Genomic DNA, 71073 nt, shown 5'->3' with positions numbered 1-71073 from the left:
GTTGATGGAACTTCAACAGCATCTGGAATCCTTGAGTTTGGAAACTGAGGTTCTTACCTTTCCAGTCTCTGCTGTGGAGGAAGACCGACCTTGGGAGAACGCAGGAAATATTGATCCATCTGCTGTATGTACTTGTCACAGAAGCCGTGTCATTCATCTTTCAGCTCCACACACCCCGTCATCCAGCCCTGAACTTCCACCTTTGCCCCCACTCTGAACTCTCACCCCCAGCCTTTGTAATAGATTGGGGTGGGCAGTTGGAGCGACTCTCAGTGAAAAACAAGGCCATTCAGTAGGCACCATTATAAAATGGCATGTTTATGCATGTAGAACGCAGGCACAGAATTGGTATGGGTTCATTAGATCTAGAAAGATACCTGAGGTCCCTGTGGACCACAGGCAGCTAGATGGTCCAGGGGAAGGCAGTACTGCTTAGCAGTGAAAGAGCTTGGCTCTGAGTTGGGCACAGTGGCTCATACCTGTAATCCCAGCACTTCGGGAGACCAAGGCAGGTGGATCATGAGGTCAACAGATCAAGACTATCCTGGCCAACGTGGTGAAACTCCATCTCAACTAAAAATACAAAAATTAGCTGGGCCTGGTGGTGGGCGCCTGTAGTCCCAGCTACGTGGGAGGCTGAGGCAGGAAAATCTCTTGAACCCGGGAGGCAGAGGTTGCAGTGAGCCGAGATCGCCTCACTGCACTCCAGCCTGGTGACAGAGAGAGACTCCATCTCCAAAAAAGAGAAAAGATAAGAAAAGAAAATGTGAGTTTATTGTTAATAACTTCCTAAGAATTTCAGGCAAGTAACGGAAGAGCGTTAAGTTAAATGCAAGGGCTTTTTAAATGTGGGATCCGGCGTGACGGCATAGGTCACACGTACCCGAAGCTGGCCTGCTGCTAGGGGATTCTCCCCAAATAGAGTGGATGCTGGCAATGGCCACCCTACTGGAACCTACTTTAGCATTCTGAGAAGTTAGCTGAGCAGGTCGAAAGTCATTTCTGCAGACTGTCACAACATGTGAAGCTCAATGGGCTTCCTATTGCCCATCTTCTATTCTTTCTTTTTGTTCTTTCTTTCTTTTTCCGAGACATGTTAGCCAGGCTGGTCTCGAACTCCTGACCTCAGGTGATCCTCCCACCTTGGCCTCCCAAAGTTCTGGGATTACAGGCGTGAGCCACCGCACCCAGCCTCTTCTCTTTTTCTACAAGCATGTTTTTAAAGCATTTTCTCAGTGAATGGTGCTGGGAAAACATAGTTCCTCCTCTTCAGGATGCTCATGGTCTAGTGAGGCAGATTGTTTGTTTTTTGAGATGAGGTCTAGCTCTGTCACCCAGGCTGGAGTGCAGTGTTGTGATCTTTGCTTACTGCAACCTCCCAGGTTCAAGTGATCCTTCCACCTCAACCTCCCAAGTAGCTGGGATTACAAATGTGTGTCACCATGCCCAGCTAATTTTTGTATTTTTTTAGTAGACACAGGGTTTTACCATGTTGCCCAGGCTGGTCTCAAACTCCTGGCCTCCTGTGATCCGCATGTCTTGGCCTCCCAAAGTGCTGGGATTACAGGCGTGAGCCACTGCACCCGGCCTTGAGGAAGATAGTTTTGCAAGCAAAGAATGAAAATGCTGTGCAATCCCCAATGCATGGGACATATGTGGAAGTTTGAGAGAAGGGGCCCCAAGTTTGCCTCGGGGAGGCAAGAAATGGCCTCAATGGGCCATTCCAAAGATCGTGGACTTTGTATATGGTGGGTGCGGAACCTTGGTTCTGATTTGTGTTTTAGAACATCACATGGCTGGGCACAGTGGCGGCTCACCCCTGTAATCCTAGAATTTTGAGAGGCCAGGGTGGGTGGGCCACGTGAGCCAGGAGTATGAGACCATCTTGGGCAACACGGGGAAACCTGTCTCTACAAAATATACAAATATTAACTGGGTGTGTTGGTGTGTGCCTGTAATCTCAGCTACTTAGGAAGCTGAGAGATAGGCCAATCGCTTGAATCCAAAAGGTCGAGGCTGCAGCAAGCTGTGATGTCACCACTGTACTCCAGCCTAAGTGACAGAGTGAGACCCTGTCTCGAACACCAAAACAAACCAGGTGCAGTGGCTCATGTCTGTAATCGCAGCACTTTGGGAGTCTGAGGCAGGAGGATCTCCTGAGATCAGGAGTTTTGAGATCAGCCTGGCCAACATGATGAAACTTCATCTCTACTAAAAATACAAAAATTAGCTAGGCATGGTGGCACATGCCTATAATCTCAGCTACTTGGGAGGCTGAGGCAGGAGAACTGCTTGAACCTGGGAGGTAGAGATTGCAGTGAGCTGAGATCGCATCATTGCACTCCAACCTGGGCAACCAAGCGAGAACCCGTTTCAAAAAAAAAAAAGAAAGAAAGAAAAAGAAAAAAAAATCACACTAGCAGGGTGGAGGCAGCCAGCCTGGTACTAGGGAGCACAATTAGGGGACTGCTATTGCAAAATGATGACTGGGATAGTGAAAGAGATCTGACCTAACCAATTCCATCTTGCTTCTGACCTCCAAGCTGTCCTTGTTCACTCCTAGGTATAATTTTGGGAGGCATTTACCTTATAGTTTATAGTTTAGAACAAAGACAATAACAAACAAACCCCAAACAAACCCCCTTCTTTCGTGGGAACTAGAGTGGCTTTGTAGACTAACAAATTAGTCAAAAGATGAGAAATTATGGTTTAGGAGTCATGCAGCTGGAGGCTACGAGATTCTGACTCTCCCCAAATTGCTCCTGAAGATAGCATCACTTTGTAAAGTCAGAGGTCAGTGATTGAGATATTTTGCGGACTCTGCACTTGATGGATCAGCTGGCACCACCCAGATCAATAAATTGGCTCATTGGATCTTGTGACCCCCACCCATCTGTGTTCTTGTGAAATTCACCCAAGTGAGTTCACCTCTGACTCAACCAACCAACACTCCTGACTCACTGGCTGTCCCCGACCCACCAAATTATCCTTCAAAACTCTGATTCCCAAATGCTCAGGGAGACTGATTCGAGTAATAAGACTCTGGTCTCCTGCATAGCTAACTCTGTGTGAATTACTCTTTATTGTTTTCTCTATTGTGGTTCCCCTGTCTTAACAAATTGGCTCTATGTAGGCAGTGGTCAAGATGAACCCAGTGGGCTATTACACTCACTGTTCTGGTGACACATAGCCAGGTTCTGAGCTACAACAGTGATTCCAGGCCTAGAGGAGAGGCGTGAATTCAACAGTTAATTCAGAGCCAGGTGTGATGACTCACACCTGTAGTCCCAGCACTTTGGGAGGCCTAGGAGGGCAGATCACTTGAAGTCAGGAGTTCGAGACCAGCGTGGCTGATATGGTGAAACCGCATCTCTATTAAAAATAAAAAAAATAGGCATTGGTAGCATGGGCCTATAGTCCTGGCTACTCAGGAGGCTGCGGCAGGAGAATTGCTTGAACCCTGGAGGCAGAGGTTGCAGAGTAGAGATTGCACCATTGCACTTTAGCCTGGGTGACAGAGTGAGATTCCATCTCAAAAAAAAAAAAAAATGTTAATTCAGGCTGGGTGCAGTGTCTCACACCTGTAATCTCAGCACTTAGTGAGCCTGAGGCAACAGGATTGTTTGGGTTTAGGAGTTTGAGACCAGCCTGGGAAACATAGCAAGACCTCTACTCTATTAAAAAAAAAAGAAAGAAAGAAAGAGTTAATTCAGAGATGGGATCAACTTGGGTTGTTGATTGATTGGGTGGAGGTTGAGTGGTTATTAGAGTTGAAACAATATTCCTTTTTTTTTTCAAAATCCAAATAATATTCTAAGATGACTAATTGGCTTCTGGCTTTGGGCAGATACATGGGCACAAGAAGAAAGTTAGCTTGGAGGGAAATACTATGCATGTTATTAGTAATTTTGTAACTCAGTAAAGATATTGGGAGAACTACATGTCACTAAATTTTTTGTCTTGCATAATCACCAGTGTTCTTTAGCAGAAATATGGCAGAGGGCGGGGCGAGGTGGCTCACGCCTGTAATCCCAGCACTTTGGAAGGCTGACGCGGGTGGATCACATGTGGTCGGGAGTGTGAGACCAGCCTGACCAACACAGAGAAACCCCGTCTCTACTAAAAATTACAAAATTAGGCGTGGTGGTGCATGCCTGTGATCCCAGCTACTGGGGAGGCTGAGGCAGGAGAATCGCTTGAACCCAGTAGGTGGAGGTTGCAGTCTCCACCTCTGCCCAAGACCATGCCATTGTACCCCAGCCTGGGCAAAAAGAGTGAAACTCCATCAAAGAAAGAAAGAGAGAGAGAGGGAGGGAGGGAGGGAGGGAGGGAGGGAGGGAGGGAGGGAAGGAAGGAAGGAAGGAAGGAAGGAAGGAAGGAAGGAAGGAAGGAAGGAAGGAAGGAAGGAAGGAAGGAAAGAAGGCAGGCAGGCAGACTTAGAAATCTGGAAAATAGAACAAAATGAATGGATTCGTTATCCTACCGCTGAAGCAATCAAAACAGCATAACTAGGGAAGAGGAAATCTAGGGTTCACAATTGTTTTTAGTTCTGTAATTAAGGCAATCGTTCTAATACAAATATATGATTTAAAAATAAAAACAATTTCCCTAGTTTTTATCAGTAGACTCGTAACTTATTTATTTACACCTTTAATACACTGTGATAAAGGAATTCAGATGCTTAAATTAAAAGATGTAGGGGGTGGTGAGGAAGGGGGATTCTTCTAAAGTTCAACTAAATCATTCAAATTAAAAAAAGTCCTTAATGATTTAATTGCTTAGTAGTCTCTCTGTGTGTACACAACATAAATCCTTGGAATGATTAACACGAGGAAGAGATGGGTGGCAGCCCATAACATTCTCCTTACTTAGAAAGCATTTGGGGACAGGTTTTATAATGCAGTCTTAAAATAGCTATTAATCAGATGCTGATTCCAGGAGCTGTAAGTATGTGGAAGCCTGAGCCACAGCACCTGAGTGGTAATTAGCATTAAGCCACACGGCAGCCATTTCTCACTGCACACTTTATAGGCCCCTTAGTTCCACCTCAGCAGTAATGGAGGGAAACTATTTAGGTATTCATGTATTCAAGATCACACCGGGTACCCTTGTGGGGGAAATATTCCTTTGACAGAATTTAGCAAAGGGGGGCCAGGTGCAGTGGCTCACACCTGCAATCCCAGCTACTCAGGAGGCTGAGGCAGGAGAATTGCTGGAACCCCAGAGGCAGAGGTTGCAGTGAGCCAAGATGGTACCACTGCGCTCTAGCCTGGGTGACAGAGCGAGACTCTGTCTCAAAAACAAAAACAACAAAAAAGAATTTAGCCAGGGAATTCTTGTCTGTTGAAACGTACCAGTTTTCAAGGTTCCCAGCACTGGTCTTAAAGCAAGGCCTTTTCTTCCCTTCCCGGCTGTGATGAGGACTATGCCACCTTGAAGCCATGTGCTTGTCTGGGCTCGGGTTTGGGAGACACGCTTGGGAAACTGCAATGACTGAGGTACCTGTTCTCAGAGCTACAAGGTTTCTTCTTTCTTTTTTTTAAAGATGGAGTCTCACTCTGTCACCCAGGCTGGAGTGCAATGGCATGATCTTGGCTCGCTGTAACCTCTGCCTCCTGAGTTCAAGCGATTCTCCTGTCTCAGCCTCCTGAGCAGCTGGGACTACAGGCACGCACCACCCCACCTAGCTAATTTTTTTTTTTTTTTTTTTTAAGAAGGAGTCTTGCTCTGTCGCCCAGGCTGGAGTGTAGTGGTGTGATCTCGGCTCACTGCAACCTCTGCCCCCTGGGTTCAAGCAATTCTCCTGACTCAGCCTCCTGAGTAGCTGGGATTACAGGTGCCCGCCACCATGCCCAGCTAATTTTTATACTTTTAGTAGAGACTTTAGGATTTCGACTTGTTGGCCAGGCTGGTCTTGAACACCAAACGTCAGGTGATCTGCCCACCTTGGCCTCCCAAGGGATTACAGGTGTGAGCCGCAGTGCCTGGCCCAGCCTTCTTTCATAGCTTCCTGCAGGAGGGAGCCACTGCAGCGGCTGGCAGGGGGAAGTCAGAGAGGGACTTTTCTACCAATCTGTTAAATGATGTGATAACATATTTTTCTTTCTTTTTTGTTTTTTAAAATTTTTAAAAATGGAAACAGGAACTCCCTATGTTGTCCAGGCTGGTCTTGAAGTTCTGGCCTCAAATGATCCTCTTGTCTCGGCCTCCCAAAGTGTTGGGATTACAGGTGTGAGCTACTGCACTCTGTTGATAACACACTTTTCATATAGGTAATGGCTCCGTGAATTTCATTTTTGAGTCGTTTCACCTATAAGGCTGGGCAGCTGGGAGGATGAATTACACAATAGCTCTTATGATACACGGCCTCTCTTCGCTCTGCCTTGGGGACATTGGTTTTTATCAGAGGCCAGCTGTCTCCTGGAGCATGTGTCCACTGGGGCCAAAGAGTCTGCACTGGCCTAGGGGACTTCATATGGAAATCGCTTTACTGCCTCTTAAAGGAACTCCCTGTGTTTGGAACCAGCCTAGTGAGGCTCCTCTCCGGGCAGCAGAGGTTTTGTAATCGATGCAGAAGTGTTTCTTCTCGTGACAGCCCTGCTCTAGGGGTTGAAGAATGACCAAATCGATTTGAGTTCTCAAAACTTAATCAACCATCTTCCTAAATGGGATTATTCACATTCCTGTGGCATGTGAAGCGAAATTGGAATCTGAACATTTTTGCTGGAAGCATGTGGAAGTTTTATAACCAGCCTTTAGGGGAAAATGCCAGATATTCTGATGGACGAAGAAGTAATTGCTGAGAGAGTTGGCAGGTGGAGGGCATGCATGGGGGTCATAGATTGTACTCGGCAGCCAGGGTGGGACAGTTGTGGCATGGAGGAATCATTGAGAGGCTGCTTGTCACACGACTTTGTGTCAAAGTGTCAGACTATGAAATGGCTCCACCCTAGGTAACTTCTGGATGACTGAGCACAGAGCACATAGGGCCTAAGACAGCTTCAAACCTTCCATGAATTAGTGACAGTCATTGTTTGGTTATCAACTCTTGTGTGTGGGGGCCGAGCCTTTGATGGCTAAACCAGGAGAACAAAACCACCTTCTCCACTGAGAGCTCTTAATCTCTTGCTGACTTATGTTCTGGGTCCTGCTTGGACAGCCTTTCAGATTGGCTACAGGATGTGTTGAGCTAGGTATGGCAAAAAACTTCCTTCTACAAACCAGGACTCTTAACTTCACTCAAATATCTCTTTGACAAAACAATGTGGTTATTTTGTTTCCTTCTCTCTAGCTCAGGGAAGCTGCCAATAACTCTCTGAGGCAGTCTTCCAACTGAAAACAGGTACCTCTGGGATTTAGGAGGGTAAAAATGCAGGAAGTTCCCATAACTATGTAAAAATTAATGTATGCATAATAATTAAAAATAGTTTCTGGATTTTTGTTTTTTTGAGACAGTCTCGCTGTGTCACCCTGGCTGAGTGTAATGGCACAATCTCGGCTTACTGCAAACTCTGCCTCCCTGGTTCTAGTGATTCTCCTACCTCAGCACCACACCCGGCTTGTTTTTTTTTGAGACAGTGTATCTCTGTGTCGCAGGCTGGATGGAGTGGAGTGCAGTGGGGCCATGTTGGCTCACTGTAGCCTCTGCCTCCTGGGCTCAAGCAATTCTCCTGCCTCAGCCTCCCGAGGAGCTGGGACTATAGGCGCATGCCACCATGCTCAGCTAATTTTTTGTTTTTTTGGTAGAACTGGTGTCTCACTATTTTGTCCAGGCTGGTCTCAAACTCCTGAGCTCAAACAATCTGCCCATCTTGGCCTCCCAAAGTGCTGGGAAGGTCATTCCTCTCACCATACCCAGTCCTAATTTTTTTTTTTCAAAAAAGAAAATGTAGTAAGTGGGGAAAGGAATGACTTTAAATGTTCTTCCTCAGATCAACCAATATAATTTATCTCCCCCACAATGCACTGTCTACTATATCACTCTGATCTATTTCCATGTATAGTATAATAGTATAACACACTGCTATTTAGAAGGATCCTGTTTGAGCAGATGCTGCGTTGTACAAGGCCTCATCCTCTGCCTTTCCTCTTCCTCTGCTGAGGCCGCCAAGCTCTCCTTAGCCTCTAGCCGGCTGTCTCCTTAAGACCCAGCACCCATACCTTCAATTAGGTTGCAGAGTTCTGATGGAGAGATATTTGGAGTTGATGTGGAAATTGCAAAAGAATCTGTGACTCTCAAGACCATGTTGGAAGATTTGGGAATGGATGATGAAGGAGATGATGACCCAGTTCCTCTGCCAAATGTTAATGCAACAATATTAAAAAGGTCATTCAGGCTAGGCGCGGTGGCTCACGCCTGTAATCCCAGCTACTCAGGAGGCTGAAGCAAGAGGATTGCTTGAACCCAGGAGGTGGAGGTTGCAGTGAGCTGAGATCGCACCATTGCATTCCAACCTGGGCCACAGAGCAAGACTCTGACTCAAAAATAAATAGATAAATAGTAATTTTTTTTTAAAAAGATAATTCAGGGGTGCACCCACCACAAGGATGACCCTCCTCCTCCAGATGATGGTGAGAACAAAGAAAAGCAAACAGACACTATCCCTGTTTGGGACCAAGAATTTCTGAAAGTTGACCAAGGCACACTTTTTAAAGTCATTGTGGCTGCACACCAACTGGACATCAAGGGTTTGCTTGATGCTCCATGCAAGACTGTTGCCTTTTGATCACGGGGGAGGCTCCAGAGGAGACTGGCAGGAACAGTCTTCCATCGATACCAAAACTGACTTCACGAATAGGAGGAAGCCCAGGTACCCAAAGAGAACCCGTGGTGCAAAGAGACGTGAAATGCTGTGCCTGGCACTGCAAAGATTGTTTTAAATACGGGTTGCACTGCCCTGTTTATAACTGTTAATATTAGACAAACAGTAGACACGTGCAGCAGCAGATCAATTGTATTCGCAGGATATGATCCTCACCGCATGCGTAGTTTGAGTACGGATTCCAAACCTGTGGCTGAGTTTCCTCTAGTATGATTGAGAGTTTCTTTTTTCTTTGCTCTGAATAAAACTAAACTGCGGGTTCTCTATAAATGACATTTTGAACTTTCCCTTTTTTTTGGTAAAGCAATGTCTGTCTAGTTTATTGTCCAGTTAGCTTCAGTGACTTTAGTGACTTTTTCTTTTTTTTTTTTTTTGAGACAGATTCTTGCTCTGTTTCCAGGCCGGAGTACAGTAGCACGATCTCGTCTCACTGCGATGTCTGCCTCCCGGGTTCAAGTGGTTCTGCTGCCTCAGCCTCTCAAGGAGTTGAGATTACAGGCATACACCACCACACCCAGCTAATTTTTGTATTTTTAGTAGAGACGTGGTTTTACCATGTTGGCCAGGATGGTCTTGATCTCTTGACCTCATGATCTACCTGGCTCGGCCTCCAAAAGTGCTAAGATTACAGGCATGAGCCACCACACCCAGCTTTAGTGACCTTTTAAAAGGTGGCATTGTAAATAAAATCACTTGCAAAGAATAAAATAAAACTAGATATTGATGGAACATATTATAAAATGATAAAAGCTAGATATGACAAGCCTACAGCCAATATCATACTGAACAGGCAAAAGCTGGAAGAATTCCCTTTGAAATCAGGCACTAGACAAAGATGCCCTCTCTCACCACTCCTATTCAACATGGTATTGAAAGTTCTAGCCAGAGCAATCAGGCAAGAAAAAGAAATAAAGGGTATTCAATCAGGAAAGGAGGAAGTCAAAGTGTCTCTATTTGCAAATGACATGATTGTATATCTAGAAGGCCCCATCATCTCTGCCCAAAATCTTCTCAAACTGATAAGCAACTTCAGCAAAGTCTCAGGATACAAAATCAATGTGCAAAAATCACAATCATTCCTATACACCAATAACAGACAGAGAGCCAAATCAAGAGTAAACTCCCACTCACAATTGCTACAAAGAGAATAAATTACCTAGGAATACAACTAACAAGGGAGGTAAAGAACCTCTTCAAGGAGAACTACAAACCACAGCTCAATGAAATAAGAGAGGACACAAACAGATGGAGAAACATTCCATGCTCATGATTAGGAAGAATAAATATTGTGAAAATGGCCATACTGCCCAAAGTAATCTATAGATTCAATGCTATCCCCATCAAGCTACCAATGACCTTCTTCACAGAACTGTAAAAACCCACTTTAAACTTCATATGGAATCACAAAAGGCCCTGCATAGCCAAGACAATTCTAAGCAAAAAGAACTAAGCTGGATGCATCACACTGCCATACTTCAAACTATACAACAAGGCTACAGTAATCAAAACAGCATGGTCCTGGTACCAAAACAGAGACAGACCAATGGAACAGAACAGAGACCCCTGAAGAAATACCACACCTCTACAACCATCTGATCTTTGACAAACCCAGCAAAAACAAGCAATGGGGAAAGGACTCCATGTTTAATAAATGGTGTTGGGAAAACTGGCTAACAATGTTCAGAAAGCAGAAACTGGACCCCTACCTGTCACCTTACACTAAAATTAACTCCAGATGGATCAAAGATTTAAACATAAAACCTAACACCATAAAAACACTAGAAGAAAACATAGGCAAAACCATCCAGGATATAGGCATAGGCAAGGACTTCATGACTAAAACACCAAAAGCAATGGCAATAAAAGCCAGGATAGACAAATGGGATCTAATTAAACTCCAGAGCTTCTGTTTGGCAAAAGAAAACATCATTAGAGTGAATCGGCAACCAGCAGAATGGGAAAAAATTTTTGCAATCTGCCCATCTGACAAAGGGCTAATATCCAGAATCTACAAAGAACTAAAACAGATATACAAGAAAAAAACAAACAAACCCATCCAAAAGTGGGCAAAGGATATGAACAGACACTTTTCAAAAGAGGACATATATAAGGCCAACAAACATCAAAAAATGCTCATCATCACTGGTCATTAGAGAAATGCAAATCAAAACCACACTGAGATATCATCTCATGCCAGTTAGAATGGCAATCATTAAAAAATCGGGAGACAACAGATGTTGGGGAGGATGTGGAGAAATAGGAACACTCTTACACAGTTGGTGGGAGTGTAAATTAGTTCAACCATTGTGGAAGACAGTATGGCGATTTCTCAAGGATCTAGAAATAGAAATTCTATTTGACCCAGCAATCCCACTATTGGGTATATACCCAAAGAACTATAAATCATTCTGCTATAAAGACACATACACACGTATGTTCATTGCAGCCCTGTGTACAATAGCAAAGTCCTGGAACCAACCCAAATGCCCATCAATAATAGACTGGACAAAGAAAATGTGGCACATATACACCATGGAATACTATGCAGCCATAAAAAACAATGAGTTAGTGTCCTTTGTAGGGACTTGGATGAATCTGGAAACCATCATTCTCAGCAAACTGACCCAAAAACGGAAAGCCAAGCACTGTATGTTCTCACTCATAGGTGGGTGTTGAACAACGAGAACATATGGACTCAGGGAGAGGAGCATCACACACAGGGGACAGTTGGGGGGGTAGGGGAGAGACAATGGGGGGTGGGGGGAAGGGATAACATGGGGAGAAATGCCAGTTATAGTATGCACCTAAAGTAAAATAAATTATAAATAAATAAATATTTTTGAAAAAAATAAAATAATATAATCCTGTTTATTTAAGTGTTTCTTTGATTATGGTCTTTTCCTCATCTAAATAAATTCCAGGTAGGGTGAGGTGGCTCACACCTGTAATCCCAGTACTTTGGGAGGGTGAGGCAAGCAGATCACCTGAGGTCAGGAGTTCAAGACCAGCCTGGCCAACATGATGAAACCCTGTCTCTGCAAAAATAAAAAAAGTAGCTGAGCATGATGGCTGGTGCCTGTAATCTCAGCTACTCGGGAAGCTGAGGTGGGAGAATTGCTTAAACCAGGGAGGTGGAGGTTATAGTGAGCTGAGATCAAGCCATTGCACTCCAGCCTGGGTGACAGAGCAAGACTGCATCTCAAAAATAAATAAATAGATAATAAAATAAAGTAAAATAAAATAAGCTCCATGAATCTCATATGTCTTTTTTTTTTTTTTTTTTTTTTTAAGATACAGGGTCTTACTATGTTGCCCAGGCTGGTCTCGAACTCTCAAGTTCAAAGGATCCTCCTGCCTCAGCCTCCCAAGTAGCTCGAATATAGGTGTGTCCCACCACATCTGCTTCATCTGTCTTGGTCACCCATCTGTCCTCGACCTAGAGCAGAGCCTGGTCCAGGCTGGGTGCTCAATAAATATTTGTTGAATAAAGAAATTTGTGAATGTATGAATTTCTTCAAATGTGAACCTTCTACAGAGTCTCACACTTTTAAGTAGACATTTGGGTTAGAAATTTTCTAAAATGAATTATTCAGTTCCATGCTATCTGCAGATAGAAGATACCAGAAAATTAAACCTACTCCGAATGACTCAGGTCACCATCATGAACACTGCCTATTATACTGGGCTATCATCCAGTTCTATTGAGCTCATGAGTTTTTTTTTAACCTCCACCCCAATCACTGTGATTGTTGAGTCGTTGGCTGTCTCTGCCATGTGTGGCTTTTCTCTCTTCGTCTTGGCTGGTCTATCAGCTCTTTCTATCATGGAAGCACCTGCCACAGCTGTTCTCCTAATATTCATTTATAACTTTGATAAAAACTGCATAATTGAGCTTGTGAGGAATGAATTTAAAATACAAGTAAATAGGCCCTGCCTGAGATGTAAGGGAATCTCTTAGCAATGTACGCGACTGTTAAATTGCCCTTGGTAGCGTTTATTTAACTTAATTCAAAAAAAATTTTCCCACCCCTTGTTCATGGTGGATAAGTTAGGGAGCAGTATGGTCGCAAGCAACAGAAACTGATTTTGGTTATCTCCAGAAAAAGAGGGGCTTTTTTGAAGCCCTGTGAAGGAGTGCATAGAATGGAAGCGATTCTGTGTCACCAAGGAGCTCATAGTCTACACGAGGAAATTCAATAAAACCATTTGGAGGCATTAATAGAAGAGGTAATTGTATCCGTTTCTGTTGAGTCTCCATGTTATGTATACAAATTCTAAATGAGCAGGGGTTCTGAGGAAGAAGGGGTCTCTCTCCACTGACAAGGTCACATTAGGCTTTAAAGTAGAGGTGAGGGCTGGGTGCAGTGGCTCACGCCTGTAATCCTAGAACTTTGGAGGCTGAAGAGGGCGGATCACAAGGTCAGGAGTGCAAGACCAGCCTGGGCAACATAGTGAAACCCTGTCTCTACTGTAAATACAAAAAAGTAGCCGGGCGTAGTGGTGAGCACCTGTAATCCTAGCTACTCAGGAGTCTAAGGCAGGCGAATCACTTGAACCCGAGAGGCAAAGGTTGCAGTGAGCAAAGATTGAGTCACTGCACTCCAGCCTGGGTGACAGAGCAAGACTCCTCCGATGGCGGGGGAGGGAGGAAGAAATAAAGAAAGGAAGAAAGAGGGAGGGAGGAAGGGAGAGAGAGTGAGGGAGGAAGGAAGGAAGGAAGGAAGGAAGGAAGGAAGGAAGGAAGGAAGGAAGGAAGGAAAGAAGGAAGGAAGGAAGGAAAGAAAGAAGAGGTGAGATGGGATTGGGAGCCTAAGGGGGCTTATACTTTGCCTAAGTGGGCCAAGCATGGTGTCTCATGCCTGTAATACCAGCACTTTGGGAAGCTGAGGCTGGAGGATCACTTGAGGTCAGGAGTTTGAGACCAGCCTGGACAACATGGTGAAGCCCCTGGCCTGGCCAGGACGTGGTGTCTTATGCCTGTATACAACTCTGTATACTTTGAGAGGCTAAGGCGGGAAGATTGCTTGAGGTCAGGAGTTCAAGGCTGCTGCAGTGAGCAGTGATCACGCCACTGCAATCCAGGCTGGATGACAGAGCCTGTTTTCTTCTCAAAAATGAAAAGAAAAAAAGAAAATTAGCTGGGCATGGTGGTATGCCCTGTAGTCCCAGCTACTTGGTGGAGGGTGGGAGTTGGTAGAGAGTGTTGGGGAGGGAGAATTTCGTGAGGCGAAGAGGTCGAGGCTGCAGTGAGCTATGATCATGCCATTGTACCCCAGCCCAGGCAACAGAGCAAGACCCTGTCTCAAATAAAAAAAGTTGAATCTTGACTCAAAAATCGCCCTATGATACAAAAGGGAAGTTTATTGTTGTGGTTTGGTTTGGTTTTTTGAGATGGAGTCTTGCTTATGTGGCCCATGCTGGAGTGCAATGATTCAATCTCAGCCTCCCAAGTTCAAGCCATTCTCCTACCTCAGCCTCCTGAGTAGCGGAGATTACAGGTGCCTGCCACCATGCCCGGCTAATTTTTTGTATTTTTAATAGCGATGGGGTTTCACCGTGAATTTTTTTTTACAAAAATCACTGTGACGGGGTTTCACCATGTTGGCCACACTGGTCTCGAACTCTGGACCTCGTGGTCTGCCCGCCTCAGCTTCGCAAAGCTCTGGGATTACAGGTGAGAGATACTGCTCCCGGCCAAAGGCAAAGTGTTAAATGCCTTCGCAGTGTACTAGGTGCTGGGGATACAGCAATGAATGAGACAAAGGTGGTTCTGTGTCGATTTCTCATTTATTTTTGCAATGAAATGGATATTTTGTGGGAAAATGCTTAATGTAGCGTCTGGAAGCTAGGGTGGGCTTAATCAGTGTCAGTGGAATGAATAAGGGAATACATGAATAAAAATGATAAAGCTGGCAATTTCTCTGATTGTTTAGTAGGGGAGCACAGAAATCACCTCATTCAGTATTTTCCAATTTTCTATCATTTTCATACCATCATCATGATTTTGCCATATACACAAATCAGATTACTATTATTCATTGAATATTCATTCTTAAAATCTAATCATTGCTTTTTGCCTAAAAAATTATCTGAAATGAAAACATGCTATTACTGTGACAAATAGAAAATTATTACCACTTTGAATTTAGATAGCAGTAACCCTGAAAGTGCATATAATAGAAAAACAAAACGGCAATTTATTCAAATCTATGCAGGTATTTCTTCTTGAGGAAGGTTCTAAGCCTGTGGCTTCCTTCCTACTGCTTATAAAGGGAATTTAGCAAGTGTTAGAAAAGTGTTAAAGACAGGCTAGTATCCCACTGAGACTTCCTTTAGTACAAATATATACAGTGATAAAATGCCACTTAGAATTAAGAGACTTGGCCGGCTGTGGCAGCTCATGCCTATAATCCCAGCACTTTGAGTCACTGAGGTGGAAGGATTGCTTGACGCCAGGAGTTCAAGACCAGCCTGGGTAACATAGTGAGACCCCATCTTTGTTTTTTCTTTTTAGATGGAGTTTCGCTCTTGTTGCCCAGGCTGGAGTGCAATGGGTCAATCTTGGCTCACTGAAACCTCTGCCTCCCAGGTTCAAATGATTCTCCTGCCTTGGCCTCCCAGGTAACTGGGATTACAGGTGCCTGCCACTGCACCCGGTCAGAGACCCACAACTCTACAATAAATAATTTTTTAGGCTGGGCACGATGTCTCAGCCTTGAACTCCTGAGCTCAAAGGATCCTTCTGCCTCAGCATCCCGAGTAGCTGGGACTACAGGTGCACCATTAGCTATTTATCCTGATGCACTCCCTTCCCCCGCTTCCCCAAGAGACTCTTTCAATGAGACTTTTTGAATGAAATTCATGATTATTACAAGTCTTGAACAACAGCAATAGATAGAGACGTAAAAATTTTTCACTCTGCTTTAGAAAACGAATGCTTGGTAAATAGAGATGTCGGAGGACAGGGACTTGGTCTTATTTACAGTTGTGTATTAGTTTGCTAGGGCTGCCAAGCATAGTACCCCATACTATGTGGCTTGAATAAGAGCAGTTTATTTTCTTCCAGTTCTAGGCTAGAAGTCTGAAATCAAGGGGTTGGCAGGGTTGATTTCTTCTGAGGCCTCTCTCATTAGCTTCTAAATGGCTATCTTTTCCCTGTGTCTTCACAGGGTCTTCTTTTGACACAGGTTTGTGTCAAAATGTCTTCTTCTTCTTCTTTTCTTTTTTTTTCCATGAGACAGAGTCTTGTTCTATCTCCCAGGCTGGAGTGCAATGGTGCAATCATGGCTAAGTTTTGTATTTTTAGTAGAGATGGGATTTTACCATGTTGGCCAGGCTGACCTCGAACTCCTGACCTCAAGGGATCCACCTGCCCTAGCCTCCCAAATTGCTGAGATTACAGGCGTGAGCTGCTGCGCCTGGCCTCAACTACTTTTTGAATGTCTATTGGGCACCACACTGGGTGCTGGGAACACAGAGGTGAGCAAGAGAGCCAGCGCCCATCCCCAAGGCTCTGGCAGCAGAGAAAAGTTGAGCAGCAGTCAAGTGTAGTATAAACCATGGTAGAGAAGGGCAAGGCATTCTGGAGGCACACACCAAGGGACTCAAGGAAAGAAAGAGCATTGCCTCAAGGAACTAATATTTAAGTTGCGATCTTGAAAATAAAAAGGAGCCACCCATGGCAGTGTAGCCCTCATAAGAGCAGAAATCACGCTGCCTTCTTATTCTCCCAGTCCTTGGCTCACGTTAGGAGCTCAACAACTTTTTGTTAAATGGCAGAGGGAAAATATCAATGTTGATGGCTGGAGGGGTAGGCAGGGGCTAGATCAGGGAGTTTCATAAGCTGTCAAAAGAAGTCTGGCTTTGTATTGGAGTCAAGGGAAGGCACTGAAGCTTAGGAGGAGTGTCCAGATTAGTGCTTTGGAAGCATCATTTTGGCTGTGATGTGGGATTGGGTTGGAGGGGATTGTGGGAAACAGGATCAGCAGTTGGGTGACGGTGGTCTGCTCTAGGGACTGGAGAGATGAGAATTATCCAGGCAGAATAGACCGGGTTTGGTGATTGATTTATCGATTGGATTTGGGGTGAGGGAAGAAGCAGAGGCAACCCCTGGACGGCTGGTTTAGGAAGCTTGGGAAATGGTGACACTGTCCGCTAGAGCAGAAAGCACCGGAGACCAGGCAGGTGTGGGGCAAACATGCACTGTTTGTTTTTTAATTTTTTAATTTAATTTTTTTGTTGTTTTTATTTTATTTTATTTTAGAGACTGGACCTTGCTCTGTCACCCAGGCTGGAGTGCAGTGGTGTGATCATAACTCACTGTAGCCTTGAACTCCTGAGCTCAAAGGCTCCTCCTGCCTTAGCCTCTCGGTAGCTGGGACTGTAAGTACACACCACCTCATTGGAATAATTTGTTTTGTTTTGTAGAGACAAGATCTCACTTTGTTGCCCAGGCTGGTCTCAAACTCCTGGTTTCAAGCATTACTTCCACCTCGACCTTCCAAAGTGCTGAGATTATAGGTGTGGACCACTGCACCCGGCCCAGTGTTTGTCTTAGCCAGGCTGAGTTCACAGTGTCCGTGGGCCACTGAAGTGAAGACGCCCAACAGGCAGCTGTGTAGATGTGCTAGGAGCTCGGGGAAGAGGCCTGAGCTGGAGGCAGCATCATGGAAGGACTCCGCATGGTGAGAAGGTGATAACCGAAGCCATGGGAATGGTCAGATCACTGGGAGGTTTGTATAAAGGGAAAGAGAGACGGAGTTATTTTACGGTGTACAATGGCCTTGGCTGCCGTCAATTAGCTGGTGTTATGGTGGAGGGCTGTACGACCCCTTCTTCTTCTTCTTCTTTTTTTTTTTAAGATGAAATCTTGCTCTATTGCCCAGGCTGGAGTGCGGTGGCATGATCTTGGCTCACTGCAGCCTCCGCCTTCCAGGTTCAAGCGATCTTTGTGCCTCAGCCTCCCAAGTAGCTGGGACTGCAGGCGCCTGCCACCACGCCTGGCTAATTTTTGCATTTTTAGTAGAGACAGAGTTTCTCCGTGTTGGCCAGGCTGGGCTCGAACTCCTGACCTTGGGGTCCACCAGGCTTGGCCTCCCAAAGTGCTGGGGTTATAGGCGTGAGCCACCGCACCCAGCCTAACCCTTCCTTTATACAAGGGGTGCACCTACATCATAAACTGACTTTTTGAGTTTGTCGAATCTTTTGACATGCACAAACAGTAACCAGCATTTACTGAACAACAGACTATGTATGAGGCACCCCGGCACGTGTTAGCTGTGTGGCTATGGCGAGATTACTTAGCCTCTGTTCCTGAATTTTCTGACCTTCAAAATAAGGCAAAAATTACTTCAAGGGGTTGTTGTGCGGGTGGAGTGAGTTTCTGACTAGCTGGAGACTCCCGGAGTAGCTCCCAGAGCCTCGCAGCGCAGTCTGGCATTTGCGGTTGATCACCTTTATTATTGCTGTTGCTGTTTTGTCCAATGACTCTGCACAGCAGGAATTCGTAGCATCATTTTCAGGATAAGAAAAGAGAGGCTCAGAGAGATAAAATAATTTGTCCAGAGTCCAGCCCTAAATTCTAAGGAGATTTTTTGTTTGTTTTGAGATAGGATCTCACTCTGTTGCCCAGGCTGGAGTGCAGTGGCATGATCTCAGCTCACCACAACCTCCGCTTCCCGGGTTCAAGTGATTCTCCCGCCTCAGCCTCCCGACTACCTAGGATTGCAGGTATGTCACCAAATGCCTGGCTAATTTTGGATTTTCAGTAGAGATGGGGTTTCGCCATGTAGGCTAGGCTGGTCTCAAACTCTTGACCTCAAATGATCCACCCACCTCAGCCTCCCAAAGTGCCGGGATTACAGCATGAGCCACAGTGCCCAGCAGGACTCTTGACCACAAGAGATGGAAATCCACCTGGAGCTTACTTTGGGGCATGTATACAGGGCTGTCACATGGAACCCAGGCACCTGATGTAACTGCATATATCAATCAGGACCTCTCAGTGGCAAATCAGAGAAACCAACTCTGGGTTTGCTGAAACAAAAGGGAACTTAAACACGGAAGGAAGGGAGCACACAAGGCTGAAAGCTGATGGCAGCTGAGGCGGGGCCAAGGCAACCTGGAGGGGTGGGCTGGAGGCCTACCAGGACCTCCTAGGCAGGCAGCCACCACTGCAGTCACTTGCCTGGCATTCGTGACCTGGCAGAGGCCAGCTGAAGACACGTGCCTGTGTATGGGAGTCCCTGGCGGTGGGCAGAAGAATTTGGCTCCCCTCAATGTGGTGAAGGTGGGCTGGAATGACCCTTCCTTGAAAGATGACCCAGTTTTAGTTTATTTGGGCAGCTATCACAAAATGCCATCAATTGGGTGGCTCACAAGCAGCAGAAGTGCATTTCTCAGGGTTCTGGAGGCCAGGAAGTCCAAGATCAAGGTGTCAGCACATTTGGCGTCTGGTTAGAGCCAAGTTCCTGGTTTGTAGAAAGCACTTTCTCCCTGTATCCTAACATGGTGGAAGGGGAGAATGAGCTCCTGTGGGCCTCTTTTATAAGGCCACTAATCCCAAAGGCCTCAACTCTTGATGCCATCACCTTAAAAGGATTTCAACCTATGAATTGGGGGGAGTGTAAGCATTCAAACGTAGCACTCACATTGGAAATGCGGGCCTCTTTTGGAAGGTGATGGGTACTGGACAGTCAAAAACACACAAACCTGTACCTTATGAGGCCCTGACCAGGGACTTGCCAGGGAGAGGAACGCCCACAGGACTATCTCCAAGGCCCATTCAAGTCCCATTTCAGCCCTCATTATATTTCTGCTTCACTTTTCTTTTTTTTTTTTCTGAAAACTGTCTGTCACTGCATCCTAGTATAATTCATGGAGTAGAAAAGGCCTTAGGAGTTTTTTTTTTTTTGAGATGGAGTCTGGCTCTGCTGCCCAGGGTGGAGTGCAGTGGTGTGATCTTGGCTCATTGCAACCTCCGCCCCCCGGAGTCAATCGATTCTCCTGCCTCAACCCCCCAAGTGGCTGGGATTACAGGCACCTACCGCCATGCCCAGATAATTTTTGTATTTTTATAGAGACAGGGTTTCACCATGTGGGCCAAGTTGGTCTTGAACTTCTGAACTCAGGTGATCTGCCCACCTTGGCCTCCCAAAGTGCTGGGATTACAGGTGTGAGTCACCGCACCTGGCCAAGGCCTTAGGATTTCTTGACTGGCCCAGCCATCTTGGGACCGAAATCTCTTAGCATGATTTCAAAGTTTGAGGCCAGACACCCATTGGTTCCACTCAGGTTAGATGTCTACTTGTGGGCCGATCAGTTGAGGCCAGGGGGCTGGAAACAATCTGAACACTGCCAGTGTGGATTGCAGGAGAGAGTTGGGAATATGAACTCTCATAGGAGATGAACCCCTGTCTTTGGGGTTTGTAAGTCCCTGTTCAGTAAACAGCCCTTCATTAGCAGCTGAACGCCCTGAGGTCCCCAGACCAGTCTCAGGGGAGCTGGCCTACCCTGGCATCGCCTGCAGTATCTGGGGTCTTTGGAGACTCTAGCAGCCCAGCAGGGTAGAGATAGTAATAAGACACTTGTCATTGTGAGGCATGAGCCAGGAGTGAACATTACCCTTCAGGGCAACCCGAGAGATGCTGAAGGAGGAGGGTGGGTGCGGGGAGGCAGCACGTGCAGAAACGGGGACTGCCTTCTCTGGGAAGATGTCCAAAAGGAATGAAGATCCCATTCCATGCCATCAGAGAGCATGCCTGCACACTGCCCGGGAACTGGGACTGTAGACCCTGATGTCTGAGCCTGAATCCAGGGAAGGAGAGAGTCAGAGGACAAGCTCAACTAGGGAGGTTAGGCCAGGAGGGGAGCTGGGGCACATCAGTCCAACTCTCCACTTCACAGATTCAGAGGCTCAGAGATGGGAAGCCTGATCCAATGCCTGGTGCTGTTGACAGAGCTGGAACCTACATTTAGGTCTCTGGATTCTTCATCTGGGCACTCCGCATTCCACCTCCCTTGGCTCTTTTTTTTTTTTGAGATAAAGTTTCACTCTTGTTGCCCAGGCTGGAGTGCGATGTTGCAATCTTGGTTCACTGCAACATCCGCCTCCCGGGTTCAAGCGATTCTCCTGCCTCAGCCTCCTGAGTAGCTGGGATTACAGGCTCCCACCACCATGCCCAGCTAATTTTGTATTTTTAGTAGAGACAGGGTTTCTCCATGTTGGTCAGGCTGGTCTAGAACTCCCGACCTCAGGTGATCTGCCTACTTCGACCTCCCAAAGTGCTGGGATTACAGGTGTGAGCCACAGAGCCCTGCCATTTTTTTTTTTTTTTTTTTTTTTTTTAGTTGCAATCTTTTATTGAATAGCACTGCTCCTTCCAAAGTAGTGCTAACTCATGGCCAGTGCACCCAGAGTCAACCTCCGGTGATTATTCATTTTCAGAACAGTGGTTTATTCTGAGTTTTGTGACCCAACCAGGAGGGAGGAAGCGAGCTTCTTTCATGGCTGTGGGCTTGGTGTCTGTTTAGATTTCACAGTTAATCCCCAATGTGAGCTTCCGGCTGTGATATCCCTTTTTCCCTCTAAGAGACCAAGAGAGGATTGGGGGCCAGTTGGCCAGGCCACTTACCCCTCCTCAGCGCAGTTTTGGGAGCTGTCCTGTGAAGCTTGTTCTTGAGACTGGATCATTTGGAACCCGAAAGAAAAATCTTGTAGGCTTAGTCTATTTCCAGGCTGATCTGAGATTAGCAGAAAGTCACATATCTGGGGAATCTGGAATGTGGGCCTAAGGAGTGAATTAATCCTGGGGAGGCTGGCTCTCATGGCAGCCAGGGAAGACCATCTGAAAACCCACCAAGATTCTGCTGAAACCGAATGCATTTGATGGCTAATTCACTACAGCGTTCTGAAGATAATTTGTAAGTCTTTTCTCTCTTTAATTTTGAACTTTAATGCTAACATTTTATTTTTTTATTAAAAAACATTTCTTTTTGAGACAGAGTCTCACTCTGTCACCCAGGACGGAGTGCAACAGCTTGATCATGGCTTACTGCAACCTCTACCTTCCAGGTTCAAGAGATTCTGCTGCCTCAGCCTCCCAAGTAGCTGGGATTATAGGCACGTGCCACCACCCCAGGCTCATTTTTGTATTTTTAGTAGAGGTGGGGTTTCACCATATTGGTCAGGCTGGTCTTGAACTCCTGACTTCAAGTGATCCTCCTGCCTCAGCCTCCCAAAGTGCTGGGATTACAGGTATAAGCCACTGTGCCTGGCCAACATTTATTTATTTATTTGAGACAGAGTTTTGCTCTTGTTGCCCAGGTTGTAGTACAGTGGCGTGATCTCAGCTCACCACAACCTGGGCCTCCCAAAGTGCTGGAATTACAGGTGTGAGCCACTGTGCCCACCCTCATCTTTTTATGTTGAGGCATTTGAAAATTATTCTCTTAGTTATTTTGTAATATATAATACATTATTATTGACAATGTCTGCCTGCTGTGCAATAGCTCTCAAAATCGATTCCTCCTGTCTATCTGAAACTTTGATCAACAAACAACTCTCCATTTTCTCCCTCCCTCCCCTCCAGCCTATGGGAACCACTGTCCTACTCTCTACTCTACAATTCAACTTTATTATTATTTTATTCTTATTCTTTTTTTTCCCCTTTGCGATGGAGTCTTTGTCTGTTACCCAGGCTGGAGTGCAGTGACGCAATCTCGGCTCGCTACAACTTCTGTCTCCCAGGTTCAAGTGATTCTCCTGCCTCAGCCTCCACAGTAGATAGGACTACAGGTGGACACCACCATGCCTGGCTAATTTTTGTATTTTTACAAAAATTACAAAACTTTTGTAAGTTTGTAGGCTGGTCTCGAACTCCTAACCCCAGGTGATCCACCCCTCCCCACCACCATAGGGCTTCCCAAAGTGCTGGGATTACAGGTGTGAACTACCATGCCCACCCTATTTTTATTTATTTATTTATTTTTGAGACAGAGTTTCACTCTTGTTGCCCAGGCTGGAGTGCAACGACACAATCTTAGCTCATTGCAACTTCCAACTCCTGGGTTCAAGCAATTCTCCTGCCTCAGCCTCCCGAGTAGCTGGGATTACAGGCGTGCACCACTGTGCCTCGCTAATTTTGTATTATTAATAGAGACTGGGTTTCTCTGTGTTGGTCAGGCTAGTCTTGAACTCCGGCCCTCAAGTGATTCACCCACCTCGCCCTCCCAAAGTGTTGGGATTACAGGCATGAACCACCAAGCCTGGCCATAAAATTTAAATAAATAAAGAACATATATATTTGGGTGGGAGATGTGGGACCAGACAGAAGGAAGGAAAAGGAGGAATGCTGACAGCATCAGTCAGGTTAACGGAGAATGGAAGTTCCAATCTCTCCTCACGTCCCTCCCAGTTCACCCCAGGGAAACTTCGGTTTTTTCTTTTTTTTCTTCCTTTTTTTTTTTTTGAGATGGAGTCCCCCTCTGTTTCCCAGGATGGAGTACAGTGGCACATTCTTGGCTCACTGCAACCTCTGCCTCCCAGGTTCAAGCGATTCTCCTGCCTCAGCCTCCCGAGTCGCTGGGACTACAGGTGTGTGCCACCATGTCCAGCTAATTTTTGTATTTTTAGTAGAGATCAGGTTTCACCATGTTGGCCAAGATGGCCTCGATCTATTGACCTCATGATCTGCCCACCTTGGCCTCCCAAAGTGCTGGGATTACAGGCATGAGCCACCGTGCCTGGCCTACCTTCTGGTTTTTCTTCACTCTAGACTAGTGCGCAGGTGTCTCTGCAGACAGCAGGAATACCTGCTGCAATGGAGAAGAAGGAGCAGGCTGGGCTTGTGGGAGGAAATGCAGGAGGTGGTATTCCCTCCAAGGGAAGTGTGAGGCTACCAAGAACAGGTCATGGGGGAAAGGCCTGCCCGTGGGACAGGAAAGTGGTCCTTTTAGCATCTGTGGAACAGAGGACCAACTCTGTTGGGAGATGTTTCTAGAAGCCCATTTGCTGTAGATGCCATCAGCATCATTGGCAGCTGAGATTAGAGGAAGGAGAAAGGTGTGCTACAACAGAGGAAAGAGAAATAATTGGACCCAGCGTGGAGGATCTCGGTGGAGTTGGAGCTAGAGACAGAATGATGCTCCTACATTAACTTGATGTGACCCCTCCTTCCGCCCTCCCCTCCACATGTTGAATTAAATTGGCATCTGTCGCAAATTGCTGGGGGTGGGGTCTAAGAAGACAGCAGAGGCCAGAGTCATCATGGCCCCCAGCTCACTTCTGGATTTTGCTAACATCGTATCTGTTGGAAATGGATGCATTCCCATGTTCCTGGGAAGGATGGCTCCTTTGTGACTGTTAACCAGCAATTATGAGAGCCCGGAGCAATTTTGCTGTTGATTAGATGCCTATTTTTGTATTCACTTTGGATCTCCGTAGGTCTGGGAGAGCAGAAGGTCTCTCTCAAGGGTTATAATAGTGACTTTGCCATTTGGCACAGATTTATGGAGCTTGCTGTGGGGATCTCAGAAAGCTGAACTCCTGATTTTCTCCCTGAGCCTGGTCCTGTCTCATTTTCTGCATCCCAATAAATGGCACCACCATCCACTCAGTTGCTCAAGCTAAATTCTTATCAGTCACTGTCTATTTTTTATTTCCCTTCCTTCTCATTCAGCTGCAAGTAAGGCGAATTAGGTCTCTATCCACGATGGCCTAGGATGACCACCCATCCAGGTTTGGCCAGGGACGTTCTCATTTTAGCTCTGAAGTTCCCGTGTCCCAGGAAACCCCTCAGATCCAGCAAACTGGGGTCGTTGGCCACCCTCATCTTTCACAGCCACGTGAGTCCAGTTGGCACGATTCCATCCCTTCCTGGCCAGCATCCCTGCTTCCTGCTCCACAAACATTCTCCACACCGCCCCAGAGTCAGCCGGTAACTGAATCAGAGAATAGAATCCCTCTGTCTGCTTGAGACCCTTCAGTGCCCTTGAACCCACAAGAGCCTCCTCACAGCCCTGTATGACCAGCTCTGGCTTTGCCTGGGCTTCTGCCACAGCGCTTCCTCATTCGCCACTCGAGGGCCACAAGCTTCAATGTGCCCAGGCCCTGACATGCTGTCCCTGAGTCTCCACAAGGGGCTCCTTCTGGTCATTCAGGTCTCAGTACACAGGTCACTGTCTCAGAAAGGACCACCCAGATCTGAATTAGCCTTCTGCTTCCCGACTTAGTGAAGGCTAAAGTTGATCAGTTTCTAATCAGTAATTACGTCTAAATTGGCCTCTTTATCTCATAACTCTGTTTTAATCTCCTGATGTATGTGTCACTACTAAAACAACTTTGTATCGGGTGTGGTGGCTCACACCTGTAATCCCGGCACTTTGGGAGGCTGAAGCGGGGGGATCACCTGAGCTCAGGAGTTTGAGACTAGCCTGGCCAGCATGGCAAAACCTCGTCTCTACTAAAAATAGAAAAATTAACTGGGTGTGGTGGTGTGCCCCTATAAGGAGGAAAAGATTCCTAAATCCTTGTGGAGGACGTGAGTCCTGAAATACAACAAATTTCCAGAGGCAAAGTGAAGGGCACTTCAAGGGCATTCCCCATATGTGGAAGGATGAGGCAGAAATGAGCAATGCACACACAACGTTGGCCCTTGGTATGGTCTGTGGAGTTTATATGAAGTCATCAGTGCCTCGGTGACGAAATCTGTCATGGAAGGAGTAGGGAGCCACAGAATGCCTTGGCACAACATATCTAAGTCTTTTTTTTTTGGTGGGGGGATAGGGTTTCACTCTGTCACCCAAGATCACTATGTTGCAATCATAGCTCACTGAAGCCTTGTCTTCCTGGGCTCAACTGAACATCCCAAGTAGCTGAGACTACAGGCATGTGCCACCACGTTTGGCTAGTTTTAAAAAATGTTTTAATGGAGCCAGGGTTTTGAGATGCTGCCCAGGCACCAAACAGTATTTTGTGGAATGTCATTCAGTTTGCAGAAGACAGCAGGGTGGCACGGAGAGCCATTGGTCCAGGGCTGTGCTGATATTAGTGTGAGGGGCAAAGAGGAGAAGATGGGACGGGGAGAAAGGAAACAAAATGGGGAACATTAAGAAGGAAGCAGGCCAGGTGGGATGGCTCACGCTTGTAATCCGAGCACTTGGAAGGTCAAGGGGGAGAATCACTTGAGGTCAGGAGTTCAAGACCAGCCTGGCCAACGTGGTGAAACCCCATCTCTACTAAAAATTCAAAGCTTAGCTGGGTGTGGTGGCATTGGCCTGCAATCCCAGCTACAAGGGAGGCTGAATCAGGAGAATCACTTGAACCCAGGAGGCAGAGGTTGCAGTGAGCCAAGATCACACCACTGCACTGCAGCCTGGGCAACAGAGCAAGACTCTGTCTCAAATTGAAAAAAAAAAGAGGGAAGCTTTGCTAGGGTCTTGTGGCAGTTTAGATCCTTGTGGCAAAGAGGAAGGAAATCTCCAATTACCAAATTCTATTGATTTCCAATGGAATTGATCAATAGAATTAGGTAATTTCAGAATCAATAGAGCTAGGAAATTCAACAGGAAGAGAAACAGAATTAATTAATTGGCCAGGTATTTTTGGCAAAAGACAGGGTGAAAGCTGATAAAATTTGGGTTGCCAGGTAGGGAGTGATCTCTTGTGAAGTACTTGCTTGAGAGGATCACACTAGTGAAATGGTTTTGCAGACTATTACATGTAGGGTGCTGCTGGCTTCTCAGGTGGTGTTCTCTGCGGCCACTGTATCCCGTGGGGCTGCAGTGAGAGAGACATGTTGCTTCTGCTACAGGAAAAAAGGCTCTTAAATTCCATTAGGACAAGGACCTTCATGAACACACAAAAAACTCCCCAGAAAGATTCATATATCCACAAACTTAGAAAAACTTGCATTCATAGCTAGTCATGAGACTAGTTAAATAATTTTTTAAAATTCATTTTTATTTTTTGAGACAGAGTTTCACTCTGTCACCCAGGCTGGAGTGCAGTGGTGCGATCTCAAATCACTGCAACCTCCACCACCCAGGCTCAAGTGATTTTCCTGTCCCAGCCTCCCGAGTAGCTGGGATGACAGACACGCAGCACCATGCACTACTAATTTTTGCATTTTTAGTAGAGATGGGATTTCAACAAGTTGGCCAGGCTGGTCTCCAACTCCTGACTTCATGTGATCCGCCTCCCTCAGCCTTATAGAGTGCTGGGATTACAGGCATGAGCCACAGTGCCCAGCCAATTTTTTTTTTTTTTTTTTTTTTTACGCATCCTTTTGTGCTTGTTGCCCAGGCTGGAGTGCAATGGTGCGATCTCAGCTTATCATAACCTCCGCCTTCCGGATTCAAGTGATTCCCCTGCCTCAGCCTCCTGAGTTGTTGGGATTGCAGGCATGGGCCACCACACCCAGCTAATTTAAAAAATATTTTTAGTAGAGACAGGGTTTCTCCATATTGGTCAAGCTGGTCTTGAACTCTGGACCTCAGATGATCTGCCCACCTTGGTCTCCCAAAGTGCTGGGATTATAGGCATGAGCCACTGTGCCCAGACTTTTGTAATGTTTTTTCTTTTAAAGAAAAACTTGCATTTGAATTTGACCCACCTTTTTTTGTTTTGTTTTATTTTGAGACGGAGTCTTACACTGTTGCCCAGGCTGGAGTGCAATGGCGTGATCTCAGCTCACTGCAACCTTCACCTCCTGGGCTCAAGTGATTCTCCTACCTCAGCCTCCTGGGTAGCTGGAACTACAGGTGCCTGCCACCATGACTGGCTCACTGCAACTTTTGCCACCCAGGTTCAAGTGATTCTCCTTCCTCAGCCTCCCGAGTAGCTGGGATTACATGTGCCCGCTATCACGCCTGGCTCATTTTTGTATTTTTAGTAGAGACGGTGTTTCACCATGTTGGCTAAGCTGGTCTCAAACTCCTGACCTCAAGCGATCTGCCTGCCTTGACCTCCCAAAATGCTGGGATGACAGGCATGACCCACCACAGCCAGCCATCAAGCTTTACCTAGTTTTGACTTCTTTATTTTTGAGGAAGTCTGGCTCTGTCGCCCAGGCTGGAGTGGAGTGGTGCGATCTCGGCTCACTGCAACCTCCACCTCGGCCTCCCAAAGTGCTGGGATTATAGGCGTGAGCCACTGCGCCCGGCCCGAGTGTACCCTTTTCTTAAAAGGTGTTGGAATTTCTATGTCCCTGATACTATATTATAGTTAAAGTGGCATCTGTGTTTTTTCATATAGCTCCATATTGTCGTACCAGGTATTTCAAATTTATGTCAAAGTCCCTGAATCTGCTATGCTGGGATTAGAAGAAGAAATTGACCATTTGACTTTCCTTAAGGCCACTTCCCTGTATCTATTGGAGAGAGGAATAAATTCACACAGTAAGATTCCTAGGCAGGACTGGGAAACAGCACCAGGTAGTAGATGGGACATAGATTTAGGACAGAGATTGCAAAGCGGCAGTCTCTTTGCAGATCCGGATTTCTTGACTATGGCACTAATGACTTTCTGGGCTGGATCATTCTTGGTTGTGGAGTCAGTCCTGTGCATTGTATTACAGGATCTTCAGCAGCATTGCTGGCCTCTGCCTACTAGATGCCAGTTACACTCCCTGCCCCTAGTTATGACAACACGAATGTCTCAAAGCTTTGCTAAACATCCCTAGTGGACAAAACTGCCCCTAGCTGAGATCATGTGCTGCAGCTATTTTAAACAGAGAGGGTTTTTGTTTTTGTTTTGTTTGAGATGAAGTCTCACTCTTGTTTCCCAGGCTGGAGTGCGGTGGCACAATCTCGGCTCACTGCAACCTCCACCTCCTGGGTTCAAGCAATTCTGCCTCAGCCTTCCAAGTAGCTAGGATTATAGGCGCCTGCCACCACACCCGGCTAATTTTTGTATTTTTAGTAGAGATGGGGTTTCACCATGGTGGCCAGGCTGGTCTCGAACTCCTTACCTCAGGTGATCTGTCCACCAAAAGTACTGGGATTATAGGCATGAGTCACCATGCCTATATAATTTCAGGACTGAGAAGGTGCTTTTAGATCCACACTAACATCATTGCAAGAGCGAGACTGAGCTTCAGAAACACACAGACCTGGCCTTTCCCTGGTCCTGCCCCCCAGCCCCAATCAGTGGGTGCTCTCCATCATCACCTTGCCCTGTAAGGGGTCCCCCTTGACTCACTCATGTCCCCCCAGCCTCCAAAGCCTTTGATTGTAGATCAGCATGTGACAGACCTATTTGCAAATCCTTGGTTCTGCTTCTTGCCAGCTGGGCACTCTGGGGCAAATTATTTAATATTTTTGAGCTTGGTTTCCCCATCTTTGAGATGGTAAATAATACCTACTTGACCAGTTAACTTTTTGTCTTTCCAAAATGCAGATACTAGTAGTTCTAAACAGTACTAGGCAGGGCTGTTGTGATGACTAAATAGAAATACACTTCAAAGACCAAGCACAGTGGCTCACGCCTGCAATCCTAGCACTTTGGGAGGCTGAGATGGGCCATCACTTGAGATCAGGAGTTCGAGATCATCCTGACCAACATGTTGAACATGTTGGTCAACATGTTGAAACCCCATCTCTACTAAAAAAAACCCACAAAAATTAGCCGGGTGTGGTAGGGTGTGCCTGTAGTCCCAGCTACTCAGGAGGCTGAGACAGGAGAATTGTTTAACCCCAGGAGGCGGTGGTTGCAGTGAGCCAAGATCGTGCCATTGCACTCCAGCTGGGGCAGCAGAGTGAAACTCCATCTGAGGAAGGAAGGAAGGAAGGAAGGAAGGAAGGAAGGAAGGAAGGAAGGAAGGAAGGAAGGGAGGGAGGGAGGGAGGGAGGGAGGGAGGGAGGGAGGGAGGGAGGGAGGGAGGGAGGGAGGGAGGGAGGGAGGGAAAGAAGGAAAGAAAGAAAGAAGGAAGGAAGGAAGGAAAGAAAAGGAAGGAAGGAAGGAAAGAAAGAAAGAAAGGAAGAGAAAGAAAGAAAGAAGGAAAGAAAGAAAGACAGAAAGACACTGTGTTTGCAGCTGTTCCTAACACAGGAGGAGCTCAACCCATATCTGCTATTTTTATTATATTCAATATTAAATGATAGCATATAGCAGTGTGGTACACTGTAGGTGAACAGTAAATGAAGCTGTCAGCAGTAGTAGTAGTAGCAAGGCTATATTCTTAGGGAAAAAAAATACAGATATATATTTTTTAGACAGAGTCTTGCTCTGTCAGTGTTGCCCAGAGTGCAGTGGTGTGATTTCAGCTCACTACAACCTCTGCCTCCAGGGTTCAAGCAATTCTCCTGTCTCAGCCTCTTGAGTAGCTGGGACTACAGGTGCATGCCACCATGCCTGACTAATTTTTGTATTTTTAGTAGAGACAGGGTTTCACCATGTTGGCCAGACTGGTCTCTGACTCCTGACCTCGTGATCCACCTGCCTCGGCCTCCCAAAGTGCTGGGAATATAGGCATGAGCCACTGTGCCCGGCCTAGAAAAATAATTTTTAAGGCTCAGAATCCAGCCACGGGGCCACATCTGGCCCTCCTATGAGGTTCATCCAGGTTGCAGGCAGATATGAAATAGGTATGTTTATAGTTGAGAAGCTAAGATATGAGAATTGTTGTTCTGTTAAGAGCATTTGCATCAGGAGATGTGGAATTTTTTGACAGTGCTGATTCTCAAAGCAACTTTTTTGTTTGTTTGTTATTCCACCGAGACAGAGTCTCACTCTGTCGCCCAGGCTGGAGTGAGTGGTGTGATCATGGGTCACTGCAGCCTCCCAGGCTCAAGTGACTCAAGTGATCCTCCTGCCTCAGCCACCCAAGTAGCTGGGACTACAGGTGCACCCCATCAGGCCTTGCTATTTCTTTTTTCCAGAAATCAGGGTCTTACTATGTTCCCCAGGCTGGCCAGGATCCTGGCCTCAAGTGATCCTCCCACCTTGGTCTCCCAAAGTTATAGGATTACAAGCTTGAGCCCCTGCACCCAGTCATTTTTCTACTTGCAATATGAAATGTAATGCCCTTCTCTTGTTAGAACAGAAACTGAGCATTTTCTCCACGGAAGACGAAGAAAAAAATTGCCAAGAGCCTCAAGTGTTTTCAAACTTTAGAGATGAATATACTATCATATCTAAAGTGTTTATTTTTTGAAAAAGTTGAATTTACAGCTGAGCTGGGTGACCTGGCTCCTTCCTCCCTGCAGCCCCTCTTCTAATCTCCCTCGGATCTCACTTTCCCTTGGTCTGAGAGTGTGTCTATCCTGCTACCTGCATCACACCCTGCTCTGGCTCCTCAGTAAGCCTGAGCGTCTTCCTCCACTCACGTTCCCTCTCTGCCTTGTGACTATTAGAGTCTCAACTTCTCTCCCTCGTCTTTTATTTTCCTTGACATCGTTTTTTCCTTCTCTGTGTCTTTCCTTCAACGACTAAAGTGCATTGATCAAATGTAAGGTTTGTTGGTGTGCTCTTTAAAAAACGTCACGTTGCAAAACAAAACCTCTTTCAAAGAAAATTGGGAAAAATAAGGAACGTTTAAAATAATCCCTTTAATCTTATCTTCCTAAAACAATCACTCTGACAAATCGAGATACATCTTGTCTTTGTTGCATTGCTGGGCTTTTCCCCTATTTTTTTCTTACCACAGGCAGCGATAATAAAATACCACAGATTGGATATTTTATAAAAAAAAAAAAGGCCAGGCGAGGTGGCTTGCGCCTGTAATCCCAGCACTTTGGGAGGCCAACGCGGGTGGATCACCTGAGGTCAGGAGTTCCAGATCAGTCTAGACAACATGGTGAAATCCCTTCTCAACTAAAAATACAGGCTCACGCCTGTAATCTTAGCATTTTGAGGGGCTGAGGTGGGTGGATCAATAGGTCAGAAGTTCAAGATCAGCCTGGCCAAGATGGTGAAACTCCATCTCTACTAAAAAAATACAAAAATTAGCCAGGCACAGTGGCAGGCACTTGTAATTCCAGCTACTTGGGAGGCTGAGGCAGGAGAACCACTTAAACCCTGGGTGGAGGGGTGCGGAGGTTGCAGTGAGCTGAGATTGAGCCATTGTACTCCAGCCTGGGCGACAGGGTAAGACTCCGTCTCAAAAAACAAACAACAATAACGAAACACACAGAGGTTTTAAGTTTATTTCTGAAAATTCTTAGGCTGGGAAACCGGAGTTTAAGGTGTGGGCATATTTGCTGCCTGATGAGGAGCCGCTTCCTGGTTTATAGAACAGCACCTTCTAGCTATGTCCTCATGTGCTCACGTGGTGGAAGTGGCAGGGGTCTCTCTGGGGCATCTTTAATTACTTTCTTTTTTTTGAGATGGAGTCTTGCTCTGTCACCCAGGCCTGAGTGGTGGCACAATATTGGCTCACTGCTAATTCGGTCTCCCAGGTTCAAGTGATTCTCCTGCCTCAGCTTCCCGAGTAGCTGGGATCACAGACACCTGTCAGCACACCTGGCTAATTTTTGTATTTTTAGTAGAGATGGGTTTCGCCATGTTGGCCAGGCTGGTCTCGAACTCCTGATCTCTCAGGCTTCTGTTATAAGCACACTAATCCCATTCATGAAGGCAACGCCCTCATGCCCTAATCAACTCCCAAAGACCCTGGGTCCCGATACCATCAGCTTGGTGATTAGATTTCAACATAAATATTGGGGGAGGGGAGTCACAAACATTCAGACCATAGCACCCCATATTTCTGATTTGAATTCAGCATTTCTTGGTTGTATTGTATCATAAACATTTTGACATTGCTACATTGTTTTCATAAATGCCATTTTTAAAGTGACTGCAAGCAGTCTAGCTTATCTAGTGAAAATGTCACTCTCCCATTCTGGATATGTACTTTGTGTCTTTCTGATCTTTATTCTTTACTCTGTACTGAATATTTTCATGCATAAGGATAAAATATTTTTTTCAATGTGGGGTATCTGTAAACATAATTACTAAGTCAAAGGATTAAAAAGCCATGTTTCTTAATAAATGCATATTTCCAGTTATCCCTCAAAGGTTCTATTGACATGAATCACCAACACCTATTTCATTTCTCCCTCGACACTGTTAAACATCAACGTTTCAAACAAATTGTACTAGTAGGAAGAAGTGTCTACTCATGGTTTTAATAAGTACTTCAAAAATTATTGGCATTTTCACGATTGAATTAGTAGATCTATGTCTTTTGTGGTGGATTTTCTGCTTACTCCTTATATTTATGGAACCCTTAGTGTCTGGCTTTGTAATTTAAATGAACTCAACAAATGTTCCATCTATTGTTTATTATTCCATTCAGTGGAAATATTTTTCCCACTGCATTTGCCCAATTTTATAGCTATATTATCAAATCTAAGCTCTTCTGGTTTATCTCACTCATGGTTTTTCTATGATCTGAGTTTTAAAGTCTATCTTCTGGAATTAATTTTTAATTTTTTCTTTTTCTTTCCTTTTTTTTCTTCCCCCCTCCTTTTTCCATTCTGAATCAACATCCCTGTAATTATTTTTGATATATGATATATGTCTAAGTCAATTTTTTTTTTCTAATGGATAGTTGGTTACTCTAGAAAATTTATTAGTAATCTTTAACTTTAAAATTGATTTGGAATGCCTTTTTAATCAAACATTGGCAGGAATCTATTTCTGGGACATTTTATTCAATCATTCATCTTGCTGCTCCTTGGTTATTACCACATTGTTTTGATCATTGTAGTCTTTTAGTGTGCTTTGATATCTTATAGGGCTTGTTTCATCTCCTTTCTTTAGTTTCTTCTGAATTTTCTTCTCTATTCTTGTCTTCTCTGTTTTTCTGAGTGAGTTTTACAGATATTTTTCTTTTTTGTTGTTTGCTTTAGTTTTTCCTTTGGAAACAGGGTCTCGCTATTTTGCCTAGGCTGCGCTCCAACTCTCCATCCTTCTACCTCAGCCTCCAAAGAGCTAGGACTATAGGTATGCACCACCTTGCGCAGCTACTCAGATGAGTTTAGAATTTTCTTGAAACATCCTATTTTCTCCTTTGGTGGGGGATGCAGGGTGGGCTGGCCCAGGATTTTTTATCTTTAATGCCCTTATAGCACATAGGTGTGTGTGTTAGAGAGGCCTGCTCAGGCGCATCACCGGAACAAGGGATTTGACGTGAGTGTGCCTAAAACCAAGGAACAAACTCCAAAACAGGACCTTCCAACCAGAGAGAAGATGTGATTAAACCTGCCCCAGGGTGGGACTGGGCTGACTAAATTAGGGAGGTTGCAGGAATGGGTGGGGCTAAGTGGGACCTGTTTAAGACCTCCTATCTTCCTCCTGAGACTAGTGCTTCCAGCTCTGACTGAAGCGGTCTTTAGCTCTGCAGCGGTCTCCAGCTGTCTCCAGCTCGGCAGCGGTGTCCATCTCTGACTCCAGCACTTGTCAGCTCCGACTAACTCCAGCAGTTTCCAGCTCTTCTCGACTGAATTCTTTCTAGGTATGAAGATCAATGCGGGTCTGAGGGATCTGGAACCTTCACCATAGTATAACTAGTTTCTTCAAGTCCTGGGTGGGCAAAAGTGGTCTCTGGGGAGGTAGTGAAGGCTGGTGTCAGAACATCGTGTGGGGCTTGGAGTGATGAAGGAAATTGGGGTGAGCAGTCCAGGTCCCCATTTTCCAGCCCACAGGCTCTCTGCGTGTTGGGAGTGGAGCAAGGGGCTAGTCCCTGTGTCCAGTGTAATGAGAGTGTGCTTGGCTGTCAAAGAGCAACCCGGGGAGCCTGTTGGAGAGCTTGGGACTCATTTAGGAGATGATGTCCACAGATCCTTGCTTAGGCTTATGAGAGGTTGGTCAAGTTGTGAATCTGGTTTGATTGCTGAGTGGACCAGAAACGTGGGCAAAATCTAAACTCCCGAGCCCAACTCCTCAACTGCAAAATGGAGATAAAATTATCAGATAATCTAGGGTTGTCCTGGGAATGTAACAATTGAGTATTCAGGCTTTTGAGGTTTATTGGAGACAGGGTCTCTCTCTGTTGCTCAGGCTGGGTGCAGTGTTGTGCTCATAGGTCACTGCAGCCTTGGTCTCCTCCTGCTCAAGCAGTCCTCTCAACTCAGCCTCCCAAGTAGCTAGGACCCCAGGTGTACTTCCTTGACTAACTGATTTTTGAACTTTTTGTAGAGACAGAGTCTCAATATGTTGCCCAGTCTGGTCTTGAGCTCCTGGCCTCAGGCAGTCCTCCCACTTCTGCTTCCCAAATTTGTGAGACTGCACATTTAGAAATCGAAAGTTAAAAGATGAAAATTTAGGTTGCACATGGTGGCTCATGCCTGTAGTCCCAGCACTTTGGGAGGCCGAGGCGGGTGGATCACGAGGTCAGAAGTTCAAGAATAGCCTGGCCAAGATGGTAAAACCCCATCTCTCTTAAAAATACAAAAAAATTAGCTGGGCGTGGTAGCAGGAGCCTGTAATCCTAGCTACTTGGGAAGCTTGAACCTGGGAGGTGGAGGTTGCAGTGAGCCGAGATCGAATCACTGCACTCCAGCCTGGGGGACAGAGGGAGATTCCATCTCAAAAAAAATTAAGATAAAAGTTTAGAGGTGAAAATTGATAGGTTTTGACATCCTGGTTTCACCGTCTGATGAGGTAATCTGCAAAATGTGGATAATGGAATCAAGGGTGGCTGTGAAGATTAAAAAAGTAAACCCAAATCGTGTCGCGTGTTACGCATTCTTGGCAAATATGGCAATCCAGAGGTCCAGGGATGTTCCATCTTTCAAACGGGCATTTTTTTGTTTTTTATTTTAGATGAGCTTGAGAGTTGGGTTTTATGCATGGAAAGAATTATTCAGAAATATTTAGGTTTTGAAACTGCATTTTTAATTTGTTAAAGTTTTAACTTTTAAAAACTCTTGTTCATCTTAAATTCAGTTTATAAATATTTTTGTACTATTTATAAATTTACTAAAGTTTAGACAACACAGTTTAAAAACACTTTATAGCTTAAACCTCATTTATACTTTTAATATATTTACTTTTTATAAATTACTGTAATTGTCTAATATAACAAAACTTCCAATCTATCCAAATAATTTTTATAAGTCTAACAAACCTAAAAATGATGGATCTGAAGTTTCTCATCAGGGTTCCAACATGGTTTACAAACTTAATTAGATTTCAACTGAATCAGAGTTCTAATGCAGAAAAAAAATTTCAACTTTAATTCCTAAGTCTAAATCAGTTATTCAGTTACCTATTTTAAATGAAAATCATTGGGTTAGGCCAGGAGTGTCATCTCACGCTTGTAATCCCAGTATTCGGGAGGCTGAGAGGGGCAGATCAGTTGAGCTCAGTAATTCAAGAGCAGCCTTGGCAACATGGCGAAACCATGTCGCTACAAAAATTTAAAAAATTTAGCTGGGCATCGTGGCATGTGCCTGCAGTCCAGTTACTGGGGAGGCTGAGGTGGGAGGATTCCTTGAGCCTGGGAGCTGGAGATTGTAATGAGCCAAGACCTTACCACTGCACTCCAGCCTAGGTGATAGAGCCTGATCGCACCTCAAACCAAAATCTAGCTGGGTGCAGTGGCTCACGCCTGTAATCCCAGCACTTTGGGAGGCTGAGGTGGGCGGATCACGAGGTCAAGAGATGGAGACCATCCTGGCCAACATGGTGAAACCCTGTCTTTACTAAAGATAACAAAAAAATTAGCCAGGCATGGTGGCACACGCCTGTGGTCGCAGCTACTCAGGAAGCTGAGGCGGAAGAATCTGCTTGAACCCAGGAGGCGGAGGTTGCAGTGAGCAGAGATTGTGCCACTGCACTCCAGCCTGGTGACAGAGCAAGACTCTGTCTCAAAAAAAAAAAATAAAAAATAAAAGATTCAAGACAGCCCGGGGTGGGAGAGAGGTGAAGGTGATTCACCATGTCTCTGGCCATAATTCTCATCAGGATTGGGAAGCGTTTACAAGCTGGGAGGTGGACTGTTGACTGCTTCAAAGAACATTTGGTGACACAGAAAAGTGCTCACAATAAAATGTAGGGGATAATAGGGAGATGAAGTTATTGCATGGAATGATAGCATTTCCATCAACATCTCTATTGGCCAGCTCAATTCCACGCCAGTGATGCCCAAATAACCTTTGTTCACGAGGTCCCCCTGACATGTTTTAGTTATTTTCCACTCAGATTCTTCCAGCCTGCAGACAGCAACGTGAGAATAGGCAGCCATATTGAATCTGGAGGTAAAAAGTTGACTTGGCTTCAAGTACATAAATCTTAGTAAATGCCAGTTTTGGTTCCGAGTGGAAAATTCTTGCTAACGTACTATCTGGATGGGGTGGGATGGGTAAGCCATGTCACTCCTGATGGAAATTTCTCCAGACCTGCCCTCTACACTTAGCCCAACTAGTCAAAGGCTCCTTGAGAGGGGAGATTGCCGACTCCTAACATTCCATGACTTTTTGAAGTCTGGGCTCCCCACCAGCTGGAAGCCTGTTGAAAGATCCTGGTTGTCAGCACAAAGCTGTTTTTGGTTAGGTTTTTGTTTTGCAGGTGAATGTAAATACTTTAGGGCGGGCATGCCCTTTACACTTTGCCTCAAGCCCCACATTTCCCTATCAATTACTATCTGGCCATTCCATACATTGTTCTGCTTGCACTAAAGGCATTGAGTTTCTTTTCGTTTTTGTTTGTTTTTAGACGGAGTTTCAGAGTTTCGCAATTGTTGCCCAGGCTGGAGTGCAATGGCGCAACCTGGGCTTACCGCAAACTCTGCCTCCTGGGTTCAAGCAATTCTCCTGCCTCAGCCTCCCGAGTAGCTGGGATTACAGGCATACACCACCACGCCTGGCAAATTCTGTATTTTTAGTAGAGATGGGGTTTCTCTATGTTGGTCAGGCTGGTCTCAAACTCTCGACATTAGGTGATCCGACTGCCTTGGCCTCCCAAAGTGCTGGGATTACAGGCGTGAGCCATTGCAACCAGCCCCTCTTTATGTTTTTTTAATTCTCCGCCCATCCCCAAGTTTCGTTTATTAAGTCAACAAATATTAAAAGTATCTATTGTGTCATCAGCCACTTAGTAGGCCCAGTGAACAAGAAAGGAACCCCCTGCCCCCCCCCGCCCCACCACCACCACCAGGGAGTTTATGGTAAGCAAACAATGGAAAAAGTTAAAAATACATAACCACGTTATAAGTTTGAAGAAAAGGAAAACAAAGCAAAGTAAGGGGTTACATGGCTCCCAAGTGGTGGTCAGGGTGGAACTCCCAGAGGAGGTAACATTTGAACTGAGGCCTGAGTGAAGCAAGTTGTGCAACTATTTGGGCCATTTGGGAAGAAAGACCCGAAAGGCCAATCAATGCCCTTTGGATCAGGAGCATGATAGCCACATTTGAGGAACAGCAGGAAGGCTATGGACAGAGCAGAAGGAAATGGGGTTGGATGGGTTTGGTCTTAGAAATATTTTAAGATTTCCTTTTTTTTTTTTTTGAGACGGAGTCTAGCTCTGTCACCCAGGCTGGAGTGCAGTGGCGTGATCTCAGCTCACTACAACCTCAGCTTCCTGAGTAGCTGAGATTAGAAAAGGGCGCCACCATGCCCAGCTAATTTTTGTATTTTCAGTAGAGACGGGAAAATACATGTTGGCCAGGCTGGTCTCGAACTCCAGATCTCAAGTGATCCACCTGCCTCAGCCTCCCAAAGTGCTGGGATTACAGGCGTGAGCCACTCCATCCAACCTAGAAAGACTTTTTAGATTGTGCTGTAAGTGAGATGGGGAGGCATGGGAAGGTTTGAGTAGAAAATGACACTGTCTAGATTGTGTCAAAGATCTCTTTGGCTGCTGTAGGGGAGAAAAGACTGTAGAGGGGTTGGAGTGGATGCAGAAAGACCAGTGAAGACAGAGACTTAATCCAGGTGAGAAGGTAACGTCCAGGCCAGCTTGGAAACAGACGGTGAGAAGTGAGTGCACTGGGGATGCGTTTTGAAGAGAAAAACATTTGAAGGATTTTATGACATTACGAATGGGGTGAAAAAGTCAAAGGGGTACAAAAATTTAGGCTGTAAGATTTTTTGATCCGGGCAACTAGGAAAATCATTGCTGAGATGAGAAGGATGTGGGAGTCGGGAGTTGAGTTTGGGGCATGTGAAATTTGAAAGGCTGGTGGGATGTGCCTGTGAAACATTTAGGAGAACTGTCCAGTAGCCTTGAGATTCACGTCTAAAGCTCACCTCCAGGCCGGAGATAATAAAGTTGGAAGTTGTCTGAACATAAAAGGCTCTTGAAGGCATTTAAAGATGAAGGCAGCATTTTTCAAGCTACAGTAGTAACTTATTACTGAATCATGAAGTCAATTTCATAACTCAGTGATGGTCCTGACCATAATTTTTAAGAGTGAAAAGAAAGAAAATAAGAAAATTTTAGAGTGCGGATTACAAAAGGTTTGTCATTGTTTTATGAAATGTTTTATTTTGATTGTATTTGTGTGCATGCCCATGAACTTGGTCAGGATGTGAAATGTATTTCTTGCTGTGAGTCATAGGAAAGTTTGAAAGGTGAGTGGGCCTAGAGAACTGAGGGCTGAGCTTTGGGACACTTTGATATGTGGAGGTCAGGAAGGGACTCCAGTAAGGGAGGCTTAACTGGAGGAATGGCCAGTGATGTGGGAGGAATATGAAAAAAGCAGAGTAATGAAAGCATTTTAAGACAGCACAAGGGACTGAGCATTTGATGCTGTTGAGAGGCTGAGTCAGATACTGAGCACTGCCCTTTGGATTAGCAACGTGGGAGCCAGTGATGACCTTTGTGAAAGCACTTTTAGTGGCATATTGGGGGCAAAAGACTGGATAGAATCAGTTCAAGGGGGAATGAGATGAATAAAAAGTGGAGAAGTATTATAGACAACTCTTCGAAGGAATTTTGTTGTAAAGAGGAGCAAGATAAATGGGACAGTAGCAAAGAGCGATGGGAGGTCAAAGGCGGGGAGGGGTGGCTTCTAAAAACGGAACAAACTCAATAAGTTGTTTGCCAATGGGAAAGATTCCCATAAAGGGAAAAACTAAAAGATGCAGGAGGTGGGGCATTCAGGGAAGCACATGATAGAGGCGAGAGCATGGTGCCTCTGTCAGTGGCAGTCTATGATAGGAACCAAACTGTAACTGTTCAGCCAGGTAGCAAGAGGAAATGCAGAGTCTATGGTACAAATTCAGGATGATCAGGTCATTTGGTGGAAGGATGGGAAGGTGTCTTCTGAGGGCTTCTGTTTTTCTCAGCAAGACTAGAAACAGTATCACTAGCCCAAAATGAAGGAAAGGAAATTTGTGATCTCTGCTACTTGCGCTACAAAAACCCAAAGTCTTCAGTGGTTTGTAGCCTGATACTAAAGCATGCCCAGCCTCCGCTCTGAGCTGCTGGAGAATGCTTGACGGAGGCCCACTGCGATGGCTATAACTCTGGCCACACCCTGGCTCTAACTGTCATATCCACTTGCCCATGAATTTTCCCAAGTGTCCTGAATCTGTCACTTACACATATCTACTATAAGATGCAAGGTCACCAAAAAAGGCAAATGTGGTTCGAAACAGAATGAAACCAGACCCGTGGTGTCAGCCTGGTATAAGCCGAACTCTCTGGAACTACAAAGCACTTCACCATGACTAGCTCAGTTTTCTGTAGGCATTAGGAGATTCCCTGACTCTGATCAGACACAGCCTCAGGTTGGAAAATAGCAAAAACCCTCTATAAAGAAAAATGTGAGAACTGGAGGGACATGTAACAGAACCTCAATTGTGGCTGTTCATCAATGGTAACTTCCCCCTCTCTTTTGGAAATTGCACCGTTTCCTCAATGACTACAGATTCCTTTAAAATATTTCCTATAGAGATCTTCAATAAGCTTTTCTCCCTCAAATAAAAGGGTGCGATCAGATTTTCAAACTGCAACTCAGGAATCCCAGAATCCTTTCTCCTGGATGTGCACCACCCAGCCTGCGCTCCCCGTCTTTGTAGGCTATCCCAGGGCAGGAAGGGAGATGAAGAAGAAGAAAGACCATGGTAGCAAGGACGGACAATCAGCTCAAGCAGTTCTGCTTTTGTTTCATCTGTTTGCATTGAAAAAAAAAATCACCAGGCTGGATGGTTTCTATGGCTTAGTCCAACTTCAGCAGTTTGCGCTTCTGTGTTGCCTATAAATAGTTGACAGTGGCAGCACCTACATTTTTTTCTCTCTTTTTTTTAGTTATTTCTTGCACCTACACTTTTATCTGAGCAAAGGTTTTAGCAGAATTATACACAGGATTGTACCTTACATGCCTGGAAGAGAAGAGAGTGTTTTGATAGGTTGGTGGTGAGAAGGGGTCAGTGAGTATCACTGATCTGGATCAAAAGGGGTCACTCAGGAAGCTTCTGGGAAGAACTGACATTTGGCCAGACTTACTGTAAGAGAAGAGACTGTGACTTGTGCAGTGACCCAAATTGGGAAGGCTCCCTTTCAGAAAGAGGATGAGAGTAGGTTGTGTCTGCCCACTTGCACGTTCCTGTGAGTCGCACTCAAGGATCCCAGATCCTGCAGGTCAGGAAGCGTGAAGGAAGTTAGCTGTAGTGGTTAAAAATGGCAAGCCTCCTCTGGCCTTTCCCAGGGGTGGTAAAGCCTGTAGCAAGGTAGAAAAAGATGTCAATTGTATTGAGTTCCTTTAAGGTCAAGGAACCTGCATTGTTCCGGTTACCCAGTGTTGTTCCTGGCATGCAATCCTCAGGACACCTGCCGAGTGTCAACATGGACACATCAAAGACATGAGCAGCCCCTCCCGACCCTCCTGCGATGGGATAGAGCCGGAAGGGTTTGGGGTGGGAATGCGATGCCTACAATCAGGTGGGCTCTGTTAGTGATCTCAGAACTTCCTGGGATTAAGGAGGTTTTGTTAAAGGAAGGAATTAGCACAAAGACAGGCCGCAGTATTGGTGGTTTCAGAGTGTCCTCTGTGCCATTCACTCATCCCACAAATGTCAGCTGAGCTCTGCTCCTCGTCAGACATGCTTTCAGGTTTGGGGGACACCGCAGTGAGTAAGAGACAAGCACCCCGTCCTCATGCAGCCTATCTTCTGCTGTAAACAAAAAAACTTGAGGCCCAGGTAGAGGTAATAAGCTGGCAAGCCAGCAGCTAGTGGGCTGCATTTGGCTTGAGATGGAGTTTTGGCTCTACAGTTGCTTTAAACACACACACACACACACACACACACACACGCACTTAAATTCTGAATATTTTAAAATTTATTTTTAGATTGTTTATTTATTTATTTTGAGACCGCGTTATGAGACTGGCTAATTTTTGTATTTTTGGTAGAGATGGGGGTCTCACCATGTTGGCCAGGCTGGTCTCGAACTCCTGGCCACAAGTGAACCACCTGCCTCAGGTCTCCCAAAGTGCTGGGATTACAGGTGTGAGCTGCTGTACCCAGCCAAAATTCTAAAAATTTACCCAAAAGTCTTAATTTCTGGCTTCTGAAGTGAGAAAAGTAGCAACACTTGCCCCAATTCCCTGTAGAAACAGTCAGGTGAAGCTGAGGAGTAGCTGTTCCTTTTAGGGGAAAATCAGTGGGTCAGTTCACTACTCTGAATCATTTTTGTCCCACCTGGCCTTTTTCTGTTTTCTTTTTTGAGATAGGGTCTCCTCTGTCACCCAGGCTAGAGAGCAGTGGCTAGGTCTCGACCTCCTGGGCTCAAAAGATCTTCCTACCTTAGCCCCTTGAGCAGCTGAGCATGTGCCAACCACGGCCAGCTAATAAAAAAATTTTTTTTGCCGAGCATAGTGGCTCACGCCTATAATCCCAGCACTTTGGGAGGCTGAGGTGGGTGGATCACGAGGTCAAGAGATTGAGACCATCCTGGTCAACATGGTGAAACCCCATGTCTACTAAAAATACAAAAATCAGTTGGGCATGGTGGTGCACGCCTGTAGTCCCAGGTACTCCGGAGGCTGAGGCAGAAGAATTGCTTGAACCCAGGAGGCGGAGATTGCAGTGAGCTGAGTTCGTGCCATTGCCCTCCAGCCTGGGTAACAAGAGTGAAACTCCATCTCAAAAAAAAAAAATTTTTTTTTGTGGAGACTGCAGTCTTTTTATGTTGCCCAGGCTGGTCTCAAACTCCTGTGCTCAAGGGATCATTACGTCCCAGCCTCCCAGAGTGCTGGAATTACAGGCATGAGCCACCACACCAGGCCAATAGCAGGGGATTTTAGGGGAACATTTATAACTTTAAAAAATTGATCTCTTGGCCAGGTGCAGAGGCTCATGCCTGTAATCCCAATACTTTGGGAGACCTAGGCAAGTGGATCACGAGGTCAGGAGTTTGAGACCAGCCTGGCCAAAACAGTGAAACCCCATCTCTACTAAAAATACAAAAATTAGTTGACCGTGGTTGTGGGAGCCTGCAGTTCCAGCTACTTGCGGGGCTGAGGCAGGAGAATCACTTGAACCCAGGAGGCAGAAGTTGCAGTGAACCAAGATTGCACTACTGCACTACTGCCTGGATGACAGAGTGAGACTCCATCTCAAACAAACAGGAACAAATAAACAAGAAAACCTGATCTCTGCCTGGCCTATGCCTGGAATCCCAGCGCTTTGGGAGGCGGACGAGGGCTGAGGCAGGATAATCAATCGCTTGAACCTGGGTGGTGGAGGTGGCAGTGAGCTGAGATCTCAAAACAAAACAAAAAACTGATTTCATGGTGGCAAGATTCAGAGGTCAACGGAACTTTGAGATTCTGAGGCCCTGATTCATTAAACCGATAGTTATGTGCTGGACCTAGGACGAGTTGAATCCATGTATACAGTGTGGTGGGAAGGGTCTGTGAGCCTGAGAGGCTAGGCGGTGCTTCTAGTCACAACAAACGTATAATAGGAAATCAAAGAAATATTTACCTACTATGTACCAGGCCTAGGATAATGCTTTATATTTACTGACTTACCAAGTAAACGAGGCAAATTTTATTATCAGGAACTGTTAGTTATATTTAATAACTCAGGCAAAATATTCACATACTCTTACTAGTACCAATAATCACTACCATGGTTGACCTTTCAGGCTGTCTTTGACATACAGAAATGGAGAGCGTCCTAGAGTTTCACCTAGTAAGTAGCACTTACCTTTCCTCTGCCTCAGTCTTACTTCCCCTACGTTTCTCTTCACCTCTTTCTCACTTAGTTTCAAATCAATTATATTTTGTCGATTTGTAAGCTGCCTTAAATCCTTCTAGGAGCGGCATACAAATGGAAAAATACAGTCTCCCGTATCCCACGACCAAAGATAACCGCGATGAACATCTTTGTGTGTTGCTTTCCGGTATTTTTCTTTGCATATTTATGTACATATTTAAGCCAGGTTGAAGACAGCCTGTAATTATGTCAGGCCTGTGTTCTGTTCCTTTAGCATTTCTCCATTTAAACCTGACTCTTTGAAGTCTGGTGCTGTCTCATGACTATGTAACACATGATTTGGCTTTTCTGGAATTCTGGCTGCATCTAAGGGGATAGTTTCGCTGTCACCGAGCCTGACTGAACAATTCTGAGATTATCAACACTGCCATAGGGCCCTGAAGAAGCGTCTAATGAATGCAAGAGTTCAAAGCGGTTTTGTTCAGGTGTTATTTTTGGAGGCACTTTCTCAGGCTTTTATGATGCAATCTGCTTTGTGCTCCTTTCCTGCAGCAGCTGCGGCCATGAAAAAAGCACTAAGTGGGCTGGCTCACCGGTGGGTCCCCAGGGGTGGGTACCAGGGCAGGCAGGCCCAGAACGCAGCTGCCTCCCCTCCAGGCCCTGCCTGGACAGCTGAGAGTCAAGCAGACAGTTACTTGCCCTTCCTCCCTGTTTTCCGCCTTCAGTAACTGGCAGCTCCATCCTGCCGGGGACTTTAGAATGAGCTACGACTTTCCCATCAGCCTGAACTCCTGGGTTTTCCCAGGCCTGATGACTCAGAGAGTAAGACAGCAAGCCGAGGACGAGAAAGGAGAAAGTAGACTCTTGGGTGACTTTGTCCCACCACACAACCACCTCTCAGGAAGGCCTTCATCCACCCACTCCCGTGGAATCTCTCTGCCACTTCATTGTAAAGAAGTCACCCCCAGTGAAGGGCAAAAAGAAGTGCCAGAGGGCCCTGGAGACAAGCCATATACTGGTAGAAAGGGCAGCAGGGCAGGATCCGGACAGCTGAGAGAATGTCTAGCATCAGGATGAGAATCAGCAGTTCACCCAGCTGCTTTGTTTGGCCTACTCGGTATTTTTTTAATGGTAAATTTCACATAAAAACTTGTATATCTAGCTTCTCCAGGAAAGTTAAGATCTGACAGCATCTGATCATATTTTCTCATGTAATATCTGAAGCTAGGGGAGCAGCCGGCCCTGGATGGAGTGTTTCTTCTCCAGATTAACACAGAGCCCACCAGTTTGTTAAATCTCACCTCATAGGACAATAGACACAAAAATATACTGAAATGAGTTGAAAAAAGGTATACATTTTTGATGAAAGTATTTCATTTATTTATGTATTTTGAGACAGATTCTTGTTCTGTCACCCAGGCTGGATTGCAGTTAGCTCTCACTGCAACCTCTGCCTCTGGGGTTCAAGTGATTCTCATGACTCAGCCTCCCAAGCAGAGGAGATTTTTTTGTATTTTTAGTAGAGACAGGGTTTCACCATGTTGGTAGACTGGTCTCTAACTCCTGGCTTCAGGTGATCTGCCCGCCTTGGGATTACAGGTGTTACCCATTGCACCCAGGCTTAATGAAAGTATTTTAGACGTTTGCATTTATACATAAGGCTCTATGTTTGAAGTACTAAATGGTGATAGTATTTTGTATCTCAGATGGAATAACAGTAGGAAAATGTTCTTCAGTAAATTGTAGCCCCCTAAAGGGAGAGATAAACACAGACACAGCATCTATCTTTCCTTCATGCTTTGTAAAACAGGTTATATAAATCACAATCCCAAACTAGAATCAGATACCATCCCTAGATCTACTACCAAGATCTATACACATTAAGAGAACAATATTCTGGATTGGACCTGCTTTTCCTTTGTAATTGGAACACAAACGGGATACCCTTTTCTCCTTCCAAGTTTTTGAAATTTTGGTCTCCCTCCTACATTCACCCGTTGTTGAAAGTGATGGAAAGGCAATTAGGTCTGTGTCCCACAGGAAAGCCCACAGTCAGGAGGGGAGTCTCACTGAGGTGAACAGCCCATTAAGACCCTCTCCTGTGAACCCCCAAGCACAGGGCAGAGCAGGGCATGAACTAAGAGCCTAGCTTTGCCGATCCAGGTCAAGTTCACCGAGAGCAGTGTGTGAGCACCCTTCCTGCCCTGCATCCTGGTAATAGAGCCCTTTCTCACTGCAAACCCAAGTGGTGTCTGCAGTCTGCCTTGCCAAGTCTGGAGGCAGAGCTGAGCTTGGTGAACAGGTGCCAGGGGATTTGGGTCATCAGTGGACTCTGCTTTAGAAGTCGCTTATTGCAAAGGTACTGGTTGATGGTTGATTATTGTCTGAGGGTTGGCTTTGAAGTCCAACACCCACTAGCAAAACCATCATGCCTCTATGACAGCAACCCAAGCCGATTTGATTTCTCCCATGAAGATTCCAGATGAGTCTAATCAAGATGGGTTCCCACCCATCTTCTCCCAACACCAGGGGTTCCCTGTGAAAACTTTCATTATTAACATGCACTGAATACTATTTATGTGCCTACTACTGTTCTACACGCTTTACATATTTTAGCTCGTTTTACTCTAACAGGGACCATTATTCCCAGTTTGCACGTGAGCAAATGGAGCCAGGAAAAGCTAGAGGCAGAATAGGAAACCGATTTCCCAGAGTTTGGCCCCAGAGTCAGTGTGCATAGACACAGCCAACACCAGCCCCAGAGAGCACCAAGCGCTGTAGTTCCTGGAAGTCGTGCTCCCATCTCCTTCCCTGTGCACAATGGAGAGAACTCTCGTTGGAATGAAGCCAGCTAGTTCCAATAGGGTGCTTCCGCTGTTGTGAGGAGCTGGGCAACTAGTGAGCTCTCCAAGCCTCATTTTGCTCCATTATAAAACCAGGAGAGTGCAGCAGAGGAGAGGGTCTGGGTTTCAGAATAAGACGCAGGTTTTCTTCCTGCTCAGCAAATCCTGGGTCATTGTGCCATGTCCCCTAACCCCTTAAACCTCTTAGCCCCAGGGAGTCACTCAGCCCCAGGGAAGGCTTTCCTGTAGCACTGGAGACAATGCCTGCCCAGCTGTGCCAGGGACATAACTGGGGAGCTGCTGTGATAAGCAGGGGGTGGCCTCTCCCTGGGACAGATCCTATCTCACAGCAGTCTGCAGAACGAGGGGACACGGGCAGAGCAGTATGTGAAGCAGGCTGTGGTTTCCCAAACCCGCAGCAGGCTTAGGAGGGAGTAGTCCCTTGCCTCAGCCTGACGGACCCAGCCTCTCCCGCTGCGGACCTAGAGAGCCCAGACCCGAGGGCAGAAAGCGCCCCCCAGGCTGATAAAGCTGAACAATCCAGGCTTTGTTTCGAGGGCTTTATCCTTGACTTTCCAACTGGCTTTTTATCTGTGTCTTCCTGTCTCTTGAGGTGAAGGCCAGGCCGGGGAGCCCCGCTACCCACCACGTGCGGGAATCTTGTGCGGACCCAGTCGGGGCTGGAGAGGGCGCGCGCCAGCCAGGCTATGGCGCGCGGGACGCCGACCGGGCGCAGGGCGGTTCGGGGCGGTTCGGGCCCGTTCGGGCGGCAGGGCCCGTCGGAGCCTTTCACCCCGCAGCCTGGCGAGCCGCCTGTCTTCTCCGCGCAGCGGGCGAAGTCGCGATGGGATCATTAAGGCGGCAGGTAGGCAGGCCCCTGCGGCGGCGGCAGGCGGTCCTGGAATGTGGAAGGGGCGTGATGACAGCGGCCGCCGGCCTCTTTGCGCAACACCTTCTCCATATATACCCGGGGCGCCGCGCTCCACCTGGCCGCCGCCTCCAGCCCAGCACCTGCGGAGGGAGCGCTGGTGAGTACCGCCGCCGGGGCCTCCTCCTCTCTCTTTCAAGGACTTTGATCCTCTTAGTTCTTGTAAATAACCCTCGATGCTGACCTCAATGCACTTGGCTGGCTTTGGGCAGCAGAAGTGAAAAAAACAAAACAAAACAAAGCAAAACAAAAAGCTTTCCACAATGTTCAAGTAGTTTTCTTCTGTTTTGTTGGAGATGGAGTCTCCGTTCCCCAGGCTGGAGTGCAGTGGCACGATCTCGGCTCACTGCAACCTCAGCCTCCCGGGTTCAAGCGATTCTCCTGCCTCAGCCTCCCGAGTAGCTGGGACTACAGGTGCCCGCCACCACGCCGGCTAATTTTTTGTGTTTTAGTAGAGACGGAGTTTCACCATGTTGCCCAGGCTGGCCTTGAACGCCTGAGCTCAGGCAATCCGTCTGCCTCTGCTTCCCAAAGTGCTAGGATTACAGGCGTGAATCACCGAGCTCGACCTGTTTTCTTCTTAATGTTACGGTTATTGCTTTAATTACAGCTCTTACTGCTACACTGTTATTATTGACAGTGTTATTAATCAGCCACACTTGCAGATTCTAAAATGATAGCTGTTTTGAGAGTCCTGGTTTGGAAGAGGAAAGGCCCCAGTGATAGAAGTCTCCACCTAAGGATCAGGGTGACTGGGCTATTTGTGGTGGGGTCACCAACTAGCCATGTGACTTAACGCCAGTCCCCGTGAGCCCCTGGGCTGCAGCCTTCCACCCTTTATAAGAAGAGGTATGAGACATCTCAGGGCCATGAAAATTCTAGGTTTATGGTGATGGAACACTCCCCGCCTTGCAAGTGTGATTTCCACATGATGCAGTACTTCTTTGCCGTTATTTCAGGAGACTAGGAGACAGTCTTTGTATTAGGGCCCGTGGGGAGCAAAGCTTAAAATTTCTGTTTTCCAAGCCAGAGGCAGGTGAGCAGGCTAGAGAGATGACTTACAAGGAGATGTGGGCTTGATCAGTTTGTTCCGGAAATGCACATCCTCAGGCCAGAAAGTGGGGGCTGCATGGCATGGAGTTAGTTCAGGCTCCCTGGAGTGGCGCCTGCCACCGGTGGCTCTCGTGGAGCTGAAGAGCTTGGAATCTTGTTTGCTTTGAGGCGGTCCCTTTCTCAAACATGTTGAATTCACGAAAGCAGCTTGTGGATTTCATCACTCTGAGCCCCCTTTTCCTGTTGAGGTGCACCAGGGGGCTTCTGTGTTAGCCCTGATGGCTCTGGGCCTTGTCGTTCTGTCCTTTTTCCTGTTTCCCTTGTGTGATGGCAGTTTTTTAATGTGTCCTGGGTTGGGTATTCTTGTAAAACTGTGTCTGTAGGAGTGGCTGTTGTTTCAGATTGTTAAAAAAAAAAAAAATTAAAAAGACTGCATCTTTTGTCCCATGCCAGCTGATCGTGATCTTCTCTGCTTTTGTAAATTGGGGAATGGGTGATAAGAAGGGCATGCTTTGTAAAAGGTTTGGATGCTAAACAAATTGCCCCATCCAAAACTCTCCCCAGATTGCTCAACCATCTCACTGCAACAGTCCCTGTGGTATGAGGATAGGCCTCTGATTGTTACCGTTAGACACAAAGGAGAGAGACATAAAAATAGCCCGAATTCAATGTAATGAGGAAACAGCTTCCCAGAATCAGAGTGCTTTGGAATAAACTGGGCTTTAATAACCAGTTTCAGGCATCTTCCACCCCTCTATCCTCACCCACACCGCCACTTCCATTCTGGGGACAGCGAGGAACAGTCAGGACATCCCAGGGAATTCATTCATCTCAGTGAATTTTAAAAATGCAAAGGTACAAAAAGTGCTGAAAAGATTGCAGTATGTTTATGTTTACACATTTAACTGCTTTAAACCCCCAACACAATGCAGCATAATTGATATAGTTTCAAGTTAATTACAGAATTTATTTGATCATATCATAAATACAAATTGAAAGCTCATGGTGAGGGTGTGGTTTGGTAATACGGTCCAAGTTTAAAGTGATAGAATAAATGTATTTAAAATTTTATTAGTGCGTCACATCGAAGATGTAAACTGAAGTTACCAGTCACTGTGAGGCCCAGGACAGTTGCTTCCTTGGCTCCGTTCATCGCTACTGCCACTATGTCCTTGAAGGGATTATTTATAGCAGTAATGCTTTTGTAGAAACAGGCTCTCGCTATGTTGTCCAAGCTGGTCTGAAACTCACAGGCTTAAGGGTCTCTCCCACGTTGGCCTTCTGAAGTGCTGGGATTACAGGTATAAGCCACCACCCTTAGCCTATAGGGGTGACTATTTTTCCTTGTGATGGCTGTAAGGGAAGCTGAGGAAAAGGAGACATCACCCTCTTGGGGATTTTTGAAGTATGGAGTCATTCTTTCAAAGTACAAGCAATTTTCCAGTCTGGCTGGAAACCCTGTCTCTACTAAAAATACAAAAACATTAGCTGGGCATGGTGGCAAGCACCTATAATCCCAGCTACTCAGGAGGCTGAGACAGGAGAATCGCTTGAACCCGGAAGGCGGAGATTGCAGTGAGCCGAGATCTCGCCACTGCACTCCAGCCTGGGCAACAGAGCAAGACTCCATCTCAAAAAAGAAAAAAAAAAAATATACAAGAAAGTTTCCTTGGGCATCCTGAGAACACTGGCCTGCATGAGATTAAGTTATTTCTGCAGTGCTGTGGTGTCTATGTGATTTGAAGCAATCGATTTCTTTGTGGCTCAGTTTTTCCTCTGTAGAATGTGGATAATGTTCATTCTAAAGGAGACTCTAAGTTTACATCAATACATGAAATGCTGGGAGTTAATTTGTGCACCAATTTGCAAGTGCCAGGCACAAAGTGCCTCAGAAACACTGTTGGCTACTGTGTGCCCAGCACTGTCCTATGTGCTGGGGATGTGATGGCCATACTCTACCCGCTGTGCTTGTGAAGGCCACCGTCTGCTGGGAGACTGTGTGTCTGTGTACTGGTTCCTCCTGGGACCACTGCCCTGGGCTTCCTTCTCTCCCAGTTTCTTCAGATGTCCCTGACTATGGCTCTGAGCACAAGGGGCCCCAGAACAGGTCTTGGCTGAAGAAGCCCAAACAATGTGATCATAGGGCTTGGGTGACTGCCAGGTGCCCTACATTCTCCTGCTTCCGAGTCAAGGAAGTTCCTCTCCTGGGTCTTCCAGAAAGAATCAGAGCTCTTTTTGGCAGTGGGTACCCATGCGGTGCAGGAAGTGGAGCCAAGAGGGTGAGGTACACAGGCAGCTCGGTTATAGAAGCCACTGGGGGCCTCGGGGGAGCAGGTGTGTGGGCACTGGGGGCCTCCTACTCTCCTCCTGGGACTATAGTAAAAAGCTTCCAACTGATGACTTCTCTCTTCCTCTGCTGCTGCTGCTGGGTGGCAAGAATGTGCTGGAGTGAGGCCTTGGGAAAGCTGGGAGAGAACAACAAGGCAGCAAGGTTGCGCCAGGGCTGTGGGGGTGGGGGAAATGCTTTAGAGGGGCTCAGAGCTCCAGGGTACATTCTCTAATATTGAGTATTTACATACCATTTTAATACTGCCCCCGCGCCCCCCCATCAGCCATTACAGTGTTCTTGGGCGGGCATTTCTAGCATCGGCATGACCACGTGGGAGTGACCTGTAGACACGCCGATGTAGCCAGCTATCCGAAAACACTCAGAGCCCCCAATGTGCCTAGACCTAGGGCCCCCGGGTGCCCTGGTGCTTTGTTGGGGGCTGGAAGATTCCTCCTCCTTTTGCTCCTGGCCAGGAGATCTATGGAAAAGCTTCTGGCTTTGGAGCCAGCTGTCTCGGGTTCAGACCTTGACACCAGCCCCAAGGTAGCTGGGGGCAAGCTTCTTTGATTCTCTGTGCCTCAATTTCTTTGTCTGTACAGTGAGATGAAAAATTCCTTCTTTGTTAGATTTAATGGGTTCACAAACTGCACAGGATGCTCCCCTGCCACAAAACAAACATTAGCATCTTTTCCTCACAGGCTTTGGGTTCATTTGTTCAAATATTGACTGAGATCCATGACCGTGCTGAGCATTGGAGGTGAAGAGCTTATGGTCTGTGGTACGCAGTGGAGGTGAGACCATTTATTCATGACACAGTGCATTTCCTCGTTGTGTCGTGAGCAATAAACAAAAGTTCCAAGTGTTTACTCTGCCAGGCACCGAGCTGTAGCCTCAGCTGCATGTATTAACCAATTAGTCCTCCTAACAGCTCAGTAAGTGAGATGGTCTATTGTGCCCATTTTTGAAAGGATGAAACTGAAGCTCCGAGTGGCTCAGGGATGCATGTAGTGAGGGGCAGGCCTCTGCAGAGCCACCCCTCCCCCACTGTGTGATTCCCTCCCTCCAGGTGTCGCTGAGCCATCTTACCTTTGTGGGCTGAGGGGTTGAGCTGTAGCTTTTAAAAGAATTTGGAAATTTTCTAAGAAAATTTAAAAAGCACCCACTGTCTTACCATCCACTGTAACCCAAGAGAACATTTCTGGATCTTGTCTGGCTTGTTGAGATGATGCTGTGAAGGGAACAGAGAAGTGCTTTATATTCACAGTTTGTCTAAAGCATTTTCCTGTGGTTTTACTGATTCAGTATAACCTTTTTAATGGCATGCTCTTACAATGCATGGACGTACCATAGTAGAGTAAGTTCTCTTTTTTTTTATTTTTATTTTTCAACACTGTAAATGACAGAGCAGCAAATATCTTTTCGGCCTATGTCGCATTCATTCTGTCGTAGATATGCCCGGCAGAGCTCAAGATCTCAAAGATGAAGTGATGAATGAGACAAAGTCCGCTTTTTGGTTGGGTTTGCAGTCTGGTAGGCAGGAAGTAGGCTGGAGAGGAAAGGAGTCAGGTGGACTCAGGTTCTAGGAAGCCCTCTTGGAAGAGGTGATCAGAGTAAGTCAGGTATTTCTGATTTTCTGAGAGCAAAGATTCCTAGCTTCCTGATTTCTAGAAGTGAAATGACTGGGTCAAAGGTGTACGATGAATGTAAGGCACTTCGGCTGTTTTGCCAACTTTTCCAGGGCTTCTAGCAGTGTCCAACTCATAACATCTTCTCCAGCATAGCATAACAAACTTAATTTCTTTCTTTCTTTCTTTCTTTTTTTTGCTACTTTGAGAGTTGTCACTGTTTTAGTTTGAATATATTGGATTTTTTTCATTTTTTGAGATGGAGCTTCACTTACTCCCTGGGCTAGAGTGCAATGGTGTGATCTTGGCTTATCATAACCTCCGCCTCCCAGATTCAAGTGATTCTCCTGAGTAGCGTGTGCCACCATGCCTAATTTTGTATTTTTAGTAGAGACAGGGTTTCACCATGTTGTCCAGGCTGGTCTCAAACTCCTGACCTCAGGTGATCTGCCCGCCTCAGCCTCCCAGAGTGCTGGATTACAGGTGTGAGCCACTGTGCCCGGGCTGGATTGCTTCTTCTTCTTCTTCTTCTTCTTTTTTTGCTTCTTTTTTAATAGACATTTTAGCCATTTGTTCCTTTCCTGTGAATTGCTTGCGTCCAGTCCTTTGGACTGCTTTGTCTAATGGACAAGGACTAATTTTCTCTTGTCAAAGAACAAGGACTCCATGGACTGGAATGTGAGGTGTGTCAGTCTCCACTGAGAAAGGCATTGTGGAGAAAATGGATTGTAAGAAGGTCGTTTTTGAAGGCTGAAAAGAATGTGGTTCTAACAAAGGATGATTAATCCAGGCAGCATGACACAGTAATAATTGCTGCTGTTTATTGGATGCTTCCTCAATACCAGTCACTTTCTAGACATTTTCTTTCTGTCTTTCTTTTTTTTTTTTTTGAGCTGGAGTTTCGCTCTTATTGCCGAGGTTGGAGTGCAATGGCACAATCTCAGCTCATTGTAACCTCCACCTTCCAGGTTCAAGTAATTCTCCCACTTCAGCCTCCCAAGTAGCTGGGACTACAGGGTGTGCCACCACACCTGGCTAATTTTTGTATTTTTAGTGGAGATGGGGTTTCACCATGTTGGCCAGGCTGGTCTTGAACTCCTGACCTCAGGTGATCCACCCGCCTCAGCCTCCCAAAGTGGGGGGATTCCAGGCACGAGCCACCGCACCCAGTACATCCTGCTTTTGACTGATGGAGAAAGTCAAGACAAAAACAAGTTTAAGAGATTAAAGGTGGTGCATGCCGCTAACCCAACACTGAGAGGTTGTTTGCTTTAGTGACTGCCTGGTGAGTGTTTGATGGGGAACCACAAGAAGTGAAATATGGCGCTTAAGATGCTGCACTTAGGGGGCATAAGTATGAAATCCTTCCCTTCCCTTCACTGCTGCCTCCCCTTGAACTCCCCAGCCAGTAGAAGCTTTGTTCTTCCTCTTATAGCAACTGGGTGTGCCTCCTTTCCACGGCTGCTGCTCTAGCTGTTCTTTCATCCACAGATCATGGCTCCCTGGCCTGAATTGGGAAATGCCCAGCCCAACCCCAATCAGTACCTTGAAGGGGCCGAAAGTCAGCAGCCCATCGCCCCAGATAAAAGCAAAGAGACCAACAAAAGTGAGTGTTACTTGCTTGTCCTCGGAACAGCTTCTCTTGTGAGGAGCCCACGAGACTCAGGTCTGATTACTCATGACTCCTTTTGCTTGTTTCCTCAGATAACACTGGGGCACCTGTAACCAAGATTGAACTTCTGCCGACCTACTCCACGGCGACACTGTTAGAGGAGACCACCGAGGTGGACGACCCCTGGAACCTACCTGTTCTTCAGGATGCGGGGATCAAGTGGTCAGGTAAAAGTGAGGCTGGCTGGGGCAGGCAGGAGGGGAACTTCCTGTGTTTCACAGTGTCATCTTTCTGTCCTCCTGTCCCCTCCCCCTTTTCATTGTTCTGATGCCCTTGAAGCAAGGGTCCTGGCTACGGATATCACCCTCCCATCTTTTTTTTTTGAGATGGAGTCTTGCTCTGTCACCCAGACTGGACTGCAATGGCGCAATCTCAGCTCACTGCCACCTCCACCTCCTGGGTTCAAGCAATTCTCCTGCCTTAGCCTCCCAAGTAGCTGGGATTACAGGCTAATTTTTGTATTTTTAATAGGGACAGGGTTTCACCATGTTGGCCAGGCTGATCTCGAACTCCTGACCTTGTGATCTACCCACCTTGGCCTCTCTCCCTGTTCTGAGATTACAGGCATGCGCCACTGCGTCTGGCCACCCTCCCATCTTTGAAGTTGAGTCAAAGCATGTTGGAGTAACTGGGGGGTCATTCATTCAACAAATGTGCCAGGCACTGTGGTTATAGCAAAGATGGACATTGTCTGGATCCTTATAATTCACTGTGGGCGAACAGGTTCCAGGTACTGGTTTGGAGGTGCTGTGGACACAGTGATGAGCGGAAGAGGTCTCTCTTCTCAGAAGGCTTTCAGAGGGGCCCCCTCACCCAAATGTGGGCATCTGGGAAGGTTTCTAGAAAAACAGAATATGCAGCCAGACAGCTGGGTGCAAGCAATCACTGTTTCATTTCCAAATGTATGTAGGGCAGAAGGTCTGTCTGTGAACTAAACAGCAGGGAAGAAAAAGGAGATTGGGGTGTGGGGTGGGGAGGTGAGGTAGGAAGGAAAGAGCTGGGAGGGGAAGATGAGAACCATCATTCAAAAGCCAGTGGAGTAAACAACAGCTAAGGATGTAGCATCCCAGGATGTATGACGCCCCAAGCCCTCCATAAATTGAGGCTGTGATTGCTGCTGTACAGCTGCATTCTAGAAAATACTCTGTGCTGTTCAGAACGTGACAGCCATTATCTCCCACCCCGCACTTAGCAGGTGGCAAGTGCTGTTTCCTGCCTCTCTCTGTGACACTGTGGCTCAGCTGAGCCGGAGCCTGTTTTGTCTGTTGAAGACTGCATTGACCCCCTCCTCCCAAATGCAAATCCTTTAGAGGCACTTTACCAGGATTTCAGCTAAATGGACCACAGTGGTAACTGCTTTGAAAGCTGCAGCGGTGGCTGCATCCCATCTAAGCCTCACTAGACATAAGAACTTACGGCTGCCAGGCTGGGAAGGCAGGGGAGGCAGGGAGAGTTCTGAGCTCATTTCCAAGTTTCATGCCTTTCTCTCTGTCCTCCCACCCCACCACCCTGCAGAGAGAGACACCAAAGGGAAGATTCTCTGTGTCTTCCGAGGGATTGGGAAATTGATTTTGCTTCTCGGATTTCTCTACTTTTTCGTGTGCTCCCTGGATGTTCTTAGCAGCGCCTTTCAGCTAGTTGGAGGTAAGAATGAAAGGCTGAGAGGTCTGTGGGTGAGGGACGTCAACATGAAATGTGGTTTGGAGACTAACAACTCAGCAAGCCCTCTCCAGCTGCAGCCTCCTGGAGTGTTTTAGGACTGGACCCATCTCAGATCACTCATAAAGTCTATGCTTTCCATTATAGAAGAGAATACTGAGCCCTATACCAAGGTCTATGACTTGGCTCAGGTGGCTTAGGCCAGGAGCCGGGGCTGGAGGCTATTCCAAGCTATCAGCCACTTGAGTTTGTCCACAAACTCCAGGCAGGAAATTGTTTGACACAGACTCAGCTGAGGAATTCCAACTATCCTCCCCACCAGAGAGAATTCTGGAATATGAAAGAGGGCCCTTTGAAAGCTGGGCCCTTGCTGGGGGAAGGACAGGGCCCCTTCTCTGAGCTGGAGGGATCTACATCCATTGCAGTTACCCACACAGTTCTTGGAGCTTCGTGTGCCCATGGGGCATGGGAACCCAGAAGTGAAGTCATCATGTGACTGGTTACCTTTGCACCTCAATGGTGATGTCAGTCACAGGCGAACTCTGAGTGCCCACTGGGTGCAGGCATTTTCAAAGGCTCTCTATCAGACATTCTTTCCCAAAGCCCTCCCATTTACGGAACGATCACAAACCAGCCCTGGGGATTCACAGCCTATAATTAGCAAAGTACGATTCAATCTCAGATCTGGGTGGCGCAAAGGACCATGGATTTCTGCAACACTTGCTGCTTCTCTTGGGAACTCAGCTTTGTGACCTGGGAGAACTGGAGAGGTGGGCATTTATGGGAGAGTATGAGGGACAAACTGACTTCCTGAACATTGCTTCTGGGCTCCCTGGTCTGTGGCAGCATCGGCTAGGGCCTTTGCTGTCTGGTTATCTCAGACAAGTCACCTGCATCCTCTGGGCTTCTGTCTTCTTTATACAGTAGACTTGGGAATGGATTGATGGTCTCAGGCACTCTTTAGAATAACTCTTCCAGCACTCAGTTAAGGCTGGTGCTGGGGCTAAGGGTGGGTAGAGGAGAAGATCCACTCTTGGAGGATAAATGTGAATTGAGGATACACCCCAGAGACATCCAGGAGGCTCACTGGCACCCACTGGTCCCAATACAGAGCTGAGGCCAGGTTCCTGAGCAGAGAAGGGCTTGCTGACCAAGGGAGTGGTTGAAGAGTGGAAGGATGGAGGGTGAAGGAACAAGAGTAACCAGAGGCTCACAGTGGGTGGGGAAGTAGGGCAGAGAGACAGGGACAGGAGGCACATGTGGGCAGCCAGTGGGTTTCCTACCTTATCGGGGCAGCACTGGGAAGAGGCACAGGGAAGCAGGATTCCCTGGGTTCCCTCAGGTATGGGGGCCAGAGGCTGAACTTTCCAACCCACTACCAGCTGGCCTTGGATGGAGACTTCTGTGTTCCCAGTGCCCACCTAACCTCCCTGATTACGTGTGTGTGTGTTTTTTTTCAGGAAAAATGGCGGGACGATTCTTCAGTAACAGCTCTATTATGTCCAACCCTTTGTTGGGGCTGGTAATCGGGGTGCTGGTGACTGTCTTGGTGCAAAGCTCCAGCACCTCAACCTCCATTGTTGTCAGCATGGTGGCCTCGTCATGTGAGTCGGGCACCCACAAGCCCAGCTGCATTGCAGACACTCTCCTGTCTATGTGAGGGGGGGCAGGAATTCACTCTGAATATGCCCCGGCCTTGTCACCATTGTCTTCCAATGTTGCCCCAGCTACCATGTGTTCCCCTCTTCATCTAAGGCAGCTTCCCGTTACCATTTCTATGGCAGGATCTGGAAATAGACCCTGCTGCTGGAGTTTAGCGCTGAATTCTCTAGGACTGTGCTTTCCAGACCTGTGGCCGCTGGCCACATGTGGCAATTTAATTTCATTGAAACTTAATTGATTTAAAGTTAAAATATAACATTCAGTTCCTCAGTTGTACTAGTTACATTTCAAGTGTTGAAGAGCCACAGGTGGCTGGCAGCTACCCTATTGAGCAGTGGAGACATAGAACATTTCCATCACTGCAGAAAGTTAGTTCTCTGGGACAGGGCCACTCTCGGTGCTAAGAATAAAGGCAACTAATCACATCACAAATTGCTCTGGGACAACTGAGCTTGGGGAAATGACACTCTAAACTTGTACCTGCCTGATCATTGCTCTAGCAAGATGGACAGACCCTCTGAAGGGGACCAGTTTGAACTGATTGCTATTATTTTCAAATAGAGACGTGTTGCCCAGGCTGGTCTCAAACTCCTGGGCTCAAGTGATCCTCCTGCCTCAGCCTCCCAAAGTGCTGGGATTACAGACATGAGCCACTGCTCCTGGCCAGAACTATTTTTCTTTCCAAGCCAGCATCTTATCCAGAATTAACTAGAATGTTTCTGGGTCGGGTTGGAAAAAGGTATTATATATTCAAAATATTTTACTTGTATATGCCAAAAAAAGTACAGCAATATGCTGATTCTGTTTGAAAAAGTCACAATGCCTGGAATTAACCACGTGGCATCTCACAGAAATAATGCTTCCCGGCTGGGTGCAGTGGCTCATGTGTGTAATCCCAGCACTTTGGGAGGTTGAGGTGGTGGATCACTTGAGGTCAAGAGTTTGAGACCAGCCTGACCAACATGGTGAAACCCCGTCTCTACTAAAAATACAAAAATTAGCTGGGCATGGTGGTGCATGCCTCTAATCTCAGCTATTCAGGAGGCTGAGGCAGGAGAATCACTTGAACCCAAGAGGTAGAGGTTGTGGTGAGCCAAGATCACACCACTGCACTCCAGCATGGGCAACAGAGCAAGATCTGTCTCAGAAATTAAAAAAAAAAAAAGTGATGCTTTCTTAAAAGTGAGCCTTTGTGCCATGCACAACTGACTCAACTGTACATGCAAGCCCTGGAACTCCTCCTCCTGAGTCCTTCATCACCGGCTGCCTCCTGGTCTCCTTCAGGCTAAGCCTTGGATCTGCAATAGGAAGGAGGAAGGAATCTAGAAAGGTGCTTTCATCATATTCATAGTGAAATGCATGACCCCAAAGAGGATAAGAACTACTGCTCTAGAGGACATCAGCATGAGTGACGTTAGCCTGCCTCCAGGCTGCCTTTCTAAGCTCACTAATGGCTCTTTTCCATCCTCCAGTGCTCACCGTTCAGGCTGCCATCCCCATTGTCATGGGGGCCAACATTGGAACGTCAATCACCAACACTATCGTTGCTCTTATGCAGCTGGGAGACCGGAGTGAGTTCAGAAGGTAAGAGGCTCAAAACCAGCCCTTGCAACATCAGCTGTATTGTTCTAGGCCATGCTGTTGTAGTTGCCTTTAACCAGTCGGAGATGACGTGCTTATCAGGTTCATTCCTGGAGTTCCTAGAAGTAGCCACAGGAAGGTGGAGCTAGGGTTGGATCACATACTCACCAGCTGATTAGACTCAGCTCCCTGATCTGCAGGGCAGGGATAATACCATCTATCACTACTGTGTTGTCATGGGATTGAATACCTTCTAGTAGGTATGTGTTTACAGCACCCACTACATCGAGTTCACTAAATAAATGCAAGCTCTAGCCAGAAACTTACCTGCTAGGTGGTGGAATTGAAACAAGGCCAGCTAGTAGAGTAGGATTTATTGGGGCCAGGAGTGGTGGCTCATGCCTGTAATCCCAGCACTTTGGGAGGCTGAAGTGGGTAGATTGCCTGAGCTCAGGAGCCTGGCTGATACCCTATGTCTACTAAAAACACAAAAAATTGCCAGGCATGGTAGCAAGTGCCTGTAATCCCAGCTACTTGGGATGCTGAGGCAGGAAAATCTCTTGAACCCGGGAGGCAGAGGTTTCAGTGAGTCAAGATCATGCCACTGCACTCCAGCCTGGCTGATAGAGCGAGACCTTATCTTGAATAATAATAATATAAAAATAAAAGTATTGTTTGGTCATAGTTATAACTTATTAAAACTGCCACTGTCAGTGAGCTCAACCCTTGCCATTTTTTCTTTGTTCTTCACCTACATGTCAGTAAAAAGCAAATCTGTGTATGCATAAAATCGAAAAATAGAGCAAGTAGAATGTTGGAAACTCTTTTTTATTTTTTTCGAAAAGGTTAATGTGAAAATTAAATGTTTCTCAGCCTCTAGCTGTTTTTTTTTTTTCTTTTTTCTTTTTTAAGGGAAGCTTTTTCATTGAAGATAAAAAAATATCCAGAACAGGGTTTTCAGTCTGGAGATAAGATGGAATCGAGGAGAAATCTTTGAACCTCCTCAGATGGATGCAAAATGTAATATATTTTAGCCTTGTTTCCTAAGGAAACTATTCATATTTCGTCACTTTCAAGAAAAAGATTAAGAATTCACTTGCATAGAGGTCTTTTTAAGTGAAAATTTTTTATTATATTTTGTGTTTTGGGTTATATGTGCAGTTAAAATTTTATTGATACAAAATGGTTTTACACCTTTATGAGGTACATGTGATATTTTGTTATATTATTTGTTAATTACATGTTATACATATGATATATTTGTTACATGCATAGAATGTGTAGTGATCAAATCAAGGTATTTGAGGTGCCCATCACTTTGAGTATTTATCATTTCTCTGTGTTTGGAACAATTGAAAACTCGGCATAGAAAACTTGGCAATTCAAAACAATTGAAACTTCGGTTGCCTTCATACTGTCCCCACCTTTCCAAAAGAAGGCTGCTTTCAATATACATGATAAAAAAAGTGGCCTTGATGCAATTCTTCCAAACAGTGATAGCTGAGCTAATTATTCCAGCCCTAACGTGCTTGCTGGCCCGCGGTTTCCTCATCTGGCCAGTGGGAATATAGATACAGCCACTTTGGGGATTGCTATGAGAGAACAAAGATGAAACTGTATACATGTGCACACTTCCACAGGTGACACCTAGCAGAGGGTGGCAGATGATTCAGATCATGACCCACCCCGCATGGTGCCCTCTTGCTTAGTGACTGATCTGGCTGTCGGGACTCCCCTCCCGTAGAGCTTTTGCAGGAGCCACCGTCCACGACTTCTTCAACTGGCTCTCCGTGTTGGTGCTCTTACCTGTGGAGGTTGCCACCCATTACCTTGAGGTCATAACCCAGCTTATGGTGGACAGCTTCCACTTCAAGAATGGAGAAGACGCCCCAGAGCTTCTGAAGGTCATCACTAAGCCCTTCACAAAGCTCATTGTCCAGGTAACTCGCCTCCTTCAGAGAGAGAAAGAGACAGACTTCCTACCCACACTATCTCCTACCTAAGCTGGCAGCTATAGCTGAGGGTCTACAACACTATTCTGGGTCTGGGACAGTGGGTAACCCTTGTTTTCCCAGCACTTTGGGAGGCCAGGGTGGGTGGATTGCTTGAGGTCAGGAATTTGAGACCAGCCTGACCAACATGGCATAACCCCATCTTTACTTAAATGCAAAACATTACTTGGGCATGGTGGCACACACCTGTAGTTCCAGCTACATGGGGGGCTGAGGCAGGAGGATCGCTTGAACCCCAGGAGGTGGAGGCTGCAGTGAGCTGAGAATTGCACCACTGCACTCTAGCCTAGGTGACAAAGCGAGACTCTGTTTTAAATAAATAAATGGGCCAGGAGCAATAGCTCACACCTGTAATCCCAGCACTTTGGGAGGCCAAGGTGGGCAGATCACCTGAGGTCAGGAGTTTGAGAGCAGCCTGACCAACATGGAGAAACCTCATCTCTACTAAAACTACAAAAATTAGCCATGCGTGGTGGTGCATGCCTGCAATCCCAGCTACTTGGGAGCCTGAGGCGGGAGAATCGCTTAAACTCAGGAGGCAGAGGTTGCAGTGAGCCCAGATTGCGCCACTGCACTCCAGCCTGGGCAACAAGAGTGAAATTTCATCTCAAAAAAAAAAAAAAAAGAAGAAACACTACTCTGTAGCTGCATCTGGGAGAGGCCAAGAGAGGCAAGACTTTAGGGCCACCTGATGGAGTGACTGACCGACCTTGATGGTTACTTTGACTTCCATGATATGCCACCTTTATTGCGGTGGAGGTGCTTCTTCAGGCTGCACACTTGAGACCAGTTTGTACCCGCTGCTGCCCTCAATACCAGTGGACTTGATAAAGTACGATCTACCCTTTCCTGCCTGGAGCCTACTCAGCCCCTGCTCCCTGGGTCCTTGCTAGGACCTTGTATTTTACTGGTTTTCTTGGTCTTTCGGTCATCCAGAAAATATCTACTGTCTGCTCCCTAGATATCCGTGCCTTTGCAGATAGAGTGAGTCTCACTTTGCCTCCCTGAGGGCTCACAGTCACCTTGATCTCCTCAGAGCCCCTCTCACTGCAGTCCCCTCAGTTTGTGCCCTAAATTGCTTCTGCAGATGTGCTGACGGTCTCCTGTCTGTTGCTTTCCACAGCTGGATAAAAAAGTTATCAGCCAAATTGCAATGAATGATGAAACAGCAAAAAACAAGAGTCTCATCAAGATTTGGTGCAAAACTTTTACCAACAAGGTACGTTTCCAAGAATATTCCCAGGCGGGTGAACCTTGCATCTGAATGTTAAGCCAAATCTTGCATTCAAGGCAGGTAAATAAAAAGTCAGGGGAAAGAAATATTGGAAGCCACTGAAAAATCAAAAGTGACCAGTGAATGCCTGTAGAAAACAAGTCCATGAATGAATGGTGAATGCAGGTCAGCAGTAGGACATACAGACCTGCATTCACCATTCATCCCTGGGATACAGTGTTCTCGGTTTGCTAATTTCCATGTCTCTAGGAGAAGGCTGCGTCTCTGTTCTCGTTTTTAGAGGGACTCATGGAAATAGTCCAGCCCTCCCGATAGGTCTTGGCAGCAAGTGGCCTCTCTCTCACTTTCCAGACTCTTCCAGAGTATTCCCTCTGGTCGGGCCCAGAGCATTCACGCCCCGTGTCAGGAACCTACCCAGCCTGCTTTGCACCTGGGTTGTGCCTTGCCCTTGCTTCTGGGGTGTATGTGTGTTTTGTTGTCATTGTTGATGGGATACTGAAGACTGGAGACTAAAACATACAAACTAAATTTCTCTTTTGATACGGGGTCTTGCTCTGTTGCCCAGGCTGGAGTGCAGTAGAACAGTCTCAACTCACTGCAGCCTCCACCTCCCAGGCTCAAGTGATTCTCCTGCCTCCACCTCCTGAATAGCTGGGATTACAGGCACCTGCCACCATGCCCGGCTAATATTTGTATTTTTATTAGGGTCAGGGTTTCACCATGTTGGCCAGGCTGGTCTCAAACTCCTGACCTCAGGTGCCCGCCGTGGCCTCCCAAAGTGCTGGGATTACAGACGTCAGCCACTGAGCCTGGCCGTCAAACTAGATGTTTTTAAGTGGTGATGATTTTAGTTGTCCTCAGTTGTTCTAAGAGATTTCTAATAAAGGTGAGAAGTAAGTCCTTGAGAGAAGAGAACTGTTCTGTTGGGGCCACACTGCATGCACCTGTGTGGTGTCTGCCCCCGTTCATCTCCACCCCCGCCATCGCCTGCCACTCCCCACTAAAAGCTAGTGTCACAGGCATTTGTCATATGTGTCATCCAGACCCAGATGAACATCACTGTTCCCTCGACTGCTGACTGCACCTCCCTTTCCCTCTGTTGGACGGATGGCATCCAAACCTGGACCATGAAGAATGTGACCTACAAGGAGAACGTCGCCAAATGTGAGTGGAGCTCCATGGATTGGCCACTGTGACAGGAGCTGTCTGGGGTGACATGTTTATCTGTGTGAAGCCCCAGTAAGTGAAGGAAAAGACAGGAGTCACCAAGCACCTCCCCTACATCCAGCAGTGAGCAACATGCTTCCACAGCAGAGGAAACTATGGCTTAGGAACTGAGGTGACAGGCCCAAGGTCCCCACGGCAAGGGGCAGAACTGGGATGTGAAGCCCATTTCCTCTGCCAGCTCCGTACCACCTCAGAAAAGCTCAACAGATTCTAGAGAGCTCCCTCTATGTGCTTTGTCTGGTCTCTCTTAGTTGATAACTAGAGGCCAGGCTTGGTGGCTCATACCTATCATGCCAGCACTTTGGGGAGGCCAAGGTGAGCCCATCCCATGAGGCCAGGAGTTCGAGACCAGTCTGGCCAACATGGTGAAACCCTGTTTCTACAAAAATAATAAAAAAAAAAATTAGCCAGGCATGGTGGCACAGGCCGGTAATCCCCGCTACTTGGGACGCCGAGGGAGGGGAATTGTTTGAACCTCAGGAGGAAAAGGTTGCAGTAAGCCACGATGGCACCACTGCACTCCAGCCTGGGCAACAGAGCAAGACAGTGTCTCAAAATTAAATAATTTTAGGGAGACGAAAGCCAGATTTGAAGGAAGATGTGGGACCCACATAGAACAGATCTATTCATTCCATTATTCCCTTCTGTACAGCGGGGTCCATTCAGGGCACTGGAGCTGTGGCACTTGAACAAGGCAGTGGGCCTGCATCATGCTCTGATTATTAAGAAGCTGTCATGTTTTTCCAACCCAGCCATCCTTAGTTATTCTAATTACTCCTTACTTTTACCTTTGTATATCTCTGCTTCTCTCTTCCTACGCCCCAACCTGACATTAATTCTGAGCAGTATACCTTAATATTTCTAGGTATGGTTACCCCAAAGAATTAAATTAACTTACCACCTCCAGCATTCTAGGCACTATACATTCATTGATAAAACTATATTTTGCTGGAATTATCTGGGGGATGCAGAAGGGGCTTTACAACTAGCAATGCCCCCTACTTTGACTTGCTCACTGAACCCCTCAAAGCACACTTATCATTAGTAAAAAAATTAGACAGACAGCGTGGTCTTTAGACATAGAGCTGGGCTGGGTCTACCCCTGAGTAGTTGTGTGATTTTTAAAGCCATCACTTCATCTTCCAGCCTCATGGGATCCCACCAATTATGTCTCAGTGGTGCCCTTCTCTGCGAAGGAGGTTGAGAAGGACTGTCTTGGTTTTGGGGTGCCATGCATCAAACTAACAATGAGGAATCTATTCGTAGGAGAGACAGGATCTGGGGGAATAAATAACAATCTGTAGCTGTGGTGGCTGCATGCCCCCTGACAAGGTTCTTTGTGGTCTTTTTAGGCCAGCATATCTTTGTGAATTTCCACCTTCCGGACGTTGCTGTGGGCGTCATCCTGCTCGTCATCTCCCTGGTGGTCCTCTGTGGTTGCCTGATCATGATTGTCAAGATCCTAGGCTCTGTGCTCAAGGGGCAGGTGGCTGCTGTCATCAAGAAGACCATCAACACTGGTGGGTGCACTGCGCTTACTTGTGGGCCTTGATGGAAGGTGTCATCATGGCCACTGCGTGGGGTGTAGGGGTCCTTTAAATTCCCATCTAGCAATGGCCTCTGCATGGCATGGAGTTTCTCTCTGATTGGATCAGCAGCAGAAGTGAGGATGTCATTCACCTGGAAACGTTCTTGGTGTCCTGGGTGGGGTCTAGGGAGCAGGCCTAAGCCTTCCATGTTGGTAAGTTCCTGAGAGGGAGCTCGTATCTGGACAGCCATGAGCCAGGCCTTTTTTCCTAGCAGGTTTCCTGTATGCTCAGGACTTTACTGGGTCTGTGAAGACCCCTTAGAAAAAGGGCCCCACGAGTCCACCCTCGTCCCCACCTCCCTTCACTGTTGTGAAGGAAATGTGACGCATAAATGCATCAGCATCCAGAGGTAGCCAGTGAAACTTCTGGCTAAGAGGATTTCCTGCCAAGTAGGGTGTCTTGGCCAGTGAAAGCTCAGTGAAATACAACAAAGAAAATTCATCCCCTACCCTAGATTGTTGTAGGGAAACAGCAACTCTGGGTGCTTCTGGGAAATACATGGCCTGATCTAGTGCTGGTGGGACGGAGGACTCAGTTGATAGGCATATTCCAAGCTGCTGTGTTTTCTTGGTGCACCTTAAAGTGGAGATGAAGGTTGAAGGCTGAACGTGGGTGGTAATGGGAGACCAGGGCAGGAGAGGAAGCATGCTCTTAGCACTTTCTGGAAGGAGAGTGGTTATCTGGGCAGGGCAGGTTCACTCTTTCTAACCTGAACTCCAGGGAATCTGTGTTATTGTTTTCGAAACCCTCACCTGCATCCTTGGTTTTTCCATCTGAATATGCGGAGCAAAAGACAGTGGGAAATGAAACTGGATTCTAAAACTCTACTCTGCAATCTGAGACCCCCATATGTGGGATGAGGAGGTGCCTGTACAACCTCACCCCTAGGCCCAGCCCCTGCCCTGGGCTGCCAGCCGTACCTTCCCTAGAGAGGCTGTGACATCTCTTCCTTCTGTCTTCCAGATTTCCCCTTTCCCTTTGCGTGGCTGACTGGCTACCTGGCCATCCTCGTTGGAGCAGGCATGACCTTCATCGTGCAGAGCAGCTCTGTGTTCACATCGGCCTTGACCCCCCTGATTGGTGAGTTACTCCCCGGCTTCTCCAGACTCTGGCCACCACTGCCATTTCCTGTCATCCCATGGGGCTGATGTGTTTGTGCGTTGTGTTCCCCGCCCCCCAGGAATGGGCGTGATAACCATTGAGAGGGCTTATCCACTCACGCTGGGTTCCAACATCGGCACCACCACCACCGCCATCCTGGCCGCCTTAGCCAGCCCAGGCAGCTCGATAAAGAGTTCACTCCAGGTTAGAACATGGGGCATGGGCGCAGGGGCTCTGGGGGCTGGACCTCCCATGGTCTTGCAAATTGGTCTCTAACAAGAGCCAGGCTTTTCTCTGTGCTCCCCGCATAATGGAACTAATATGTGGAAGGGAAGCCATGGGGAATGTTTTCAGGACCTTGATAGGAGAACAATCAAAACAGTCCTGAGAGAGGCAGTAAGACCCCCATAATTGGTGGTTTTTTCAGCAAAGGTGTGGTGGCCCCTTGATACAGCTTTGGAAAGAGTACTTAGGAAGCACAGGCGCCACCTCCCATCTCCTCACTCACTGCGCCTTCTGGGGAACTCCCCAGTTAGGCGACCTCCCTGGCACAGACCATCTAGGTTACCTGGTGCAAGACTTTGGGATTTGAACTCTTATCTCACCAATTACATACCAAGTGACCTTTGGCAGGTAGTCTGACCTGAGCGTCCATTCCCTCATCGGAAAGATGAAGAAGAGAATCCCTATTTCATTAGGATTATTATAAAGATCTGATGAGGCAAAGCCATCTGTCTAACAGAAATATAAATTCAAGCATATAATATAGATTAACTGCACATGTTATCCTAAAATTTTTTAGTAGGTACATTTTTAAAAGTAGAAACAGATTCATTTTTCAGTAATGTATTTGATTTAAACCATTATCACTTTAATATGTAATCAGTCTGTCAAACATTGAGATACTTGGCATTCTTTTCTGGAACTAAGTCTTTGAAATTTGGTGCGTATTTCATACTTAAAGTGCATCTCTCTGTGGACATGTGGCTAGCGTATTAGACAGGGCCGGTCCACAGCCTGGGCATGGTACTTGGCACCAGCCTTGGGAAAGTGACCAAGCGTCTGGCCTCTGGAGCCAGGCTTGTCGGATGTGCATTTCCACTTCTTCCATCTCCCATTTGTCGATTTGGGGAGCATAACCTCATGATACCTCCACGTCAAGGAAAAATGGTTGCCACTCTGTAGGGTGTTTTTTGAGGATTGACAGAATGCAGCAATGAGGGCCCCTGGCCCTCCCAGAAACATAGTAGGTCTTCATGGAATCCAGGTACCCTCTGGGCTGAACCATAAAGACAAGGAAGGCCTGGAAGGCCCGTGACCATGCTGGCTGTGATGCCTCCTAGCTGACCTCCCCTTCCCCTTCTCTCTCCCCTCAACTGCCCCCACTGGGCAAGAGACCCCTCACCTGTCCAATCTCTTGTGTTGCAGATTGCCCTGTGTCATTTTTTCTTCAACATCTCCGGTATCTTACTGTGGTACCCGATCCCATTCACTCGCCTGCCCATCCGCATGGCCAAGAGGCTGGGCAACATCTCTGCCAAGTATCGCTGGTTCGCAGTCTTCTACCTGATCATCTTCTTCTTCCTAATCCCGCTGACGGTGTTCGGCCTCTCGCTGGCCGGCTGGCCGGTGCTGGTGGGCGTTGGCGTGCCCGTCCTCGTGATCGTTATCCTGGTACTGTGCCTCCGCCTGCTGCAGTCCCGCTGCCCACGCATCCTGCCCAAGATACTCCAGAACTGGAACTGCCTGCCGCTGTGGATGCGCTCTCTGAAGCCCTGGGACGCCGTGGTCTCCAAGCTGGCCGGCTGCTTCCAACCGCGCTGTTGCTGCTGCTGCCGCGTGTGCTGCCGCCTGTGCTGCCTGCTGTGTGGCTGCAAGTGCTGCCGCTGCAGCAGGTGCTGCGAGGACTTGGAGGAGGGCCAGGAGGCGCAGGGCGTCCCCGTCAAGGCCCCTGAGACCTTTGACAACATAAGCATTAGCAGAGAGGCTCAGGGTGAGGTCCCTGCCCCAGACTCAAAGACCGAATGCACGGCCTTGTAGGGGGCCGCCCGGGTCGCCACAGGTTGTGGGGAATGACCTTGGGTCCTGTGTGCTCTCCCCCCTCCCACTGCTGCACCCTTTCACCACCTCAAGGAGATTTGGTTCAAATTAGTGAATGAAATTGATGCATTCCTACCTAACTCGATTCCCTGTCGGTTGGATAGGCCTGCAGGGCAGTTTGATTCCAGCCCCTGGAGACTCAGTAGTCTCTTTCTCCAGGAAGACACAGGATGATACCTAAAGAGAGTTAGAGAATAAACGTGGCTGGAAAGATGGCTAATCCTACACGTAGCTGGGTCTGTCAGTAGAACCTATTTTCATACTCAAAAACCATCTTCAGAAAGAAAAGGCCCAGGGAAGGAATGTATGGGAGGCTCCCCCAGATGGGGAAGTGTATTCTCTATGACTATCAAGCTCAGGCCGCTCTTTTTTTTTAAACCAAAGTCTGGCAACCAAGAGCAGCAGCCCCATGGCCTCCTTGCCCCAGGGAGCATCTGCTCTGCTAATGGTTATGTTGTCAAAGGGTCAGGGGACACAGTGTCATTATTTGGAAACTGAAGGTCACAAGTGTGGGTTCATCCCACTTCCGAGTGCTCCCACATTTCCCATCAGGCTTTCCTCACCTGGACAGGTGTGCTTGTCCAAGCAGTTCACTTGCAGCCTCCTTGTCCTCATGCTTTGGGGATGGGAGCCACACCTGAACTACAGAGAGTTCAGGCTGGATACTCGTGCCCACCTGCTGCTCTTGGCTTAGGAGACAGAGAGTGGGGCGGATGGAGGAGAAGAGAGTGGGGAAATGGGTAGCGTGGCATTCAGGGGATATGGCGTATCTGCCAAAAGGGCCCCAGGTTCTGAATTTGGTGAACTTAGAAGCCAAATTAAAACGCATTGTGGCTAAAGCCTAATGCTCCTCTCTTGGTCAGACAACAAAAACCCTCCCTGTTGGATCTTTTGAAATAAAACATGCAAATTCTCCAGCCTGCATGCTGCCACCTTGAATCCCAGGGAGCATCTGCGTCTGGAATAGCTCTTCACTCCTCTCAGCCTCCTCACTTTCTGTGCAACATGACTTCCTGGGTTAACTTCCTTCTTTCCATCCCCACCCACTGGAATCTCTTTCCAAACCTTTTTCCATTTTCTCATAGATGGGCTTTGAGTAGTTGCCTTCTCCATGCCTGCAAAGCTCCAGACTTTTCTCAGGGCAGGGAAATCTGCACCCAGTTGGACTGCCCGGTGAAGTGAGATCACTGAGTACAGTCGAGCGCACGTGTGTCTGGGTCAAAGGTGTGTGCTCCTTCTCATCCTAGATGCCTTCTCTGCCTTCCACAGCCTCCTGCCCCCACCCACCCACAACCATCCCAATTCTTCCTGGCCAAGGAGCTCCAGCCTTATCTAGAAAAAGGGAAGTAGGTGTAGCCATGTGGCAAGATTGGGTCCTCCCATATCCCAGCTTCTCCACCATCCCAGCAGGTCAGGATATCAGAGAGTCCTCCCCTGACCTTCACCCTTGTAGATAGCAATTCCCAAACAGAGTCAAATTCTCCATATTTATAGTCACAGCCCTGTATAGCAGTTTTCATAAGTTATATAGTAAACGGTCTGGATGATTTTGTGCTTCTAGTGCTCTCATTTGGAAATGAGGCAGGGTTCTTCTATGAAATAGGAAGAAAGAAACCACTTTGTATATTTTGTAACATCACCTCTGTGGCCATGCCTGCCCCCACACTCTGTACATATGTAAGTTAAACCTGGGCAGGGGCTGTGGCCGTCTTTGTACTCCAGTGATTTTTAAAAATTGGATCTTTGTACTTGCATTGATTGTATAGTTTTGAGACCAGGTCTCGTTATATTGCTCAGGCTGGTGTCAAACTCCTGGGCTGAAGCAATCCGCCCATCTCAGCCTCCCAAAGTGCTGAGATTACAGGCGTGAGACACCACACCAGGCCTGATTGTAGTTTTTGGGTTTTTTAAACTGATTATGGGAAGGGAGAAATAAAATCATCAAACCCAAAAGGCGTGTGTTGTTTTTAATTACAGGGAAATAGGGACCTCGTTGGATCTGTTTCATGCAAATGTGAGTTCTCTTCCCTCACCAGACATCACTACCCACCACTTAGCATCCGACCCTGCAGCTGCATCATTTGTGGGGCCTCTTGTTCAAAAACCTGGGAAGAAGTGTCATTATGGACACTAAAGACAAAACTTCACTTTCTGTTATAGTCTCTCTTGAGTCGCCGTGGAAATTTTCTATTAAATACCATTCCAAGTAAAAAGTTGAGATTTAAATTCTTAGCATGAATTTCACAGTTCATCTTTATACTGTGCAATGCTGATTTCAGATGAAAGCATAAGGCCTATTAACTCGTCTGTGGAATCATTGACATGACGCAGCTCTTATTTGTAGCTCACACATGTATTTTATTCCTATGAGAACAGGGACAGCATTGCACAAAACTAGCTCAATTATTTTAATTTCACTTTTTTTTTTTTTGACAGAGTGAGATAAATCTCACTCTGTCACCCAGGCTATAGTGCATGGCGTGATCTTGGCTCACTGCAACCTCTGCCTCTCAGGTTCAAGCGACTC

General features: G+C 46.7%; 1 protein-coding gene across 6 annotated transcripts; it reads left to right on the top strand.

Moving 5' to 3' along the window:
* The first annotated feature begins 34124 nt into the window (after positions 1–34124).
* Positions 34125–70499, top strand: SLC34A2 (solute carrier family 34 member 2). Of its 6 annotated transcripts, none has more exons than XM_078367411.1 (14): positions 34125–34276; positions 51783–51875; positions 54201–54315; positions 54414–54548; positions 55897–56025; positions 57501–57644; positions 59175–59286; positions 61028–61223; positions 62419–62514; positions 63573–63693; positions 65109–65276; positions 66309–66425; positions 66526–66650; positions 67875–70499. In XM_078367411.1, the coding sequence occupies exons 3-14, from the start codon at positions 54204–54206 to the stop codon at positions 68484–68486; spliced, it is 2067 nt and encodes a 688-aa protein (XP_078223537.1). In that variant the 5' UTR covers positions 34125–34276; positions 51783–51875; positions 54201–54203; the 3' UTR covers positions 68487–70499. The 6 variants fall into 6 exon arrangements, with proteins under 6 accessions (XP_078223537.1, XP_078223538.1, XP_035149831.2 ...); XM_017970642.4 differs by lacking the exon at positions 34125–34276 and adding an exon at positions 47763–47802; XM_078367410.1 differs by lacking the exon at positions 34125–34276 and adding an exon at positions 50924–51034.
* The last annotated feature ends 574 nt before the right edge of the window (positions 70500–71073 follow it).

Source organism: Callithrix jacchus, chromosome 3 (genome assembly GCF_049354715.1).
Source record: "Callithrix jacchus isolate 240 chromosome 3, calJac240_pri, whole genome shotgun sequence".
Taxonomy (NCBI): Eukaryota; Metazoa; Chordata; class Mammalia; order Primates; family Cebidae; genus Callithrix; species Callithrix jacchus.
Note: the sequence above shows the minus strand (reverse complement) of the source record. Positions and strands in the feature narration are given on the sequence as shown.

Coding starts and splice junctions, on each gene's coding strand:
- SLC34A2 (XM_035293940.3), top strand. CDS start 47,619: ATGGGATCATTAAGGCGGCAG. Junction 59,287..61,027: donor GACCGGAGTGAGTTCAGAAG/GTAAGAGGCTCA, acceptor CCCCTCCCGTAG/AGCTTTTGCAGGAGCCACCG. Junction 61,224..62,418: donor TCACAAAGCTCATTGTCCAG/GTAACTCGCCTC, acceptor TGCTTTCCACAG/CTGGATAAAAAAGTTATCAG.